The sequence below is a fragment of the Phocoena phocoena genome, chromosome 6 (genome assembly GCF_963924675.1).
Source record: "Phocoena phocoena chromosome 6, mPhoPho1.1, whole genome shotgun sequence".
NCBI lineage: Eukaryota > Metazoa > Chordata > Mammalia > Artiodactyla > Phocoenidae > Phocoena > Phocoena phocoena.
In genome coordinates this window covers 114069491-114137184 of record NC_089224.1, presented here as the reverse complement: position 1 = coordinate 114137184, position 67694 = coordinate 114069491, and the positions used below count along the sequence as shown (strand labels likewise).

At 60.9% G+C, this 67694-nt stretch overlaps 2 protein-coding genes across 4 annotated transcripts; both read left to right on the top strand.

Moving 5' to 3' along the window:
- The first annotated feature begins 15286 nt into the window (after positions 1-15286).
- Positions 15287-42368, top strand: QSOX2 (quiescin sulfhydryl oxidase 2). The gene is made up of 12 exons (XM_065879505.1): positions 15287-15617; positions 26583-26683; positions 28250-28298; positions 28906-29011; positions 29146-29236; positions 30701-30846; positions 32057-32191; positions 32399-32528; positions 34499-34621; positions 35934-36084; positions 39684-39872; positions 41824-42368. The coding sequence occupies exons 1-12, from the start codon at positions 15287-15289 to the stop codon at positions 42366-42368; spliced, it is 2097 nt and encodes a 698-aa protein (XP_065735577.1).
- A 3680-nt stretch (positions 42369-46048) lies between these two features.
- LHX3 (LIM homeobox 3) lies at positions 46049-54194 on the top strand. Of its 3 annotated transcripts, none has more exons than XM_065878703.1 (6): positions 46049-46136; positions 50399-50570; positions 51115-51317; positions 52031-52182; positions 52282-52453; positions 53251-54194. In XM_065878703.1, exons 1-6 carry the CDS (start codon positions 46049-46051, stop codon positions 53667-53669), a joined length of 1206 nt encoding a protein of 401 aa, XP_065734775.1. In that variant the 3' UTR covers positions 53670-54194. The 3 variants fall into 3 exon arrangements, with proteins under 3 accessions (XP_065734775.1, XP_065734774.1, XP_065734776.1); XM_065878702.1 differs by lacking the exon at positions 46049-46136 and adding an exon at positions 48027-48210; XM_065878704.1 differs by lacking the exon at positions 46049-46136 and adding an exon at positions 49143-49149 and having other exon boundaries at positions 53251-53669.
- The last annotated feature ends 13500 nt before the right edge of the window (positions 54195-67694 follow it).

Below are 67694 nucleotides of genomic sequence, written 5' to 3'. Positions count from 1 at the left end.
CTGCAGGAGGGGGCCCAGGACAGCCTGCAGGAGGGGGCCCCAGGACAGCCTGCAGGAGGGGCCCCAGGACAGCCTGCAGGAGGGGCCCCAGGACAGCCTGCAGGAGGGGGCCAGGACAGCCTGCAGGAGGGGGCCCAGGACAGCCTGCAGGAGGGGGCCCAGGACAGCCTGCAGGAGGGGGCCCCAGGACAGCCTGCAGGAGGGGGCCCAGGGCCACCGGATTCCACAGCCCCTCTTCTGGTTCCAGCTCAGGGACCTGGGCGTCCTCAGGCAACGACCCCCCGGCTCTGGGCCTCGTGTCTGCACCTGACGTGGACCGTTAGCGACAGGGTGTGGGGCTCCTACGAGTCAAGGACCCCCTGTCGCAGCCTGGTGCCCACTCTCGCGAGTGCGCTGTCCACCATGCCGCCGGCCGCCCTGTCGCGCCTGCTGCCCGTGCAGCCTGCCTCCCGCTTTTCCTAAGAGGAGATGGGCCAGCTCGCTCTGTGCTGTTTCTCATAGAGCTCCAGCCCCGAAGTCAAGGCCATTCGGGAGGAGGGCCCTGGGACAAGCCAGCAGCCGGAGGGGCCCGCCCAGGCCTCCTCGCGCCCCCCCCGCGCACCTCGACACCACACAGGCCTGGCAGTCAGCGCCCCCGGAGGAGCCCCGAGAACCCCCAAGTCCCGCGGTGAGTGGTCGGGGGAGCCCTGGTCCTGGTGCTCGCCGTTAAAAGCCTTTCCTGTGCTGCCTGGCCACTGTGTCACGGCCGCTGGGCCCTGCGCACCTGGCCCTGCCTAGGGGAGGAGGGGCGGGGGCGCTGGGGGCACCGGGGGGGGCCCGGCTCTGCTGGCCGGCCCACAGGGCTGTGGGCAGAGGCCAGAGCGGCCCAGTGGGAGGAGCACAGGCAGATTCTGGCACAGTCCCAGCTGTGCCGCTGGCCCAGGTGTGTCCTCCCCTCTCTGAGCCCGTTTCCTCATCTGCTGAATGGGGCCAGGGGTGCCACCATCCCTGGGCTACTGTAGGGCACAGTGAGACAGAGCAGATAGACCGGCCTGGCTGGAGGACAGAGGGTGGTGCATGTGTGGCCACCCAGCTGCTGGGCACCCCCCTTCAGGACTGGCGTGGGCTGCTCTCCCGGCCGGGACGGCTTGGCCTTCTCCCGCAGGCCTGGCCTCGGGGCTACTGGCCCCAGATTGCAGCAGAAGAGCCTCTCCTGGCAGATGAGAGGGGCCCGGCCCAGGCTCAGTCATCTGGGGCAAGGGCCGGGGGCCCTGGTGTGGGCGGAAGCGGAGCTGCTTTTGCCATCGAGAGTTTCCTGATGACCCCGCACCGGCACCACCTCCTTCCCTTCCATCTTAATTAAAATGGCCCCGGGAGGCCCTTTTTCCTCCTAGCAAGCTTCGAAGTCCCCAGGGCTGGCCGCCTGCCAGACTGTAATCTGAGCACTGCCCACCCCGAAGCGACAACCTGGGGGTGAGGACGCAGAAGGCGGCCCCTATCCTGGAAAGGGGCTCGGCCCCCAAGAGTGGCTTCGCAGGGACCCCACCAGCCCTTGGAGGCACCACTGCTGTCCAGCGGCCCCCTTCCAACACAGGGGGTCCATTTTCATGCCTCCCCCAAGAAAGGGGGTCATTGCCCACTCAGCCCCCGGCCCGAGCGCCACTCTGCCGCCCTCTGAGAGCGCTTCCATGCACTGATGTATAATTCACATCGCTATTGATCGCCCACCCCAGGAATCTCTGAAAGGCTTCCCTGGACTGACTGGACCCTCTTGGTACCCGAGAGTTTGTTCGTAGCACTGGGCGGGTAGGGCCGCTCGCCCCGAGGCTGGTGGGCCTGGACCCGCGGTCAAGGTCGTGGGGTACCTGGCTCCTATGCTCTTCTCATCACACCAGTGATGCAAGTCAGAAAGGAGAGAAGAACTGTGTATTTACCGAGAGGCTTCAGAGCACCTGGAACCCACCACGAGAGGGTGACTTTATGTTCCCGGGAGGTCCTGTGACACGGAGGAACAAGGGACGGGTGTACTGCGTTCTTTCGTTCCTTCAAGAGAAGCTCAGTGGAGCTCCGAGCGGGTCGGGGCCAGGGTGCATCCATGAACCAGTGCTTGTGGGGCCCCTCCCCTCCCCAGCCCCCCAGGATGCCCTGAGCTCCCGGCCTGAGACCCCGTGTGTGCGGGGAGGGTTGGGGGAGGGGTGATAAGCCTTTAAGAGGGCAGGGGGCAGGGCCTCTCATTCCGGTTCTCCTTGGCCTGGTTCTGGGCCCGGGCACAGCCCCTTCCCTTCCTCTGCATCCTTGCTCCGGGGCGCCAGGCGGGCCCGGGTGAGGCCCTGCATCTGGACACACTGGTGCTGACAGGTGCCCACCAGGTCCTGCCCCAGCGAGGTTGGAGCTCTGGCCCCTGAGCCGTCTCCTCCTTCAAAGGCCCGAGACACGGCTTCTCGGCTCTGAGATGGCCCTCAGCCCGCCATCTCAGGCCCTCCCCTGTCCACACCCTGACGTGAGTGTGAATCCCAGGGGGGACGCTCAGGGCCACCCTGGGGAGAGCAGCAAGCTGTGTCCGGTTGCGGCATGTGCCTGGGGAGAAAGGGAACAGAAGGAATGCCGAGCTGCACCTGAGAGAGCCGCGGAATGTTCTAGAACAGGCCTCCCTGGGGGCATGACCTTAACTCCAGGAGGAATCAGGAGACCCGGCAGCCCTGCTCCCCAGCCCCCTCCTTGAGGCTGTGACGGGGCGGTTTCTTGCTGCCCGTCCATGTGCCAGGGCTCAGGTGGGACGAGCAGGTCCACGCGGTACCGGCCCTTGGGCCAGCGGTCGGGCTCCACGCAGAAGTCCTACGGGGGCAGGCGTCTGCCCTGCCCCGTGCTGGGGCACAGACGGAGTCTCCCTCCCACCATGCCCCGTGGCATGCCCGCGTCTCGACACACCAGCAGTGGCCCCGTTTGGGGGTGTGGGCCCTGCTTGGGAAGTGGCCAGGCAGGGAGGGGCCAGGAACCGTCTTCCTTCGCCCCTGTGCTGACTGAGCGGCCTCCGACCGCAGCTGTCCCCTGGATGTGACGTGTTGTTCCACTTGTGGAACGTTCTGGTCAGGGCTGGTCACCTGGGGGTGGGGGCAGTGCAGCCTGGGTGGGCAGTTACCACCTCCCTGCACTGCCTTGCAGCCTACTCACCAAGCAGGAGGACAGGACACCACCCGCCTGGGCAGCTTCAGCTGGGGGTGGTCACCTGCAGCCTCCGAGGCCGGCGTGGGGAGAGGACACACCCGTGGCCAGCGGCAGGCCTGACGCTGGAGGCCAGCTGGCGGAGAGCCACGGCCACATGGGCCAAGGTAACCAGCAGGGCAGAAGCAGTGGCGGCCCCTCGGTGGGGCCCCGGCAGCTCGCGGCAGCTTCAGGCTCAGGGTCAGACACACCCGTGTCCTGGTGGGCCTGGCCCGAGCTGTGTGATGGGGGCGACCCCGGCCTCACTGTCCCTGTGTCTGAGCGCACAGGGCCCTGCAGGAGGGCCACCCGAGCACACCTCGGCCAACGTTTTCAGACAGCGGGGGCGGGCCGGGGGCGGGTGAGGCCACCCATACCGGGCACTACTGCTCCCTCCCAGGGGCTGCAACTGCTCGGAACAGCCGGCCGGGCTGTGGACTATCGTCAGGCTGGTCCCCCGGCCCGCAGACCTGCCCAAGAACACACCAGAAAAACTAACATGAAGAGGGCCCTACATTTTAAATGATGTTTCTAAAGCTTTTCCTGGGTCCTCACATCCGTAACTATCCAACAAGTGGGTAATTTTAAGAGCAGGTAACCACATATTTTTATGTCCTCATTCTAACCAAACATAAGCAGGTGTGGCTGTTTTGAACTTTAAGGCTATTTTCCCGTGGCTTCAGAATTCCGGGACCCCCCCTGTCCTCTGCGTCCTGCGTCTGTCGGCGCTGACAGCCTCTGTGCCTCCTAGGAGACCCCCAGACCAAGCCCAGCCCCCAGCCAGCAGGGGAGAAGACCTCGGCTCCGACAGAAAGCCGAGCATCAAACTTCCAGGGCCGGAGCCGACGCTCACCAAGCGCAGGGGGTCCCCTCAGCCCCCGGGAAGCCAGTGTGAGTCTAGGTTTGGCCCTGCGCTCACCGCAGGCTGGTGGGGGCCTGGCCTTGCTCTGTGGGGCCCTCCCGTGTGCCTCTGGTGGGGGGGGGGCGTGTTGTCACCTCGTCCATCAGGTGAAAGTGTTGACCCATTCCAGCTGGATCTGTCCGCTGAGGGGTCTTTGGAGCTCACCGAGAGGAACGGTGTCTGATGAGGGGGGTCTCCATGGCCCTCTTTGGGGGACGGCCTGTGTTCCTTACTGTGGCCACAAGAGCACGGGGCTCTGTCCACAGCTAAGGGACACGGACTGATGTCCAGCAAGGTGGCCACACCCTGCCCACGGCATTTCTCCAGTGTTTCCAGCAGGTGGTTGAAGGCAGCAGGAGCCGAGCTGGGTCGGAACTGGGGCTGGACTTTGCCAGCAGCCCCGTGGAGGAGCCCGTCGCCATGGAAAGCTGCTCAGGGGAGCAGAGGTTGGAGGCCTGGCGGGCTGCTCGGGCTGGTGGGGCCCTGGGGCCTGGAGACGGTTTGGCCAGAACATCCTGCCCTCTTGCTGAGAGACCCTCACGCCCTGCTGGTGCCCCTTGTGCTGGGCCAGGCCCACCGTGCACCCCAGCCCACGCCCACGTCCTCTTGAATCTGATCCCCCCCCGCTTTGGAAACAAAGATGCCACCTGATGAATCGGCCCAAGATCCTGGGCGGAGGCAGCATGAGGGGTCCCTCCAGGGAGCACTGCCTCTGAGCCTCTCAGATGGTGACTCCTCAGCTACCTGACCCAGTGCGGACTGAGGCCAGAGCCCCCCCTGAAGGCAGGTCCCACTCAGGGAGCCCTGGCCTCTGACGGTCACCTCCCTCTGGGGGCAGATGGCTGGCAGGCAGGTTTTTCAAGCATCTGTGGTAGCTGAAGGCCCCCTGCGGAGGCTCTGGGCCCCGGGGAGGAGGCTGGAAGACGGGGCTCCCTCCAGGGGACCCCCCAGGGCGTCCTGATGTGCTTGCAAGGTAGAGACCAGTTGGCGGGAGAACCCCCGTGCCCCTTCCTCCCGCCGGAAAGCTGCCCAGCTGCCCGCCTCTCCAGGTGACGCCCCTGCCTCCTGCATGAGGACCAGTCCCCACGTAAGGGGACCGGCTTCTCAGTCAGAGCCAGCCTGCTCCTACAGCCCCTGCCTCCCCACTGTTTGGACACCCTGCCTCTGCCGGGGTTGGGGGGGTGTTCTGGCTTTGATCCTCTGGTCCAGGGGCTGTGAGGTGTGGGGCCTGCGCTTCCCTGTGCTGGGGGGATGTCCTCAGCGTGAAAGGTGGTGACATCATCCCTAAACTCTCCTCTCTCTGCAGCAGCTGTGGCAGCCAAGGGGGTGACACCCCCCGCCCAGCGCGAGGGCAGCCCCTGGCCCAGCTCAGGGAGCCCTCGGACCTGGGCTCCGAGTCTGAGTCTGCTCCCAGCACTTGCTCGGGGTCTTCGGCACGGTCCCCCACCCCCCGTTCAGGGAGCATCCCATCCTGTCCCTCCCTCCAGGAGTCTCAGAAAGCATCTGCCATCCTGGTCCAGCTTTCCGAGAGCTCCGTCTCCTTGTCGGATGGGGAAGCCGGGGACACCCCGGGCGCAGACCTCAGCCAGTCTGGGGGGCTCTCTGCTGGAGGCTCCCGGGGGTCCCACTGGGGCGGAGGGCCGGAGACCTGGGAGGGGCTGAAGGGCAGCGGGGCCCTTTCCCTGCGGGGCGCCTGCGCTGGGGCGGACGGCCTGGAGCCAGCAGCAGGGCTCCCCAGCACCCTGTCTCCGCGGTCGGGCTCAGAGCTGTCGGAGGCATCCAGCGAGGTCTGGGACCCGGAGGGCCTGAGGGGGCTTGCCCACAGGGGGCTCATCCCACCTGGAACACGCTGGGGGCCCCCTGTCCTGCTTCGCTTCTTGGGCCCAGGGGAGGGGCAGGAAGATTCTGGAACCCGTGGGAGCCCGACTAGTGGATCAAACACAGGAAAAACCAAAGGGAGGTCCCCAGAGTCTGTTGACACAACAATCCCATCCCAAACCGCTTCCTCTGGTGACTTACACTTGTCCCTTTCCTTTCCTTCGGGGACCTCGGCCTCTGAAGGGGCAGAGTTCGGCCAAAGAGGAGAGACGGGGCCTCCACAAGCCTCAGCTGGCTGCCCAGAGGGGCCCTGGGGTGCCCGCCCGAGTCCATCCACTGACGGGAAACCCCTACAGGCCTCATCTGAGCCTGAGGTCCCGGGGAGCCCACGGGCTCCTCCTGGGGCCCCTGGTGGGCCGGCAGCCCTGACAGCCGAGAGCCAGGCACCTGGGTGTGGGGAGAGCAGAGCCCCCTCTGTCCTGGAGGAAGCCTGCCCTCCCTTGACCAGAGGCGTCTTGACTGAGATCCTGTCCCCTGTCCATGAGGTGCTGTCCTACGGCAGTGCCGACCTCCCGTCCTCCACGCACTGGGACCCCCACCTCCCTCCTCCGCTTCCCATCCTGCCAGCAGACAGTGAGGCCAACCCTGCCAGTGCCCACTCAGAAGACTTCCCTTCCCCGCCGGAAGATGCCAAGTGTCCTGGGGGCTCGTGGGGCACCCCAGGGGAAGACACCTTTACCATCATGGGAGAGCTGTCCTCCTTGTCTGAGGAGGGCCTGCCTGAGCCACTGTCCCTGGGGCCCCAGGAGTCGGGGTTCTGTCTGGGGGTTGCCGGACAGGGCAGAAACCTTGGGGACAAGTTGGGTGAATCCAGTTCTGTTGGGAGGGACCAGGCCATGGGTGGCTGGTGGTCTGAACCGCTCAGCTGGCTAGGGTCTCCCTTGTGTGGGAGCACAGGTGATGCCCCGGGGGGGGGGCTCCCAAGGCTGTCAGCACAGCCCCCAACCCTATCCAGAGTGGGCTGTGTGGCTGGGGACGTTCTGGCAGCTGGGTACCCAGGGCTGTCCGGCTCTGGGCGGGGGGACCCAGCTCTGGGTTTGGGCTCAGGCCCCCGCGCCGACCTCCCGGGTGTGGAGAGAGCCAAGGTGGTGGATCTGGTCTCCACCCAGCTCACCAGAAGGATCCTGTGCGACACGCTGGCCGAGCTCTCAGAGGCGAAGGGGCCAGCGGGTGGCAGCTGTGTCGCCTGGGCTCACACAGCGGCCACGGGGCAGTCGTGGGGAGACAGGACTTCTGAGAAGATGGGGGGGGCGCTCAGGTGACACAGATGTCTGTGATGTTGCTGTGATCGCATGTGTGCACGTGTGAGCATTGGGGGGTGGGGGGGGGCTTCAGGAAGCCTGGACTTGCCCTGGGCAGGGCCACCATGCAGAGCAGTCACCTGATGGAGGGCCATCGACTGGACGTTGACTCTGACCCAGAGAGATTAAGGTAAAAGGATGTGCGGGTGTGTCCTGAGCTGGTTGGCCAAGAAAGGCCCAGAGGTCACGGCCCTGAGGGAGACGGTCCCAAGCAGCCGGGCAAGGAGCAGCTCCCACGGACTCACTTGGAGGCCACGTGCCAGGACAGGGTGCCGTGGGCCTCAGCAAAGGCAGGAGAGAGGCTTTGGTGGGTCGGGGAGGCCAGGTGCTGAGTCTGGGGTCACGCCTGCGCTGACGTGCGCCTCAGCTCTGCCTCGTTGGGAAACCATCCGTGGAGACGTTTGCTTGCTTCTGATGTACGAAGGCCAAGGGCCTGGTGCCGCCGTGGTGTCCAGTCAATGACTTGGGGCTGGGAGATCAGTGTGTGTCCCCTGCGTGCAGATCAGAGGAGGTGGCAGTTCCGGGGCAGAAGGTCACTTCACCTGTGGCCAGCCAACCCTCCGGCCCGTCCTCCGGGGGTGGGAGTGGGCCCTGGCCTCCCCGAGGGTGCTCGGGACGCCTCGTGGAAGATACAAGAGTCCGTTGCCCGGCTGGCCATCGAATGAGCCCTCAGCGACGCAGCGAGGCCCCGGAGGGTTCCAAGGGCTTCGGCATGTGGGCCCCTGCGCGAGGTGCTCCTACAGGGACGTCCCTCGGGCCACATGGGCCTCCAGGTGTCCCCTGACAAGAGTGCCTGCCTCTCCCAGCACGAGACTCAGGCGGGCGTCCAGGAAGTTAATGTTGATTCAAGCATAAAGATGATTTCCTGTGGGAAGGAAGTGGGGAGAGGCTGAGCTGGGAGGACAAGGCGAGACCGCTGGGTGCAAGCCCTCGGGGACGGGGGCCTCAGTAGGCCGGGCAGGGTGGCTCTGGGACTGGCTCAGTGTAAGGACCAGGGCAGCTGACCTTCACGGGCTGAAGGACAGGCCACCGCAGCACCGACCTCTACCCACAGCAGCCATCCCACAAGCTGCTGATGGGCTCTGAGGGGTCCCAGCAGCCAGCCCACCCCTCACCCAGAGCAGCCCTGCAGAAGCACAGGTGCCAGGGCACAGACTCGGACAGTGGCCGGCCCTGGTATCCTGTCTGCCAGCTCCCTGAGTGTTGTCTGCGGCCACAGTGGGGGCCTGTGCCGCGCCTTCCCCAGGATGAGCAGAAAGCTGGAGAGCGTGTGTGTTGGTTCTAACGTGAGAGCACATCTGAGCTTGTGCTCCAGGGAACTCACTAGAAACCAGTGCAGTATCTTCTCAACATACTTGTCCTGATGGGGGTCTCTCATTTCAGTATTTTCAGTATTTTTGACCTGGATTGTCTGTGCACTTGGAAAAGTGGCTTTTCAATGAGCCTAACAGTCAGTTCTTTTATAAAGGAAGCAGCTTTCAGATCTGTTTCTAACTTCTGATGTGGTTAGGATTTCTTGAGATGGGGCTCACTTATACTGTGCTTGGATCTCTTGAAAGTTACTTCCAACGCCCTACGGCAATCTCTCTGCCTGTCTGTCATCTATATAAACGATCACTCATCTATCATCTATTTAGTTATCTATCATCTATCATTTATATCATCTATCAGTCGTCTACCTATATCAACTATATCATCCATCCATCCTCCATCTACAATTCTCAAATTGGAAAATACCTGCTTGCCGGGGAATCAAGCAAACGGTGTGTTGGCTTAAAATGTCCTGCTGTTGATCCAGCTTTAGGAGAGGGACTCATTCACTTAACTACACTTATGGACCCTGGGGAGACCCAGACTTTCATACGCTTGTAGTTTGGAGTGGGCGGCATCTCCAAAGCTGGTCTGGCAAAGCTCCCAGGGGCTGCCTCTCAGATCCCATAGAATACTGCAGGGTCCCTGTGTGAAGGCAGGAACCCCCACAGCCCTTCACCAGGCTCCAGCCTCTGGGGCCGACTCTCAGATCTGGGTGGACCGGCTCACCAGCCCAGCCTCCGTCATACCTCCAACTCGCCGAGAACAGGGTCACGGTCCCGGGAAGCACCAGCTACGAGAGTTCATGCTGATTCCCCCCCGCCGATATTCCCAAGCCCACCTTAGAGCACAGAAGAAGTTTGGGTCCATGGGGCAAAATGTGTGTTCATTCTCCAAGTACACAATTTCAAAACAAATTTTGAACTACAGCTTTCTTATTGATTTCCTATTAGTTTTCTGACAAATTAGGCTGTAATTTTTTATTTTTTTCTATTCATTGCTGACCCTTTCGGCTTTACGAGGCCGTGTGAGACGAATTATGTATTTTACACACACACGTCTGGCAGGGTCATAAATCTCCCACGTCGAAACCCTGCAGATTTGCCTCAAATTTGATAGTCTCGGGTCTGGCCGCTATGGGCTGGGGCTGATGGCTCTGCATGATGTGTGGCCACGCCTGCAGCTGGACAGAGGGCCTCCCGGGGTGCCCAGCAGGCTGTTGTGCCCCTGGAGTCATTTTTCAGCCCGTGGCCCCTCGCCCTTGAAGGGAGTCTGGTCAAGGGGGACTCATGAAAACCCTGGCCTCGCCTTCCTGTGACAGCTGGATCCAGGGAGCATGGGACTGTGAAATGACCGGCCGGAGAGGAAGTACATCCACCGAAGGTGTTGGATGCATTTGCATTTAATCTCAGCCAACGTCACGTGTGTGTGCGGAGCTGAGGGCTGTGGCACTCAAACATATTGACCTGGGGCAAGACTTCAATTTCAAGATTACTCTCTCCAAGGTCTCACCTTGGCTCCAATCCCTGTAACCTCTTGGGCCAATAAATCTTGATACCAGCCTCCAGAGAAGTCATTATCTTTCATAGGAAATGATTATTTCTCCGTTAAACCCCTCATGGAATTTTCCTGGGATCTGTCTCCTTCAGCTTCCCCGCTCAGCTGTTCCCTCCTGCCTAAAATGCCCAAAACTCACCTCCAGCGCTTTAAACCCCAAATCATCAGACGAGCTTTACGAGTCCTTTTGATGCTTTGCCCTGCGCAGCCATAACAGCCTCTCTACGACATACAGATGAAGGCCACGGGAGCGGTTGGGGGCGATGGCCGCACACCTGCAGCAACACGCCGCATCCTTTGGGATGGTGCCTTCCCGTGCCTGGGGCGTCCGGCTCACACCAGGCAGGAGGCGAGCACACTGGCCTTCCAGAGGGAGCTGGGGCCCCGGGGTCAGGTCGGCCTGCAGCTGGGGGACGAGGCTGTCGGTCGAGTGCTCGACAAGCGGTCAGGGAGTCCCATCCCACGCTCGTTGGCTTCCCTTCAGCCCCGAGGTCCCAGCGGGGCTGCAAGTCCCACATTTGTCCCCCGTCCCTTGTCTTATCCGCCCACCCTATGCCAGCCATCAAATGCCAAGCTGCTCCTTTGCATTTGTCCCCCAACCAGTGTCCCCTTTGCCCCAAGCAAAGTCTCCTCTCTGACACCCTGTGAACACAGCTGGGAGCAAGGGTGGTGTTTGCAAAACTTGACCGCAGGCTGAGGGGGAAGGGCAGGATCTCACACACACACAGACGCCCTGCACCCCTGGCCCTCCTTTGGGAGTTCCCTGCGCCCCACCCCTGCCTGCTGCTCACGTGTAGGGGCCTTTGCAGCGGCCGTGTCCATCCACGTGGTAACGTGGGCATTTAATTATGCTGGGAGCCCACGTCCTAAGTCCAGCTCTACCTCTTCCTGGGGGTGTGGCAGGGACACCCGCCCCCCAATGCCTCCATGACTATGTCACTGCCCTCTCTACCGTGTCATTGTGAGGACACAGAGGAAAGTCTGTCCCTGCCAGCCTCCATCCCCGGCACGTGGCAAGCACTCAGGAATAATCCTCCTTGTAAGTCTTCCGGAGAACGGTTGGTGTCCTTAACCAGCTGAGCCCGACACCAAAGGCCGGCTGAAGGGGTGTGGAAGGCGGCACCCGCTCCAGGGCCGGGGCTGCAGGTGGAGTTTGTCTGCCCACTTCTTCCCTCTCCCTCGCGCAGAACTTCCCCCATCTGGGGGTGGGGGAGCTCAGAGAAGGGACAGCTGGCCCTGCCCTCCAGGGCTTATGTCCATTCAGCCGGACACTAGCTGGTATGACCAGGATGATGAGCAGGGAGGAGACTCAGGGCTGGGAAGGGGGTTCTGCCTTTGTCACCAGCGTCAGAACGGGCTGGCCCTCCAGGTGTTGGGGGCACCCGGGTTTTAGAGTCCCTCTGCCACATACGTTCCAGGCATCCTTAACCACGGCACTCGACTCTCCGAGCCTCAGTTTTCCCCTCTGTAAAACGGGAATACCAATATCTCATTTCATCAGCTCTAAGATGCAAAACTTCCCGACATTTCAATCCCTTTGAACTCAGGGTGCGTCTCACAAATCTGAGAATTGTCTGTGATACGTGCCACCCCACTAGCAGCACATACAATTGCTGGGGTGGCTCTCCAGCAGGGAGGAGGAGCTGACTTGAGGAGCGGCGCCAGGCTTCAGCAGGGCAGCAGGGCCTGGCTAATCCTCGTAAGTTTTCACCCTCCTCAGACACAACCCCACCCCCGCGTTTCACTGTTTCCGCACCTGGTTGCATTGTACAATCAAAGCATATGCTTTTCCTAAGAACTTGTCACTAAATCATTCGTGTGTTCTAGGGCCAGAGGCCCTTTGGAGTTGAGAAACTGTGGCATTGTTTTTAGGGTGCCGCCTCCCAGCGCTGCGCTAAAGCAGCACGTAGGCCCACTGGCTGCCCCAGAGAGCAGGGGTCCCAGAGACATCCCCTCCAACCCCCTCAGTGTCTGGAGGGGGACACAAGGCCTAAAGAAAGAGCTGTGAGTGACAGTGGGTCTTGAACCTGGGGAGGGAAGGGGCACGGTCCTTCCAAGTGGCCTTGAGTGTCTCCTAAGGCCTGAATTTTGTTCCCCCCAGAATTCCTATGTTGAAGCCCTAAGCCCCAATGGGATGGTGTTAAGAGGCACCTTTGGGAGGTGATCAGGGTTTGATGAGGTCATGAGGGTGGGGCCCCCACGATGGGGTTAGTGACCTTACGAGACCAGAAAGCCCCCTCTCCTCCGTCCACACACAGCACAGAGGAAGGGCCAGGTGACCACAGGCGAGAAGCGGCCCGCCGTCTGCCAGCCAGGAAGTGAGTCCTCACCAGAAACTGACAATGCCTGCACCCTGATCTCGGACATCCAGCCCGTGAGAAATAAATAAGTGTCTTTTGTTTAAGCTGCCTGGTCTGCAGTGTTCTGTTACGGCAGCCTGAGCAGACCAAGACAGTCTTCAAAAGCTAAGACCCTTGGGCTTCCCTGGTGGTGCAGTGGTTAAGAATCCACCTGCCAAAAAAAAAAGAATCCACCTGCCAATGCAGGGGACACAGGTTCGAGCCCTGGTCTGGGAAGATCCCACATGCCGTGGAGCAAATAAGCCTGTGAGCCACAACTACTGAGCCGGTGTGCCACAGCTACTGAGCCTGCTCTCTAGAGCCCACAAGCCACAACTACTGAGTCCACGCGCCACAACTATGAAGGCTGCGTTCTCCACAGCAAGAGAAGGCACGACAATGAGGAGCCCCCGCACCGCAGCGGAGTAGCCCCCACTCACCACAACTAGAGGAAGCCTGCGCACAGCAACGAAGACCCAACGCAGCCAAAAATAAAAACAAATAAATAAATTAAAAAAAAAAAAAAGCTAAGCCCCTCCTAGAAGAGTGAAGCAGGTGTGCAGGTGAGGCCTAGACTCCTTCCCGCCAGCCCGGCCTTGACCATCTTTGCCAACTGTGTGATCAGATCCTGGTCTGTTTGCTCAACAATCACCATAGGACTTCGTGGCCATCCCTCCCAGCCTGAAGGTGGGGGGTGGTGGCGGTGGTGGTGGTGGTGATGATGAGCCAACCCCCCCAGACCAAATCCACTCGCTGCTCCGTCTTGATCTCCACATGTTCTTCTGCCTTCTACCCCCACCCGCCGCCACTGCTCCTCTGGTCCCCTCCTCTCCTCAGCCCTGCAGCCACAGGCCCAGGACTCAGCATGTGGCCAGCCCTCTCGCTTCCTCCTGTGGGGACCTCAACCAGCCCCAACTTACCATCTGAGCCCCAGCCTCACGCAGCCAACCAGTAGCCTGACACCAACCGCAGATGTTGAAAAGGTCTCTGGAACTCAACAGGGCCAGGGCAACTTTGATCTCCACTCTCACCTCTGCACTGCTCTCCCCTCCCCTCCCCTACAGTCTTTCATCTCAGCCAAGGGCAGCTTCGTTCTTCCAGCTGCTCCGACCAAAGCCCAGCAGGCAAACGTGACCTCTTTGTCCCATACCCTGGATTTAACCCACCATGTGTCCTACCTTCTTACATACCCGAAGTCTAATCCTTCTCACCAGCACCACCGCCCACCCCTTGCCTGAGCCCTACTGTTTCTTGGAGGGCGGCGATGGCCCCTCAAGGTTCTCCGGCGTCTTCTCTTCCCCTGGTTTGCCGTCCTTCCAACACGCTCGCCGCTTCTGCCTCAGGGCCTTTGCAGTTCCTCTGCCTGGGCTGCTTGCCTCTCCTCACCTCCTTCACCCATGGTCTCCTTCTCAGAGAGGCCTTCCTGACTCCCTGTGTGCAACAGCCCCCTCCTCCCGCCCTGCTTTACTGCTTTTTATGGCACTTAACTTCACCTTACTTGTTTATTTGTTTTGGGTCTCTCTCCTGGAACGCAGACCCAGTGGCACTCGGGCTTGGCTTTGTCTCCAGAGCTTGGTGTTGAGCAGAAGCCCAGCAAATGTTAGTGACGGAAGGCAGGAAGAATGAATGGGGAGGGGGCACAAGTGCCTCATCCAGGGGCCCTTTGGTTTGGATCATCTTAACCAGGGTTTTCTAACCCTTGTCTGAAACAAAAACAACAAAGCTCTTTTCAGACAAAATCTTACACAGAACCTCACAATGTAAAGGGCAGAGAGAGGATTGCATTGCTATAAATGTAGTTTGTGTTCAGATCATATCATTTACATATTTAACAATCACACATAAGAATGAGGTGGCCTGGAACGTGAGAATTTGACCTTCCAGGCCAACGGATGATGGATGCTGACTCACGTCCGCTCTGTGGTCCACTTCTTTTCTTTTCTGTTTTGGTCACACAGTTCAGAGAAAATCTTGATATGCATAAAACAATTAGGAATAGCATTGAAAAAACAGGTCTGCTGTTATATTGAGCAAACAAGCCGTAGGAATCTTTATGTCCTAGGTGCGCGGAGAAGTCATCCCTGAACGCTCTAAAATTTACCTCTGTAACACATCTGAGTTTGTGCGGGTGTTTTGTTACATTTTATGAGTTAAAATATCATATTAAAAAGTCAAGGTCAGCGTTGCAGACCCTCTGAAGCCGCAGGTAGGGTTGCCAGAGAAAACACAGGACGCGCAATAAAATGTGAATTTCATTTAAACAGCGGATCGTTTTGAAGTCTAAGTATGTCCCATTAAATTTGCATTTCAGGTATGATACATACTTAGACTTAAAAACAACTCTCGAAAAAAAACCCAAAAACAAAAAACAGCTCTCCGTTTATTTAAAATTCACATTTAACTGAGCGTCCGGTACCTTCACTTGTTAAATCTGGCGACCCCATCCCAGCTTGGGGTGGGGAGTGGGGTGCGTCTGCGGAGGCGGTGATAGTGGGGGCGGGGCATGGAGGGGCGGAGCCGGGCGCGCGGGGGCGGGGTCATAAGGCGTGGCCAGGCGGTTGGGGAGGGGCCATGAGCTCAGGGGCGGGGAAGGAGGCGTGACCAGGGGGCTGGAGGAGGGGCGAGTCGGTGCCTGGCGCTCAGGGTCCGGGACTGAGGGGCGCCTGGGAGTCGGGGCCGGGAGCGGGCGGAGCTGGGGGCGGGGCCTGGCCCCCGGCGGTGGGGGCGGGGCCGGGCGCTGGAGGAGGGGCCGGGCGCGCGCGGCGCACGTGACGGCGGTTGCCAGGGTGAAAGGTCAGGCGCGGCGCGGCACTCCCAACATGGCGGCGGCCGGGACGTCGGTGTCGGCGGCGCGCAGCCCGGGAGCCCCGGCGGGGACGGAGGCCCGAGTCCGGCGCCCGCCCCCGGCGCGGCCCTCGCGGCTGCCCCCGCTGCTCGTGCTGCTGGCGGCGGCGGCGGGGCCAGGCGCGGGTGGCGCGGCGCGGCTGTACCGCGCGGGCGAGGACGCCGTGTGGGTGCTGGACAGCGGCAGCGTGCGCGGGGCCACGGCCAACAGCTCCGCCGCGTGGCTCGTGCAGTTCTACTCCTCGTGGTGCGGCCACTGCATCGGCTACGCGCCCACCTGGCGGGCCCTGGCCGGGGACGTGCGAGGTGAGGCGCGCCCCCGCGCGGGACTCGACCCCGGCCGCTCGGCCTGGCACCTGCCCTCCGGCTCGCGGCAGCTTCTCAGGCCCCTTTCCCGTTGCCCTACGGGGGCACCTCGCATAGGCCGCCGCTGGCCCGCACCCCGGGGTATATCCCCTATCTGACCGGTGAGATCTTGGGAAGTCGGTCGTCTTAAGTCAGAATGACAAGAACCCTTCTCCTCCAGCCCTCACTCCACAGCTGGGGACAGGGAGGCCTCCCCATTGTCGCCTAGCTCTCCAGACCCCTAGTTTTGAGCCCCTAAGACCTTCATTAACGCCCCAGGCCTTTATCCCAGCTGTGTCCCGACGGGCACGCCATCCTCAGTAATTCCACTCCAGCGCCTAGACTCCTCATTCTTTGAGGATCCCCATTCCTCTTCCAAGCCACTTTCCCTGTAAGTCCTTCTTCATCCTCTTCAGGTTTGGTTAGCTGAGCATATGGTGGATACTCAGAGTGTCCACAACATAGATGTCCAACTGTGCTGGAGACTTCTCTATAGAAGCAGAAAAAGACCTTCAAAGCATTTCATTGGTTGGTTCCTTGTTCATGGACGTGCAGCCTTGGATAAATCTGTCACCCACCAAACTTCTGGTCATGTTCCCACAGTTTATTGATGTTTGGCACCTTTGTCATGTTGCAAATTGCTAATCAGTCACTAAGCTATTGGCCTGCTCTAAGTGGCAGAGTTGTAGCCAGTCAGGCGTTTTGCTGCAGCCTCCCTGCAAGCTGGCCACGCTTCAGAACGGAATGCGAATTGCTCTGAAGTGGGAGCTGGTCTCCGGCAAGAGCTGGGTTTGGCAGGGCTCTTGCTGAGGTTGAGCTGACCTCTAATTATGTATTTCGGTGGGCAAGAGAGCAACAAATTGCTAGGTTCTCTTCCTGCACTTTAGTTTTACATCCAACCCTGTTGTGATTTTTTCGTATCTAGACAGACTCATAAGGGAACTTTAAAAAAGTCTAAATAGGGCTTTTGTGCATGACTGTAAATGATTATTTTTAGGTGCGTCTCCTTTTGCCTTAGGGTGTTGGGGCCTGTTGATTCTAGAGGGTCTGTTCTTTGATCTAATGTTTTCTTGAGTCCCTAGTGTTTGGCACTGGTCAGAACTGAAATCAGAGACTATGAAACGGATGTTTTACTCCTTAGTAGGTTTTTTTTTTTAAGCCTTTGCTTTGACACCAAACAGAGGACTTTGCAATTCTCTTTTGTCATTGGGTGGCGGAAACACAGGTAAATTAAAACGCGGGTCGCTCTGGCAAAACGTTTGTCACCTGTTCTGTGCATATTTTGATTTTTTCAGTTTAGTGTCTGAAATATAAATGTTATAAACCAGCTTTGAGTGTCGCAAACTATTTCATAGTTGAACCAGCATGTAAGGAGCCTTGAAAATTGTCCCTGGAACTCAGAAGCAAAGTTGTTTTTGGAACCGAAACTAGTAAAACCCATACCTAATGGTGTGATTAACTTAACTGTTAGCTAAATAAGGTTATCTTAAATGAGTTGGACATCCTACAAGTCAAAGCAGGAAGAGCAGGCCTGAGACAGGAGATGTGGCTGAGTGAGAAACAGCTGTGGCTCGGAAGACAGGGCAGGCGGGGCAGGGTGAGGGGAGCGGCGGCCAGGGGGCCCTGAGAGCCAAACTGCCCAGGGGGCTCCCGAGCTCCAGCTCTGACTGGAGGCAGAGCCTTGGCACTTGGGGTCCCCAGAGAGAGCTCACCTGGGGACTTGGTTGGCCCAGCCCAGGCCTGCTGGATCAGAAGCTCTGGGCGTGAGGCCTGGCGTCCTGTCAGTACAAGCCCCAGAGGTGGAGGATTTCTGTGCTCGGGACACTAACCCTGCAGGACAACTGCAGGGATGGGCCTGTGGCCAAAGGGGGCGGAAGCGTGGCTTATGCAGTACCCCCTCGTGGCTGTCCACACACGAGAACTCCCCAGTAAAGGAACCCGTTACTTGGCCCTGGGGTCCCACGTAACTGGCCACAGGGCCCTTCTGGTGCCTCATTTCCGCAAAGTCCCCGTGGAACGCGTTGGGAAGAACTGCCCTCACCCTCACCGAGGAGGCTGGCGCAGCCCCTCTGCCCAGCGCCGCCTTCTGGCCGTGGGCCGTCATGCAGGGGAGGGGGCGCCCAGCGCCCACAGGGGTCAGTCTGAGCGCAGTCATCACTCCCGCTGTCGCTGCTTTGGGCCGGCTCAGTCACTTGTGAATTGGAGTGTCCAGTGAGTCCCCGGGGCACGCAGGCCTTGGACTAGGCCCGTCAGGTGCCTCTTCCCACCCCTCTTGAAATGCAGTGTCCAGCCAGCTTGCCCCATCTGCCCCCCACCCCAGTCTCGACAGCACTGTGGCTTCTAGAAGGTGGGTGGTTACAGTACAGCCTCTACTCCCTGGCTTGAGATTGCCTGGGGTGGTGGTGGTCACTGAGCTAGAGGAGCACCTGCTTCCCCTGCTGTCCCCCCACGAGCGCCTCCTAAGTGGCCTCTTCCACTTGCTCAGCGTGGGTAGGGGTGCAGAAGGCGGGACTCCTCCGCTCGGCAGGGCCTCTCTGTGCACAGCTTAGGGACACCTTTGTTTTCCTAAAAGATTTGGATTGAACTTTAGCTCTTCGCTGATATTTTCAAGATTTTGAAAATAATTGTTTTTCCTTCGAAGAAGATGGCTTAACCAACAAAAGATCTACTGTTGGGTGTCAGCTGTCCTCCCAGCGTTTATGTAGATCTGGCTCAGGCCTGTCACTTCTGAGTCCTTCGCAAAACAAAACCCTTCTGTGTCCCTGAAAATCCTTTTGCCCGGAGCTGTGATGTTAGCTCAGTTGGTGATGCCACTTCCTTTTTTTTTTTTTTTTTTTTTTTTTTTTTTTATGCGTTACGCGGGCCTCTCACTGTTGTGGCCTCTCCCGTTGCGGAGCACAGGCTCCGGACGCGCAGGCTCAGCGGCCATGGCTCACGGGCCCAGCCGCTCCGCGGCATGTGGGATCTTCCCAGACCGGGGCACGAACCCGTGTCCCCTGCATCGGCAGGCGGACTCTCAACCACTGCGCCACCAGGGAAGCCCGCCACTTCCTTTTGAGGTGGGAGTTGAGACACCTGTGGGGGGGGCAGCCCGCCACCACCGAGATTTGTCAAGGCAAGGAGTGTCCCTCTCAGCATCACCGGGTCCTGGTGTCTGCCCCGGCCCATCTCTCCTCCGCTCTGTCTTTGGGGAAGAGCGCCAGGGAAGCAGGGGCAGGTTTTCTGTCATTGGCCCCAGAATTCTTGATGAGAGACTCAGAGGGGCGCCCCGGAGCTGGCAGGCAGGCACCCGCCGCACACCCCTTCTCCTCCCGTCACCCACGTGTGGTCACACGGTTGAGTGGCAGGCCAGGGGCACCAGAGCCCCGACGGCTCGCTCCTGGCATCTGCGGGGACAGCCGGGCCCCTTCTTGCTGCCGGGGCTTGGTCTCACCTCCGAGTGAGCTCTTCATCACCAGCAGTCTCCTGGTCAGCATGGCCGCAGGCTTCGTGGACGTGAACTAGACCACCTGGTGTTCCCCACGGGTCATTACCTGTGCACCGCAGAAGGAGGCGGGACTGAGGGAGGAGGGGGTGCTGATGGAACGGGAGCTCACCTGGACCCCAGAGAGGTGGGTGGGCAGGGGCGCCCCCCCTTCCCCGTTACGGGCCCAGCAAAGCTTGTTGTGGGCTCCCGCCACCAAGACTTGTCTGCAAGACCCAGACTTCATTGCGACCACGTCCAGAGGGACACCGCCGCTGTGTGAAGCCCGCGACACTGAGTGAAGGAGCCCTGGTGGTAAATGCCGCCGGCCTGCCTGGGCTTTGCAGGCAAGTCAGGGACCTTACCCATCTTGGGGGCTTTTCCTGCCTCGCGGTGCACAGCCTCCAGCCGGCAGGAGCCTGTCCGCATCCAGTGGGCTCACTGCAAAGCCTGCGGGACCACGTACAGTGTCAGCTTAACCATACCGGGCGAACTCGGGGGCTGAAAGGACGCCCGAGACCCAGTCCCGGCCCTCTGCCCCGTGGCGAGGCTGAGGCAGAGCGCCCAACTCCAGGCTGCTCTGGGGGCTTGTGTGTAACGCGTGCTCCTTAGCGTGAGGCTTAGTTTCTGCCGAGGCCTGTGTGTCCTGGTTTGCAGCCTGAACTTGGAGCTTGTCTGAACAGCCCTTTGCTCGTCCAGGAGGGGGCGTGTGCAGGGACCAGAGCGTCCTCCAGCAGCTGGAATGTGGGATCAGAAACGCCAGTGGCACCCTGACTCGCCGAGGGCGAGGGCGAGGAGGGAGAGGAGGCCGGGGTGGAGCCGGGCCTCAAGCATTGCCCCCGGCCGCGCCCGTTCAAGCCTGGAGGCCACTTCATCTCTACTGTAATCATCTCCTGCAGCCAGTTGTCGCTTGCCTGTAAGTCAGACTTCTGTAGATGTTTCATTAGAACGTGACAGGTACGCGAGAAGTTTAATCCTGTTAGGTTAAGTAATATGGCTACTTGACAAGCAGACTTGAAAGAAATTTTAGTCCCCTGCGCATAGAAGCTTAATTGTTTCACGAGTATTTGTTAAGCCTGCGGTACTGAAAACAGACGGGCTCACGAGTGGGAGTGCGGAGCAGGCGCGCGGGCCTCACCGCTGCTCCCTGTGGAGGCTCTGGCGGCCTCCCTGCCTCGCAGCTGGCGCGCTTCACCCCCGTGTCTGGTTGGGGGTGGCTGACTCTGTCTCGTCCTGAAAGCAGGCAATTTGCATTCGGTTTAGAGCGCTTCTCTCCTTTGTGTGGTGGGGTCCCAACAGGTGGGAGAGGCAGGAGGAGGGGAGGGTACCAGCTGAACGGGCAAAGACCCCGAAGCTCAACCTCTGAAGTGGTTTGCATTTTATTTGATAAAATAGACTGTCTCCCTTTTGTGTGGCGTGAATGCCGTCCATCTGCTGGGATACTTGCAGTGGCTGCTGGCGCCTCTATAACCGAAATTCTCCCTCATCTGCCTCCTTCCGGGCCTTCCCGCGGCTCCGTGTGAGGTGTGGGCAGGCCCCGCCCCAGGCTGCCCCCCCGACGGGGCGCGCCGTCTGGATTGGAGCCCTGGCCGCCTGTGGACGCGGGAGCCCTCGGGCCGGGCAGGGGGCTGTCCTCTGCCTGCCAGCACGCGCCCTGCCGGAGCAGCGTCAGACTCCGGCTCTGCATTAATCCAAGTGCGTTCCCCCTCCCGTGGACCCCGTCCTTGTGGGGAGGTGCGGGCAGCATGGGCAGTGGGTTGGGGGGGTAAGTCCTGGGAAGGGGAGTGGGGCGGTGGGAGCGGTGCAGGGCAGGGCCGCTGAGTGAGGGGCCCGCCACGTGGGGGCACGGCAGGGCCGGGGCGCGCCCAGAGGGTCCAGCTCCGAAAGGGGCCGGGGGAGCCGTGTTCTCCCTCCGCCTGGCCAGCAGAGGAGGAGGAGCTTTCAGCCGGGGCCGCATGACCTGCTTCCTCTGGAGGATCCCTGGCTGCTCCCTGGAGGACTGAGGGCCAGAGGCCCACTGGCCGGCGGGAGTGCCGCAGGGGAGGGAGGTGCCCCACCCCGTGCCAGCTCACTTCGTGAGGGGCTGACGGGCTCGGGGGGTGGGTTGTGGAGGGTAGCAGCGCTTGTCCTCCAGAGCGTTAAGGTGTTTGGGGGGTAGTGTCCGTTTGCGAACGGGAGGAAGGATGGCCTTCCAGGTGGAGTGCACTCTGGGGTAGATGGGGTTCGGCCCAGACTTGCCAAGTGAAACAGTTGGCAGCCCGGGGCTCTGTGGCGTCACTGTCGCGTTCATTTCCAGGGCCCAGCTGCCGTTCCTGCCCTTGGTCAGGCACTGCCCGGTCGGGCTAGTTTTCTTCCACATCCTGCTGTTGAGACATATGTAAAACTCGGACAGAAGGTGGGACTCGTGTCCTCTCAGCGTCATGTGGCCTCATCCCCAGGTTCCCCAAGGACTGGGGCCAGGGGTGCACCTGTGTTTGACCTCTGCTTAATGACCGTTAGTTCAGGCTGCAGCGAACTCACAGACCCTATCGGGCAGAGATGCAAATCCCTTCTGTCCAGTGGCAAAGGGAACCCTGCTGGCGCTGGCCAGCTCTGTCTCAGCTGGGCTGGTGCTGGTGGCCATGTGCTTGGTCCTCTCTCACCCCGAACGGGCCTTTCAGTAACCGGGTCAAGGGCATGTGTGACACCTGTTCCCTCTGCAATGTATGGGTCATGCTCTTAGCTTTTTGAAACTTATACCCTGATACTGACTTAGGATGGACTCGGTGTAGGGACCCCTCATGCTAGTAACTTTACCGAGCATTCCATATATTAGAGATGTCCAAGGAAGGACTAGGCCAGCGTAAGTTTTTCTTAAACATCCCACAAGGCATTGCAGCACAGCCGGACTGCTCCTGAGGCACCATTGCTTTTTCAGGTAACACCTCAACTTTTTTTTCTTTTTCATTTCGAAGCCACTGGCAGCTGAACCCTATTTTGAAGGGCTGGGTCTACCTACTGGGTGCCTGGGACACTTGAAGGCACTTTGGAGGCTGAAAAACCTGAGTAGGAAGGTGTAATCTAGGGTCTCTGTTTTACAGCTGGGGTGACACAGGCACAAGGAGATTCCTAAGTTTCCCAGCTCCTCGAAACCTGGTGGCAGAGCGGGTGTGGGCCGGGCGTTCTGCCTCCGGCCGGGTGTCCTTATGCTGTCCGGCGCTGCCTGCCGCATTGGGGTGGGACACAGTGAGGCTGGAGGACCTTCGGGGTCCATTCAGGGCGGCGGCCCGGTCCCAGCTTGAAGGGATGGTGGGTGCACACTGACTCCCTCCCAGGAGGGCTCCCAGGGTGCTGGTGCATGCGGGCGCCCACCCCCAGCAAAGCCTGTTTCCCCACCCGAGCGTCCCCTGTGTCAGGCCGAGAATTTTCCACCTTTTCACTGGGAAGGTGCGAGTTGATGCTGAGCTGGACGAGGGTGACCTGCCAGTTGTGGGCGGGCTGCCCTGCCTGGAGACTTCGTAGAAAAGCACGCTTGGGCCTTCCCTGGCGGTCCAGCGGTTAAGACCCTGCGCTTCCACTGCAGAGGGCGCGGGTTTGGTCCCTGGTCGGGGAACTAGGATCCCACATGCCGCGTGGCCAAAAGCAAGGAAAAGCGAGCTCAAGGTCCGTGTGTCATGAATGTAACAGGAGGTGGGGAGGTTCCCTGCCTGGCGGTCTCCTCTGCCCTCCCGGCTACTGCCCAGAGGTCCGGACCGGCACAGCTCCAGGGCAGAACGCCCCGCCCCCCTCAGTCATCCCGTGGGGACTTGGAGCCGGTAAAGCAGGAAGGGAGACAGTCGCATCCCAGGCTTGGCTGTGAGGCTTGCCCGGGGTCGCGAGCGGCAGAGCTGCCTTGAGAGCTGAGTCCTGAGCAGGAGGGAGGAGGTGACAGCGGCCCTCGCGGCACAGGCGCGTCGTGCGGGTCGGGCCTGGCCCCGTCCATGCGTTCCGGCCCGTGACGTGGCTGCATCCTGTGGTCGGGGTGGGGTGCCACGCTCGCGAAGGGGTTCCTGCCCTCTGGGGTGGCCCACGTCCAGTGAAGAGAAGGTGTGAGATGTGTTGGGAGTACAAGGATTGTCTGTACGTTTAAGAAGGGGCCACGTTGTGCAGGGCTTTTTAAAGAAGTTGTCAGAGGAAACGGCTGCTTCATTCCACGTGTGACCGTCTGAGGGTTTGGGGGGGCGGGCGTTAGGGTGGCAGCGTCGGGGGGCGCTGAGTTGGAAGTGGGGCACGTCTTCGTCTGGAGGCAGCAGGGCCAAGCGTGGAGAAGATCCTGGTGGGACCCTCCGCTTGGGTGGAGGGCGGGCCGGGCGCCTCGGGTGCGGCGTCTGCTCTGCCTGCCTGGACGACGGGCCGCCGGCTCTGGAGCCACCGAGCCGACTGGACCTCGGGCAGAGCTCCAGGCCCCGCCTGCGTAACAGCCAGCTGCCCGCCAGGCAGGCCCCACAGCGCGTAACCTGTGAACTTGCTCCGCTTGGGAAGAGAGGCTGGCAGGGCTCCTCTTGCCCTGGTGACCGCTCCTGGGCAGGGCCAGGGATGGCCCCTGTGAGGAGGCGACGTGTGTGACACTGAGGAGGAACGTGGCCGGCCACTCAGAGGACAGCGTCCGCCCGAGGACTGTGTCCTGTGGGCTGAGAGCCGGGCACGTCGTGGTGGGGCCGGTGTCCCTGCGCTGGCCGGGCAGAGTCTCGGGCTAGGGTGGGCACCGGGCCCCGACTCGGCTCTGTGGGCCAAGCAGCCCGTGGAGCCCGCGGTTGTCGTTTGCAGTCGCGGAGCTGTTGAAGCGGGGCCGTGTGTGAAGCCAGCGCCGTGTTAGAGTTGGGAGGGCCGGCACCCGGGCCTGCGGCCTCCTCTCCCTGCGGCCGCGCGTGGCAGCCGTGCTGGGTGCTGTTTGCGGCCTCCTGCGCCGGGAATCCTGGGCGGTGTGAGCTGAGGGACAGGACGCGCGGCCCCCGCAGGTACCCTGAGGTTCCCAAGTTTTCTACATTTATTTCTATAACACACACTTATTAAGAAAAATCTGAAGAACAAAAAAGTGGGCCCAAGTCCCACCGTGAAAACCGCACCCTCGTGAACGGCTTTTTCTGCCCGGGGCTGGCTCCCTTGTGTGCATGGTGTCAGCTCTTGAAGCAGTTTTCCGTTTTCTTTCTGTCTGGGTCCTAGAGCACTTTTTTTGAAGATGGAGTGAAAGTGTGCCATGGAGATTCTCAGTAAGCCCTGAAGCCCTGTGTCTGTGCGCCAGGGCGGAGGTGGCCCTGGGAGCCCAGCAACTGCCAGCCGCGCGTCCTGTCCTGCGTCTGGGCCTCTGCCGCACTAAGTGGATGAGAGCGTTAACTGTTCTTCCTCAGGTCCTTGTAGTTGGAGACTCCGGAGAGATGTGGCCTGTGATTTGGGAGGGCTCTGTGAGTTTTGTTTTCCATCCGTTTAAATGGCCTCGAGATGAACTGGTTTCACTGAGGCCACATTAAGTGCAACACTATTCGCTCGTTGACTGTGAAAGCAGAACTTTGGTTTTGTTTTTTTTTTTTTCCTTGATTCTTTGCATTATGTTAACGTTGGTAAATATTTTGTATAATTACAGAGGAAAAGGCATGTGTTTTTAAGATGTTTTTGACGTGGACCATTCTTGAGGTCTTTACTGAATTGGTTACAACGCTGCTTCTATTCCGTGTTGTGGTTTTCTGGCCCCGAGGCATGTGGGATCTTAGCTCCCCGACCAGGGATCGAGCCTGTACCCCCTACATTGGAAGGCAAAATCTTAACCACTGGACCGCCAGGGAAGTCCCAAAGGCATGTATTTTTAAGCAAAAGTGGTGTATGAGGTGGAAAAAAAAGTAATGATTGAATTGCTAGTATGTAGAATGCGTCATGTTTGTATAATACTTAGTGATGGGCAGTATTTTCTCTCTCCTTCCAGGCATGCTTTTAATACAACCTCTGGAGTCTCAGGTCGTAGCAACACTCAGAGAAAACCCGTTTGGCGTGATTTATAACCAGATGACTAGTTTAGATGGGTGGTGTCTGTCAGAACTCACCAGCGCCTCAGGGATGGACCGTTGTCAGTTCCCACTCAGAAGTCCCATGGTGCAGACGGCAGCTAGCAGGACTCGCCCTCCGGCCGGTCCTGCCCGGGTGCTCCTCTGTGTGTCTGCAGAGGCCGCCAGCTCATCCTGCTTCCCCTGCAGCCCATTCCCCTGTAGGCGAGGAGCCAGGAAACATTTGGGAGTCTTACCGTCCCAGAGGAAGGGAGCAAATCTTTAAAGGGAAAACCTCACTGGAGCATGTTGGGGAGACTGCTCCTTGGAAGCTGGTGACCGAAGGGACGAGCTCCGCCCTTACCGCCGGGCGAGCCGTGCCTCGGGGTCTCCAGGGCACAGCTTCGTCTGTACAAACTGCCCCCGCCCGCCGTCTGGCCTGCAGCCCTTGGGAATTAAAGTGTTGGGCGGGGAGCGGGGGTGTCAGTAAGAAGGAAGGCAGCCAGAGGTCACCCATCTCCTGTTGGAAGGATGCCACACCACCTGGGAACTGTTCTTCCCCAAAGCTGAGATCTAGGTCCGCATGTTTACAGAAAACCCCGGGGGCAGGGGGCACTCACAAAATCCAGATGGTGGGAGACCACGGGTGTAGAAGACAGGCCTTGTTTGGACGCGATTTAAACAAAGTAAGCAAAAATGGGACAGTTAGGAAGATTGGACTCCCGACCAGATGTTTGTTGCTGCTGAAGCTGTTGGTCTGAGCTGGTGTGGTGCCGAGAGGACGCTTGTGCTGGGAAAGAAGCTCTTCCCTTTTGGAGGCGCGTGGTCGGTTATGTTGAAACGACTGGCTGGCGGAGGCCCACTTGGCACCGCTGGGAAGGGGCTCAGGGTTTGAGTGAAACAGGACTCAACTGTGAGCTGGTTAAGTGTTGATGTTAAAGGTAGGAAAAAAGGTATTTGAAGCCGCTCCTTTTCTACTCGCGAGAACGGCAGCAGTGTCTGAGGGTGCGGGAAGGGCCTCGGGGAAAGGGTTCGGAACCACTTCCTTGGTGTTTGCACACAGCTAGCTGTGTCTCTGGCCTGAAAGACCGGGGGCCGGACGCTGCCGGCCTTTCCTCTCGTTCGAGTGAGTACACGGGAACGTTCTGGCTAAACGGCCTGGACCACATGCGTCCAGTTAAACTGTAAACACTGGCTCGGTGTCCCTGACGGAGGGCCGCCACGGGCTGATGGCAGCCCTCTGTTCCCAGCGCTCTCATCCGTCTCGGGGTCGTTTAATTAGGAGACCGAGGAGGCCGCGGGGCGATTTGCAGGTTAGGCAACAGCGCTGATGAGGGTCCCATCCTCTTTCCCAGCTCAGCTCAGGGCTGTCCCGAGCGTGGACGGGCTTGCGGGATGGCCCGCGAGGCTGCGGGCCTGGGTGGACCGTGGGGACGCGCCCGCACTGACGGTCTCACTCCTGCTTTTCAGACTGGGCCGCTGCCATCCGAGTCGCCGCCCTGGACTGTGCGGAAGAGAAGAACCACGAGGTGTGCCGCGCCTACGAGATCCACTTCTACCCCACCTTCCGGGTGAGCACCTCCTCCCTGCGCGTGGCGGCGGCTTTAAGTTGGAACCCACCAGCTGTGTGACTGCTGCGCTGTCAGCGTTTGGGGCGGGCGTCTTGAAGCGTGGGGGGTTCTGTTTGCAGAGGGGCGCCTCTCCTCCCACCCTGCTGGGTCACCCGTGTCGTGGTGGGACGGTACCCGCAGCTCCTGCTTACACCCAGCGAGGGGAGGTGGGTGAGGCCTGCGGGTGGGGGAATGGCCGGGAGCTGCCCTGAGAGCCGGTCTGAGGCCCCCAGGTGTCGGTGTGCGGCGCTGGGTCTGGGTGCCGGCGTGTGGCCCGGCCGTGTGCCTGCACGGCTGTCCCTCCCACGGGCCTGTCCCTGTCTCTCCCACTAGGGGGCGGACTGGAAGCTGAGAAGCAGACCCAGGTCTGTGTGCGCACGTGTGCGGTCCCTGGCCTACACCCGAGCGCATCACGGTGACTTTACATCTCAGGAAAACAGCTGAGCTTTTGGAAGTGACCTCTGAGAAGCTTGGAGACCCCCCTGCCTCTCAGCCCTCACATCCCACGCTCTCTGTGGCGCAGCGTCAGCTGCTTCTCCTCTAGGTGTTGACCTGGTGACAGCCGTGCATCCGTCTCCTGGCTGGGCTGCTGCGCCCACTGGTTGGCCTGGTGCCCCAGCCCCACCAGAGTCACCCTCCCCTTGAGCCCCGTGTCGAAACGTGTTACTGTTTTATTTTCCTGTCTTATTTTGTTTCAGCTTTCCACACAGGGCTCTGTGTGCTGTGTGTGAGCTTCGGGCCTCCTCTCTTTCCTAACAGGACGTTGCTGGAATCACCCGCACACCGGGTGGGGCTGGCCTCCGCCGGCAGCACGGCTTACCGCCACGGGCCCTGAGCTGCCCGGCACTCGTGTGTGTCCTGTGCCCCCTGGCGGCGGCCTGGAGCGCGGTGCTGGGCCTTCCCTGCTGACGGGTGACAGGCAGTGATCACTGCTCCGCGGGTGGCCCTGTCTGTTGGAGTCAGTCGCCCGTTTTCCTCTCCCCCGTGTGTGCTTTTCTGACTGATTTACAGGAGTCCTGTGTCTTCCCGACACTCGCCCTCCTTCAGCTATGCGTGTCCGGGGGTGTCGGCACCCAGCCTGTCACTGTTTCCACTGTCTTTACTGTGTGTTTTAATGAAGAAAGTTTTTAATTTTGATGTAAAGTCCTTTTGTTCTGCTCAAAGACACTTGATGTAGTGCCTGCCCTCGTCCCTAGGAGTTTTTGTGTCGTTGAGCAGACATACCGTGAACATCTAGCACCAGGAGCCTTTAGGGGACGCGCCGTCTGCCATAGCTCCAGCCCTGTTGGGGCAGAAAATGTAAAGAGCAGGGTCCCGCTTGGTACTGAGCAGCCACTCGTGAATCTGGAGGGAAACACTGTCATCCACAGAAACACATAGAAATGTGGTTCGTCATCAGTCAACGTCAAGTGTCTGGAAAAAAGGGACTAAAGCTCTCAAAGACGATGGTCGTTTTGTTGCTTAAAGATTAAACGTTTACACAGACGCCAGGCAAGGCTGTTTCTTATTCTTTGTTTTTCTTCTTAGTATTTTAAAGCATTTGCAAAGGACTTTACAACTGGAGAAGATTTTAAAGGTAAGGACCTAAGTGTTCTATTCTACCGTCCTAGATTCCTTCCCTCTTAGATAGATCTATTCACGTGAGACTAGAACACGCCCTGGTTGGGTCTGCCCCTCACCCCGGCTTTGGCACGTTTACATCGGCACCATCGGCCCTTCCTTTCCTGTAAGGGTTCAAACGGTCCTAGTTTCAGCGAGAATTCTTTCTTCTGTGCTTTGCCTTCCTTGGCAAATGTGGTGAAATTTACTTTCTTAAGTAAACTTTTCTGGAAAAAAGAAAAGTTTGAGAAGTGCACACATCACAAGGGCACCCCGATGAATTTTTGTCAGTGATCCCCCCCCAGCTCCCCCCAGGAGCCCACAGTGAGGGCAGTCTGCCTGCCTCTGAACTCGGCGTAGATGGACACATGCCTCTGTCTCCACGCCGCGTGCGTGTGCGTGCGTGGGGGGGGCGCCCCCCCGTGGCCGTGTGTCCCTGGAGCTCACCGATTCCCACGCTGGTTGCTGAGAGGCCTCCCGGCGTGTGAATCCACGGCCGTGTGCGCTCGCACTGTCGGGGGCCCTGGGGTGGGACGGGCGCTCGGCAGGCAGACGCGGCCGTGACGGTGGGTACCGCCCTGCAGGGCCGGACAGGGAGCCGCAGACGGTGCGGCACGCGCTGATCGACTTCCTGCAGAGCCACGCGGACGAGGGCAGGCCTCCCGGGTGCCCGTCCTTGAACCCCATTCGGTGCGTAGTGCCGTAAAAAGGTGGCGCGCTGCAAGCTGAGTGTACTTTTGTGAAGTAGCGACTTGCGCTAAGTGACGTGGGCACTGGTCTGCGATGGCCTTGAAAGCACTGAAAGCCTCTTTTCCTCTTCAAAGGCCCAGGGACGTTCTTTCTCTCATTGACAGCAGCGGCGGCCGTTACGTGGCTGTCTTATTTGAAAGCAACAGCTCCTACGTTGGACGTGAGGTACTGTCTGCGCCTCTTCCAGTGTCGGGTCTGTGATCAGATTCCTGTGTGGCAGTAACTACGTCCGCCTGATCTGTTGTACTCTTGGGATTGGCGTTTGTGTTATTCAGCAGATGCACTGGTTACAGAGAAGACTGTTGGGGTGAGGCTCTGCCTCCAAGGGGAGAGGAAGCAGCTCCCGAGTGCAGCCTGGTCCTCTGGGTCGGGGGGGGGCCTGGTCCCCCGGGGGGTGGCCAGGAGGGACTCACGGCAGACCTGGCCCTCGGGACGCGCGTCTTCCCTGAGGGCATTCTCTCTTTCCTAGGCGTTATTTATTTATTTCCTGGTACGCGGGCCTCTCACTGTTGCGGCCTCTCCCGTTGCGGAGCACAGGCTCCGGACGCGCAGGCTCAGCGGCCATGGCTCACGGGCCCAGCCGCTCCGCGGCATGTGGGATCTTCCCGGACCGGGGCACGAACCCGCGTCCCCTGCATCGGCAGGCGGACTCTCAACCACTGCGCCACCAGGGGAGCCCTCCTAGGCGTTATGATCAAGATTTTTTCTTTGCTGTATTCTGAACTCCCAACTTTTGCCAAATCCCAGGTTCTGTAAAACAGTGTTTCTGTCGTGAATCTTTGCTTTGTTATCACTTCACACGTGTGGGTCTGAAGCCCTTGCCTTTGGCAAAGTCTCAGTAAAATCCAGGTGCCAGGAGCCGGGCTGGAGGACAGGGATTCTTTACCCCGAGGTCTCCTAGGGATGAGAGAAGACACCTCACTCCGGAACTTAGCCCCGGGTGCCATGTTTCTCCCTCCCTGCTGGGCTCTCGACTGTTCTTCCGAGATCGGGGCTCTGGGAAGGAAGTGTGGTGGTCCCAGTGGGGCTTTGGCTGCCAGGCGGGTGCCCGGTTCCCGCTCTCAGCAAGGCCCCTGGTTGGGACACGGCTCTGTCGCTCCTGAGAGAGAGGTGGTTCCGCACCCGACTGTCCGGGTGGCACGCCTGGGGCTTGCTGTTAGTTTTTCACACTCTTCCAGCTCCTGAGATGCCACCCGGGGGTCCCACTGCCACTGCCCCCCACCACTGCACCTTCAGCCTCAGCAGCCCTGGACTGGGCAGCTCTGGAGGGAGGAACGGCCGACCGGGGACGCCGTCAGCCTCCCAACGCAGGCCCCGAGGGTGGAGGGGAAGCTGGAGGCTGGGGCGCGGCCCCAGCTCACGTGGGGCTGACCGTCCCTGTCTGACGACTGAGGGCCTTGGAGGGTGTGTAAGGAACACAGCACAGACCCGTCTGATGGTCTGCTCGGTGAGGAGGCTGTAGTTCCTGCCGTGCGACAGTCGGGGGCCTGAAAGTGCCACAGAACAGGGATGTCGGTGGTCTGGCTTAGAGGGGATGAGCTGCGATGCTGTGAGAAGCTGCGTTCGTCAGTCTGTTTCCGGAGGACCCTGCTGTCCACAGCGAAGGCGACCTACTTTCTCGTTGCCCAGGTGATCTTAGACCTGATTCCCTACGAGAACATCGAGGTGAAGAGAGCGCTGGGCTGGGATAAAGCCTTTCTGCAGAAGCTCGGTGTTTCTTCTGTCCCCTCGTGTTACTTGATTTACCCAAATGGGTCCCACGGATTAGTTACCGTGTAAGTAGAGTCTGGCTTCAGGGATGTTCGTGACGCCACCGACACCCCCAGCCCCTGGGCGCTCACTGGTGTGTGGGGTGGTGGGGGAGACCGGCTGCAGGCCCCACACGGGCGCTCGCCTTGCTGACACCCGCAGCACCATCACGAAAAGGCCGCTGGCCTCTGCGCTGGGTGCCTGCCCGCCCGTCGGGTAAGCTTGGCTGAAGAGGAAGCAGGTTGAGGCGAGGCTGGGAGAGCGTCACAGGCGGGCAGGTAAGCTGCCTGCCTGGCCCCCCAGCCTCACGCCGGAGGCCCCAGGCCAGCCTCGCCCGCGGCCCCGGAGCTCTTGGCGAGGCACCGCGTGTGGACACGGTGGCGGGAAGGCGGGCGCTTTCCTCCCTTGGGGCTCCTGTCTCAGCCTCTGGGAAGTTCAGCTGGGGCACCGAGGGCGCCGCCCCCAGGAGCCTCAAGCACGCCGTAGTTCCTTGGGTGTATTTTCTGTTCTTTAAAAAAAATGGAATTCAGGGTAAGCCAGGAGGTCTTACCGGGGGCGCCCGGCTCTACAGCAGACCTTCCTTGAGCAAACCGCCATCTTGTTTCGGAGTAAAAAGCTCGTTTTACATTCAGAGCGTCATCTGTACACCCTCAACATAAAGTGACGTTGATATTTTTACCCGTAACTGCTGCGTTCTCCTTTGGGGAATGAAAATAAGCTCTGGACCCTTTGGGGGGCCCCTGAGCTACCTGGGGAGGGCACAGTAACGGCCTCCACAGCCCTCCACTCCCCGCCAGTGGAGGGGCCACTCCGCAGTGCCCAGGAGCCACCGGGCTGTGAGGAGGGGCGGGGCGCTCCTTCCCCTCCCCGCCCAACTCCGGACGCCCCACGCGGAGCTGGCAGCCTGTGGGCAGAGGATGTCGAAACCACAGGATAAAGCTGATCTTGGCAGATGCTCAAACCAGCGTAGTACTACGATTCATTTTTGTTCCGTGGGGATGTTATGTTCTCAGGTGGGGGGCCAGCTCCCCGAGGCCCGGGCTTTGCCACCATCCCACCCCGCCCAAGATACCTGCAGTAGATGCCCAGAGAATGGCTGGGCTGGGTGGTGCACGTCACCCTGGAGTTACAGAGGGAGGGCTGCTCTGAACCTGGGGCCACAAGGTGCCTGTGGACGGGGGCCAGGCTGCCGAAGCCCGCCTCTGAGCCCGCGCCCTGCCCTCCCCTTTCTCGCAGCGGGAAGCCTCTCCGATCGTTTTTCTCCTCTTATTTGAAGTCATTGCCGGGTGTGAGGAAGAAATCGCTTTCATTGCCTGAAAAAGCAAGCAAAGAAGACAACTCTGAAGCCGTGGTTTGGAGGGAATTTGACAGGTGGGTGAAGCTGCCGGGAGTGTGTGGCTGGGGGTCCGGGGGTCACTGCAGGGCCGCTCGTTCAGAAGCCTGCCAGCCACCTGCCGGCGCTCGGGGATTCTCCGCGTTGTCTCCCCGGGGTGGCGTCCCTCTGGGGTAGGAGCCAGCATGCAGGAATCTATGTGAAGAGAGAGGCGCCCACACTGACCTTGTAGCGTTTCCTCCCAGGTCGAAGCTGTACGCGGCTGACCTGGAATCGGGGCTGCACCACCTCCTGAGGGTGGAGCTGGCAGCCCGCAGGTCCCTGGCCGGGGCCGAGCTGAAGACACTCAAGGACTTCGTCACCGTCCTGGCCAAGGTGCATGGGCGTCTGGGCTTGACCACGCGACCTCGCCCGTCCTCCACTCACCCAGACGCCTGCCGTGTGCTGGGGGCCTGCGGGGCACAAAGCCCCTGGCCACGTGGAGGCGCCCGCGCACTCGGCGGGGGCGGGGCGGGGACTGTGCAGGGCAGCGCCACGGTGCCCGGGGAAGGCCTGAGGGCCAGCAGGACGAGCGGGGAGTGGGCAGGAGGCCTGTGCGTCGGGGAGCTGGGAGGAGAGGTGGGAAGCGGCGGGCCGCCGGGCAGCGAGACGGCTGCGGCCTGCGGTGTCGTGTCGGTGGGCCCTGGGTGGGGGGCACGTGGTGGCTGCTGTGTCAGCTCACGTTTAGAGGGGAGTGGGTGTTGGGGTTACATTCCTGCCAAGAACTCTTAGCTCCAGAGCTGAAAGTCCAGGCTTGTGGTGTTTTTCTGGGCCCAGAGCCCCTGCGCTGGGCAGAGGTTGGAGCAGTCGGTCATCCCTCTTCCCTGGGAGTGGACCTGGGCCCCTGTTCTGTTGGCCCAGCAGCCCTGGCCGTGGCCCTTCCTCTCTCTGAGATCTCTCTGAGATAGCCCAGGCCCTAGACACGCCCTGCCCGCTGTTGGTCGCCTTTGGTCACCTTTGGTCTTGCGCTGGCTATGGCAGCTGCCTCCAGAGGCCACCCTTCATAACACCTATTGTTATCTAAGAGATAAGGAAGCTTAATTCTGAAAGGTTTCCCTTGCCACGTGTGTGCGGTCCCTGACAAGGTGCTTCAAGGTGCTTCATAGCCAACACTTCCGCTGGTCAGGGTTTACTCACGTTGTAAGATCTTTGAAGAAACTCAGGAGGTAGAACTTAACGTTTAAGAGAATAAGGAGTCGGCTGATTTGTTTCAAATGAATAGACGGAAGCTGTTTAGACAGTTCTCACGCTGCGCCCCGCAGAGGTCGGAGCCCCCCCACTGTCCTCGTTCCTTAAGAACGCCCCCGCCTGCCCTCCGCATCGGGACAGGGGTCTTGCTGCACACGTGCCTCGCGTTCTCTGTCCTCGTTCCAGCCCAGCGTCACGCTGGAGGGCTCCACACCTGGGCAGAGCCTGTGGGTCAGATCAGCATAAATTATTCTGAATAACTTTTCTACCCTTTACTTAAACTTTAAATGCTGGTCCGTTGGTCGTGGTGCCCTGGAACCAGTGTTGGCAAGACCCAGATTTTGCAGAGCTGAAGACGCGATGTTTCCGCTCTGGCTGTTCCCGCAGCTGACGCAGCTACATCTGTCTCAGCACCGTTGATAGTCAGGTCTCAGCCCAGGTTTCCAAGAGCTCTTTCAGCCTTGAATTTGCACATTTCATTGGCAGCATCTAATCGAAATTCCTCACAGAAGGACTGCAGGACCGCTGGGATCCTTGCACTCGAGGCTTCCTGGGCTGCCAGCGCGGCCTGAGTGTCAACGTGGAGTTAGCCAGCAATGGCACTTTGCATGGAAGCCGCAGGGGTGTGCATGCCTTTTCCAGTTAGTCTGACAGTCAGAGCTGGCAGCGGGGGAGGTGAGGGAGTGTCAGGACAGCGGGCGGGATTAGCGTGAATTACCATGAGGAACGTGGAATGAGTAGGCAGTGATTTCAGAAAGGCCCACAAGCCCTTGACAACGTGATAAATAAGGGCCCCGGCGGCCGGCGGCCGTGTGGTCCGTTGTCGTGAAGTGGCTGCTGGGCATGAGGATGAGTGGCTGTGTCCCGGATGCCGGGCGGTGGTGGAGCTGCAGGAATGGGGTCCAGTGCGGGCTTCCCCCTTGTCTGTGTTCTGGGGAAACTCTAGTTCCCCCAGAGACCCCCACCCCTGTTCTCCGTGGGAGCCTGGGTGGACTGGAGACGCTTGCTCCCTCCAGCTGGTGGGTTCAGGGCAGGGCAGGCCCGGTCTCCGCCGCTGGGAGGCCGTGCCGTGGGGGCCGCTTCCCGACCCGTCCTTGAGTGTGGTCTTCCCTGCTCAGCTGTTCCCCGGGCGGCCGCCGGTCAGGAAGCTGCTGGAGACGCTGCAGGAGTGGCTGGCCAGCCTGCCCCTGGACAGGATCCCCTACGACGCCGTCCTCGACCTGGTCAACAACAAGATGCGGGTGAGGCAGCCCCTTCGACGAGCATGGGGGACCCCGCACCTGCCCTCGTCCGATGAGCCGCCAGTCTCCCTCCCCGGTTCTGCCGCCTGGTTTCTACGGCAACCTCCAGCCTCTGCCTGGGTCTGGGACAGACGGCCAACCGAGGCGATGGGGGTTTTGTCAGGCAGTGAAGCGTTAGGGTTTGTTTTCTGTTTTTTTAGTGAACTCATCTAGATTTCACACTTAAAAAAGTAGTGAATGAAGGCGATGGGTCGAGCTGCCGTGCAGGCCGGGTGTGCGGCCAGGGTCTTGGGCCGGCGTCTGTGGCCACAAGCTCCAGGACGTAGGCTCCCCGGGGTCTGATTCCAGCGGCCCTGTGGGTGCCGGTTTCTAGCCTTGGTCTCTGATCCATGGGACCTGAGCCGTGTGACGGGGAAGGTGGCTGAGAGCAGGGGCTCAGACCCGCAGGGACCGGGCCTGTGCAGTCACCCGTGGGGACCGAGGGGCCGGGACGCCCGCGGAGCGCAGTTCACAGCCCCGCTTCTGGGCTGTTACAGCCCTTCGGCCTTCGGCTCGCTGCTTGTAAGGTGAAGGTCCTATTCATTCAGATGGAGAATTGCCTGACAATTGAATTTTTTTGTTATTAGTCTTCTATGAATCTCGTTGTAACTAATTCTAACTTTAAAACAAGATGGGTGCCAAAAAAAAAAAGCTGGGTGTCTTGGATGCTGCCTAGGGCTGCTTCATGAGGACACAGGTGAGCTCTTCCCTTCTCCCCAAAGACTGGAAAAGAACGGGCCACGTTTCCGTATTTTGAGAACTCTTTTGGTAAAATAGAGACTTCTTTTTCCTCTCATTTATTCGTTATTGGATTTAAATTTACACATGGTGAGATGTACAGTTGAAGTTTTGAGAGACGTGCTCCCTGTGTAACCACCGCCCAATCAAGACTGACCACGTTCACCAACTTTTTTTGGTTTTTTGGCTGTGTTGGGTCTTCATTGCAGCGCGTGGCTTTCTCCAGTTGCAGCTACTGGGCTCTAGGCGCGCGGGCTTCAGTAGTTGTGGCTCACGGGCTCTAGAGCGCAGGCTCAGTAGTTGTGGCACATGGGCTCAGTAGTTGTGGCTCACGGGCTCTAGAGCGCAGGCTCAGTAGTTGTGGCGCACGGGCTTAGTTGCTCCGCGGCACATGGGATCTTCTCTGACCAGGGCTTGAACCTGTGTCCCCTGCTTTGGCAGGCGGATTCCTAACCACTGTGCCACCAGAGAAGTCCACCACCAACTAATTTTAACAATTCAATTATCTCTTATTGTTTTCCCACCCCCCCCCCAGATTTCTGGAATATTCCTTACTAATCACATAAAGTGGGTTGGATGTCAAGGAAGCCGACCAGAGCTGAGGGGCTACACGTGTTCTCTGTGGAAATTGTTCCACACTTTGACTGTTCGAGCTGGGACCCATCCAAAAGCGCTGGACGGCACAGGTGAGCTGTCCCCACCTGGGCCACCTGACACGGGTGCTGCGCTACTGCCTGCCGGGGCCGTCCCAAGCTCACGCAGAGGGTGACGTGCCTTCAGGGGGCCCGGGGTCCATTCTAAGGAGGGTGAAGGTGAGCGTCTTTTCTGGAGGTCTGCTCAGCCCCCGTGCCGGCTTGGGGTGCCGGAGCCGAGTCCCCACCCTCTTCCCTCACGGCCAGGGCCTGGCTGAACCCTGGGGATGTGAGTCATGGGCGGGGTGAGGGAGCACTGGCCAGGAACGCCTCTCGGTGTCAGCGCCTCCTTCTTTGCTTTAAAGAACACGAGAGTAAATGAAACACATTTGGAGAAGCGTATGGTTACCTGTTGTTTCTAACAAGTCACCTGGAGCAGCGCACGCTCCTTACCTCACGGCGTCTGTGGGGCGGGCACTCAGGTGTGGCCTGACCAGGGTCTGCGGCTTCGGGTCTCCCAGAGCCTGGGCGCAGAGTGCTGGCCTGGGACGGTGGGGAAGAGACACCCTCCCCACACTTGCGCCCCACATGGGGGGCTATCCTTCCTTGCCGTGTGGCCTCCCCATAGGCAGCCGACTTCATCGGGGCCCTCGGTGGTGTTAAGTCCGTCACCTCTGCCATGTTTGTTCGTTAGAAGTGAGCCAGTAGGCCCACGAGGGTAGGCGACGCCACAGACGTGGCTACAGGAGGTGGGACCACGTTTATATCCCACGCAAAGTGCTAAAAAACGTGTTGGATTTTTGGATCCTCTCTGGACTGTGTTTTGTGTGTGCCTCTCAGTTTCAGCAGGCCCCTGACAGCCATGGGAACGTCTGCTTTTAGTTCCGTATTTTATTTTATTTTTTATTTTATTATTTATTTATTTGTGTATTCATTGGCTGCATTGGGTCTTCGTTGCTGTGCGTGGACTTTCTCTAGCTGTGGCGAGCGGGGGCTACTCTGTTACGGTGTGTGAGCTCATTCCAGTGGCTTCTCTTGTTGCGGGGCACGGGCTCGAGGCGTGTGGGCTTCAGTAGTTGTGGCACACGGGCTCAGTAGTTGTGGCTCGTGGGCTCTAGAGCGCAGGCTCAGTAGTTGTGGCGCACGGGCTTAGTTGCTCCACGGCACGAACCCGTGTCCCCTGCACTGGCAGGCGGATTCTCAACCACTGTGCCACCAGGGAAGTCCTAGTTTTGTTTTTTTAATCATTCAGGTTCACTGACGTCTGTATTAAGTCAAAGTGAAGTTTTGGGACCCACACCGTCCAAATATTCTTTCCAGTAAAATTGTAGAATTCTTTTAGAGTTACCTTTTGCTGTGTAACAAACGAACCCCAGACGCCGTGGCTTAAAACAACCACCAGGTTTTTGCTCATGGTTCTGGGGCTCGGCTCTTTGGACGGGCTCACCTGTGGCCTCGCTCAGGTGGCGGCGGCTGACTGGTCTAGACTCAGAAGGTTGGGCTCCCAGGCAGCGCCAGCTCCCCACGGGGCATCGCCACATCCGGGAGGGGCCTCGGGGTCTGGGCATCACTTCCACCACAGCCTGTAGCTCGTCCAGCCCGGGTTCGTGGTGGGGAGATAGAGGCTACCTGTGGGGAGAAGCAGCAGAGGGGCAGGTGGCATCTTCAGACACCTCTACCACCCCCGGCCCTGCCCCAGGGGACGCTGGATTTCTACTCCTCTGGGGTCTAGTGGGAGAGGTGGGCTTTCAATCGAAAATTCTCTCAAGAATCTCACAGCAGAACACGTAGGGTGTGTTCAGGAGAAAGCTCGGGAGCCCAACAGCGGGTGAGATCAGAGCCTCAGCACCGCCCGGCGGGACGCCGGCCGCGGCGCTGGAGCCCACGTCTGAGACGTGAGCCTCAGTTGTGCGGAAAGGTCTGCTGAGAACAGGGAGACACGTAGAAGGAGGTGGGGACAGCAGGGAGGAGGTCATCGCCGGGACGCGCTGTGAAATCCCACAGCACCGATGCCGGCAGAATGAGGGCAGCGGGATGACAAAGCACACAAAGAAAGAGGTCTCGAGCGCGCTTTCTCCTCGTCGCGTAAATGGAAGCAGTATCCGAGGAGTCTGTCTCACGCCGAAAGAATTGGGTCAGACTGAGACCCGGATTATGTCTTGGAAGGTTTTTCCTCTCCTTATTGCATGCTTAAACCCCATAGATGAAAAGCCTGCTGCGGCCTCTAATCCCCCACAGGTAGGGCTTTAGGTTCTTGTCCACTTTAAAGATTAGGGTGGCCCGAGCGTGCAGTGGGTCGGTGGGGGCGCGGGAAGGAGGATTACCCCGCCGGGCGCGGCAGATGCCAGCCACAGGCCCGCAGCTGGGACAGCAGCACCCGGCCGACAGTGAGGCCGCAGCGTGTGCACGTGGCCTCGGGGCTGGGTGCCCCCTGGCTGCCCTGGGAAACACTGGGAGCCCGGGGCAGGTGGCGGGGTGCGGCTTCGGGCCTTCTCTGAGCGACACGAGCAGGACTGCCGAGGCTGACGGCCCACGAGGCCTCTCCGGGCGGGTCCGGCTTCCCGGGCGTCAGGACCGCACTGGCCACAGAGAGAGGCGGCTCGTGAGGGCTGCCGTTAAGATGGACTCAGCCTCCAAAACCGTGTCTTCTTTTTTTCCAGTTATTTTGCTGGATGTCTTTTAGCGCTGACATTTAATGTTTTAATCTCACAGCCTCTTGTTCGCACGCCCAGTCCCCCGTATTAGTGTCTGGACAGGACTCTGGTCCAGGCCTGTGCTGCTGCCCCTCTGCCGTCCTCAGGGGTCCTCCTTTCAGCGCACTGTAGGCTGCGTCGTCCTGCTCTTGGCATTGCTTTCTTCAGACGTCGTGCCCCACGCTCCCAGGACCTTTACTCGGCACCCGTTGTCCTCCCGTTAGGGTCTGTGTTTACAGCCGGTGGTGAAAACCGTCCGTGTGGCTGGTAGATGCTGGAGGGTTTCCTCACACGGAGAGTCTCGGCCTCTTTGAAAGAGTGCAGACCTTCACCAGCCTGCCACTCCGTCGCTCCCAGAGGGAGCCCCAGCAGCTGACCAGCCCGTGACCGTTGCTGCCCCTTTCGTGGAAGATCCGCCACAGGGCGGGGCTGGCAGCAAGCCCGGAGGCCCCTCCTAAGGCCTGGTTCGTATCCGGGCTTGTGCTCCGCATGGATTCCAAAGCAGAGCAAACTGCAAGTCCGAGTGAGCGGCTGCCACGCCTGGCACGAGCCTCCGGGTCGTGTGTAGGGCGGGGAAAGTCGCACATGGGACTCAAGCCTGGGGCGAGCCGGGACCTCTGGGCGTGGGCTAGGGGCTCCTGGCAGACCTAATAGCTCCAGGCCTCTGGCTCCTTCTCCTGAGGGCCAGCACGTCCTGGAGTGGCTCCGGCAGCTGGACACAGGCAGCCGTCTGCTCTTGGGTTGCACGCATCTGGCGCAGTGTCGAGGCAGCAAGCAGCCATCTTGCGGTCGTGGTGGGTGTCCGGGAAGGGGCCGGTTTCTTCCCGTGTCCGTGCGAGGACCCAGGGGGCTGGCCCGTGGCCTGTATCAGGCACTCAGCTCGTCCCTGGCTCCCCCGATGCCACCCCAGGCCCTGCGGTTCTAGTGGAAATAGTCCGACACGCTTTGGTCCCTCCGCAGGGTTTGAAGACGACCCCCAGGCAGTGCTGCAGGCCATCAGGAGGTACATTCACATCTTCTTCGGGTGTAAGGAATGCAGTGAGCATTTTGAGGAAATGGCTAAAGAATCGATGGATTCCGTGAAAACCCCGGACCAGGCGATTCTCTGGCTTTGGAAGAAGCATAACGTGGTCAACAGCCGCTTGGCAGGTGAGCAGAAGCCGCTCCGCGTGGCCTGTGCCCGGGTGCGGAGCCCGAACTGCGGGTGGCGGGGATGGCACCTGAGCTGCGCCACCGCGCTGCCTGCCCCCCGCGTGCCAGCCTGCCTGCCCGCGGGGCTCACGGCCGGGTCGTCTGCCCTGACCAGATGTCAGTTTCCTGGTGGCATTGGCCAGGGAGCTGCCAGAGACAACAGCCATTCCCGGCTGCCAGTCCCTGGCGTTCCAGATTGTTCTCTCACTGCAGGGCTCCCGGGCTGCGTGGAAACGGAAACGTCTGTCCCCCTCGGTAGCCCGCTAGGCCCCTGAGTAAATTCGACAGTGGAAGACTTGGAATATAATTAATTTTCAGTAAGGAAAATTTTAGCGTCGTTAAAACCTGCTCTCAGACCGTAGACCAAACTCCTCGGGGTGGTTTTGTTTAAAAAAAACTAGGGCGCGTGTATTTTCTCATAGTTAAGTAATTCAAACTGTTCCTAAATCAATGGTAGATTAAAATTAGGCTTAAAAATAATCCACTGAGAAATAAATCTTACTAGAGATGAATAGAAAATGCCACTAAACTATTGGTTTTTACTTAATCCACCGTATCGTAAAAACATCTTACAGCTAAAGCACTAAAGAGAATTGGTTTTCCTTTGGACTCGGAGCTGACCGCTGCGGCTCCAGTCACGTGGCCGCGGCCACTCGCGTTGGCGGCTTTGTCCTTCGCCTTCGGCTGCAGGTGAAGGCACATCCGCTGTGGCCCTGGTACAGACGGCTCCACGGCCAGGGCGTCAGTCTGCCCGCCCTCTCAGGGGCCACGTGGTGACCCCGTCCCGGCAGCGCTCAGCCCCAGGGCAGCCGGCGGGACTCCAGCCAGGCTGCCGTGTCCGGGCACCGCCTTGTGCCCCACGAGATGCTGCGCCAGAAAGGCGCCTGTGGTCGTGTGGTTCCTTAGACTCTGCGTGTCCCCCCAGCCCCCTCGGTCCCGCCTCTGGCCTCGGGGTTGAGGTCCACGCAGTGCTGCGCGGGACACGCTCTGGCATCTCCTCCCCTCTCGGGGTGTGAACCCAAACCCCCCGCTGGACGCAGACCCCAAAGGGGCGCACCCAGGCCCTGAGTGGTGTGCGTTGCCCTCCAGCTTCTGCCCAGCCGCGGCCCGTCATGCGCACGGTGAGCGGGCCGGAGGAGAGCGCCTCTGCTGAGTCAGGAGGCCCACAGACTGACCGATTCCCTTTACGTGTGCTTCCGGAAGCACTCTGAGGTGGCAAGGCAGCCCCAAGTCAGGTCAGCGAGTTCCAGGAGCCCGGGGAGCCACGGGCCACGCTTGCTGTCAGCGGGGCCTGTGGGAGCCGGGGGTCCGGGGCTGTCGCAGCATCGCAAGTGGAAGAGAAACAGGAGTTTGGAAGTGCAGCTGCGAGTGCAGGGGCTTCGTGGCTCTGCCTCGAGGGCTTGCCCCCCAGTCGTTGCCTGACAGACCAGGCAGCGCTCTGCCCACGGGTGTTGAACGAGGGAGCGAGGGAGGGCGTGGGAGAGGGTCCCCTCGGCCCGTCCGCATGCTGAGGGAGCACCTTGAGGGAAGGGAGGACAGCGGAGGTGGGGACCCCTTGAGCAGGGCTGCGAGGTCAAGGGCGTGGAGCTGGGAACTTGCCAGCCCGCTTGGGTGTTTGGGGTGGGGTCTGGCCAGGTGAGTGGTGGTGCCTGAGTGTGGACGGCTCCCTGTGCCGTGGGCCGGGAATCCACCAGAGGGCGTGAGGGAGGATGCGCGGTGCCGTGCCGGCAGCCGTGCAGGGAGGGCATGTGGGAGGGGAGCGTCGTGTGGACCCCACTGGACGGTGGCAGTGGAGGTCGTGGAGGGAGAGGGCGGTAGTGGGCAGGCAGGAGGCACGGGGGCCCGCGGCGCCGGGGTGGGCGGTCAGGTGGCTGGGAGGCCTCTTCACGGTGGCCCTTCCTCCTCACAGGCCACCCGAGTGAGGACCCGAAGTTCCCAAAGGTTCCGTGGCCCACTCCGGACCTCTGCCCGGCCTGCCACGAGGAGATCCAGGGCCTGACCAGCTGGAACGAAGGCCAGGTGCTCCTGTTCTTGAAGCGGCACTACGGCAGCGACAACCTCGAGGACAAGTACTCCTCGGACTTGGGAGACGCTGGTGAAGGCGCCCCGGCCACGGGCGCGGAGCGGGCGGGGGGCCACGCTTCCCCAGGGCAGCCGCCCGCAGACCGAGGTGCTGAGAGTCTCCGTCCTCCCGGCGTGCTGCCCCCCAAGCCTCGCCTGTCAGAGAGGTCGCACCAGGCGCTGGACGTGAAGCTCGGGAGTCTGAGCGGGGCCGAGGGCCGCGGGGGGGCGGGGGCGGGGGCGGCCTTCCTGGGGACGGGCTTCTCCAGCCTGGACATGAGCCTGTGTGTCGTGCTCTACGTGGCCTCGTCCTTGTTCCTCATGTTGATGTACTTCTTCTTCCGGGTGCGGTCCAAGCGGTGGAAGGTCAAGCACCACCACCCGTCCGTGTAGGACGCGGCGAGACCGTGGAACCGCCTTCAGAAAGCCTGCAGCTTTAATCTTCAGATCAGGGATTCGGTCAACACGTCGGACCTGGTGTCGCCTCAATGGCGCCCTCCGCTCCCCCACGTGCTCTCCCTGCAGGGGACGCACCTGGCACGTGGCGAGACTGTCTGCACTCCTGGAGCCTTCAGGTGGCGCCTTGCACAGATCCTGGAGCGGAAAGCCTTGTCTGCTTTTACTCTTCCGGGTCTGAAAAAGAAGTGGGGAGGCCAGGCCCCACGAACAGAGCTTTGCCACCCGCTTTCAGCTCGAGTTGCTAGACTGCGAGGCCTCGCTCTGGGATCTGGAGAAAACCCACTCCCTTCCCTCCCGTGCTGGGGCCTCCGGACGCCTCCCCTTCCCGCTGCTCCGTGAAGCCAGCGTTCTCAGTGGTTCGCTTTTCAGCCGCTTGGTTCTGCTTGAGGCAAGAGAACATCTCCGGGCGCCAAGGCAGCTCCAGACCGGGGAAGGGAAGCCCCTTAGGCGTCCCGGGCTCTGCAGACGTGAAGATGAGAGGGTGGAGGGGAAGGGGGGCCGGTGGGCTTGCGGGGCAGGGTGGTGCCCCTCTAGCCTCCAGGGGCATCGTCTGTGCTTGTTAATCTGGTGACCAGAGGCTGTAAGCGAATCCCAGTCTGCGTCCACTGTGGGAGGGGAGGACCTTTGGGGAGGGGGCTGCTCTCCGGGATCTCTGAAGAGATCCTGTGTCGTCATCCTCCAGCACCTGCAAGTCCCCGTGAGGACCTAGGGCTCAGTGTGAGGGAGCCGGCGGCGCCCGGGGCCGACTGTGGTCTGGGCCAGACTTCATTTGCCGGAGGCTATTTCACCGTGGGTCCTGGTGCAGGGCCCCAGGGCCCCAGGCTTCGATGATTAATTTTCTAACATTGAATGGTTTTAACACATTATTTGTAAAACCCAAAACATTTAGAAGTAAATTTGCCTCTGAAAGTGTAAACAAAGAAACAGAACAAACTATGGCAGGGAACATTTCCTTTGAGATCCTTTGTGGCCTTGTTGGTTTGTCTCACAGGCTCAGATGTATCCATGTGCGCGCGCGTGCGCGTGTGTATGTGTCTGTGTGTGTGACTGTGATGGTTGTGACAGTGTTCCCTACTCTGCCTGTTCCACACTCCAGCTGTGTGTTTACTAAGTACCGTCGGCCATGTGACCGTGTGACGCTGACGTGACCGTTGCAGCTTGGGGAGAACAGGGGGCTGATTCCTTGAACAACTCGCGTGAGCCTCGTGGTCACCTTCAGTGGGAGGCGCGGTCTGGAGGCCTCCGGGCGGGAACCTGCTCTTGAGCCGCCGCGTCCTCTGCCCTTCTCTGCCGTGAGAGGTTTCTTCTTGTTTGACACTTTTTTAACCCCTGGGAGCCTCTGTGTTTTAAAAGCCAGGAGCTTGTCTTCGTGGCTAAGTTGTGTGCCTGGGTTACTGAAGACACCTGTTGTTTCTTTGCAACTTGAAAACCGGGCGGATTTACAGAGAACCCAAAGGGAATACTTAGAGCCGTTAATTAAACTGCCTTTTGGTTTGTATTGAATGTCTTTTTCTCCCCTAAAGGCAGTTTCTTTCGACAGTGGGAACTGGGTGATTTTGCAAGTGTACCGTCTTCTGTACTTTACAGAACCTAGCTGAAGGGCGACGCTGGCTTCCGCGGTTTGTAATAACACTGCAGCTTGAGGGGCAGTAGGTCAGGGAGAGGACATGCCAGGGTGGCCCACGGGGGCTGTGTCCCGTCGCTGATCAGAACTGGACGCTCCCTCTAGGCGAGGGTTAAGTTCTGTTTTCTGAAGCTGTAAGTATTGAGAGTAATGAACATGATAGTTTGGTAATTTAAATGTATATTTATTTTTAATGGAAGGATTTTGATTAAAAAGAAGCTAATGGACATGGAAATGTCGGTGAAATTTCTTACCTGCGAGGAAAATGAACATTTTGTATTTAAGTAAACTATATTGTGCACATTTTAAGAATAAAGAAATCCGATGTTTGAAAAAACTGTAATTCTTTTGAAGTGAGAACTAGCTCTGCAAGGGATGCGGTGTCGGGCGGGAGTGTCAGACGAAGCCTCCTCTCCCTTCTCGGGTGTGTGGACAGGACGTCTGAAATCCCAGAATTTCTTGTATTGAACCAGAGGCTTTTTGGAAGATGGCCCAAGGGTCAGGTGGAAGGTGAAAGATGAGAAATCGATGATAAATGATAGATGGTCTTCTTGGAGCCGAGCTAGACTGAGTGGGCTCAGGACAGCACCCTTCCTCCCACGAGAAGGGAGACGGGATGGTGACTGCGATGGGTGTAAATCCTACTCACAAGGCACCGGAGAGGCCCCCCCCCCAGGTGAGGGAGCTGCCGGACCTCGGCTTTCCCTGGGCACCACTCTCCTGGGCCGCCCCACTCCCGCCAGGCCTGAATGCCCGGCATCGCAGTCGGCCACCAGGTTTGCCTCATGCCCACGGCTTTGCCCCAACACCTGTTTGCTGCGTCCAGTTCTGAACTGTTCAGTTATTTTATTTATTTATTTATTTTTGGTTGCATTGTGTCTTCGTTGCTGCGCGTGGGCTTTCTCTGGTTGTGGCGAGCGGGGGCTACTCTTGTTGTGGAGCACGGCCTCTAGGCTCACAGGCTTCGGTAGTTGTGGCTCGAGGACTCCGGAGCGCAGGCTCAGTAGTTGTGGCGCACGGGCTCAGTTGCTCCGTGGCATGTGGGATCTTCCCGGACCAGGGCTCGAACCCGTGTCCCCTGCACTGGCAACCGCTGCGCCACCAGGGGAGCCCCTGTGAACTACTTCGATCTCTTCTCCCGCCTCCCCCACCTTGTTTCGGTCGCGTGTGACTTCAGGGGCGTTCTCTTGCCTGCAGTTTCTGTGAATTCACCTTCCCAGACGGTCTGTGCCCCCGTCCAGAAAGGGCACAGGCAGCCGCTGGCACTGAGGGACCGGCGGGCACCCTGCCCCCCAGCCCGGTCTGTGTGGTGCCGGTGTAGGCTTACCATCGGGTAACCCCCGTCACCCAGGGTCTTGGCGCTCACGGCTCTTGGGTCCTTCTGTCTGAGTAGTTTCTGTTGGGGGCGCCCCAGCTGCCCTTCCTCCCCGCTGCCCTGGGGGAGTGGAAGGGGGCTGTGGCCTGAGACCCGGGGGCATTGCGTGTTGGGGAGGTCGGGCGTGCAGAAAGTGCCTCCCGCCTAAAGCAGCCGTTGAACGGGGCAGCACCTGGAGCTAGAGCCTCAGTCGGAGCCTGTCTGGAGGCCGATGGGGCTGGAGAGCCCTCGGCCTGGACGCTGCCTTCCAGGAGGCCGGGAGCAGGAAAGAGCAGGAACGGCAGGGTGGAGCACCCGCTTGGGGCGAATCCCCAGCCCTCGGGCCGGCCTGGAGCTCAGGGCGCAGCCAGCTGCCGCTGCCGCCCAGGCCTGGCGGCGGAGGGGATGGGGACGCGGCGGGGCGGGCCGAGGGACCGGGGACCTGGGAAGGGGGGCGGCCGCGCGCCTCCTTCAGCACCGCGGACAGCGCCCGGCCCAGAGGCTCCTGCGTCTGGCCGCTCTGCGCGCACAGGGACGCGGGGAGGGCCAAACCCTCCCGGCGGGGGCGGGGGTCGCAGAGGAGGAGGAAGGAGCGCTGCCCGCACCACTTGGGCCCGGCCTGGCCCCTCGGCCGCGATGCTGCTGGAAACGGATCTCGAGGGCGACCGAGATCGGCCCGGGGCCCCCGCAGCCGCCGCTCTCTGCACCTTCAGCGGGACTAGGGGTAAGAGCCCCGCCTGCCCGCAGCCTCCAACCTGGGCAGGAAGACCCGGAGGGGAAAAACAGCAGGGTCGGCAGAGGCAAACAGAGGGACAGCAGGAAGGAACGGGTGCAGTACACCAAGGGCAGGGAGGGAAAGAGTCTGGGGAGACCTCTGGCAGGACATCAGACAGGAACCGGGGTGAGGGGACGGGAGGCTGGCAGAGCCCTGAGTGGGCAGAGGGCCTGGAGCTCCCTGCGATGGTTCGGGAAGCCTGGACCTGCGCTCTAGTGTCCGTGGCTTTTTGCGGAGAGCCCCAAGAACAGAAGGGACCTCATAGGCATTTCTAGTGGGGAGGGGATGGGCAGAGAAAGGGCCGCCGAGTAAATCCAGAGACCCCACGCGTCTCAGCTCCCACACACAGCCCAGCCCGGGCCTCGCCAGCCGGCCCAACTGCGCGGCACCGAGACCCCTAGGTCGGCCCACTGCCTAAACCGCCCTCCCCAAGGGCCATTCGATCGCAAGGAGGTCGGGAAATAATGGAGGCATTGTTGGCCAGCCGGCCAGATGCCGAGCGCATGGGCCCGCCCGCCCCTTCCCCAGTCGGACCACACATGGCTCCTCTCAGGCAGGCCTCTGCAGCAGCTGACACTCAACGGCCGACACCCCAGCGCACCCAGCACCCGCTCAGCTCCCCAGATTGCACGCTCCTTCTCTGTCCCGGGGAGCAAATGTAGCACGGAGTGAAGGGGCAGGCGCTGGCGGCATGGGGCTTTGCTCAAACGGAGACATGGGGTCTGCTCAGAGCTAAGAGGAGCTGTGCTTTTCCTGCCCAGGTCCTTCCAGGCCGGCCTCCAAATTAAAGTGTACAGACCGGGCCACTGGAGGCCAGGCGGAGGCAGGGTGAGATGGGGCATTACTGCGGGACTCCCAGGTGGAGCCTCTTGGAGGGTGGCGTCCACCTCTAGTCCCCCAGGGCTTCCTGGGGTCCCTGCCCTCGCCATGCCCTGCGCTGCCAGGGGCCCACCCTGCTGTGTGCTGACTGTGGGTGACTGCAGGGGGTGGCCTGGCCTGTGGCCAGGTGCTGGATGCCCTCTGGGGTAGGTGCGTCTCTACATGCAAGGATGGTGCGTTCCCGCAAGCTCACCTGTTTGGACTGGGGGCAGGGTGTGGGAAAATCGGGCACGGGGGCTTTCTCCTGTGCTAGCAGGCGTGCTGGCGGGTGGAGGGAAGTGAGAGTGGATCCCGGCTTTCCCAGCTCCATCCCTCCTGACCTGGAGTCTTGGCTCCATCCTGGAGTCTGAGCCGAGGACACTGGGTTTCCCTCCGGAGACTCACCCTGCTTCCCTGCGCCCACTGTGGGCTGCAGTTCCAAGGGTGGGGCCCAGAAGCTGCTCAGAGCGGGAAGGTTGGGTCCAGCTCCTGGTGGCTTCGCTGTGAGCCCTTGGACGCCACACTCACCCTCCCTGGGTGTTGGGTCGCGCTCATGCGACCAGACATTGTGACCAAGCCTCCCAGCTCGTACGTGGCCTCTCAAGTCCGAGCCTCAGCGGCGGTAGGACCCGGCTCCCTCCCTGACCCCCAGGCTACCCGCGGGCTTTCACGCCCGAGCCCCAGGCCTCAGCCCTGAGCCGGCGCCGGGGCAGGAAGCTGCCGGGCTCGGGCAGCTCCGGCCCGGCTCCTCCCCTGAGCGTCCCCACTCTCGGGCCGGGCACTCGGGGTGGCGTCTGGGCACAGCAGTTCTCCGCGCAAAGGCGCGCGGAGTCCGCGGACGCCACCGGCGAGTCTCGGCGACCCCGGCCCCGCCCCGCGCCGCGGCCCCGCCCCCCGCCGCTCCGCCTCCCCGCGGCCCGAGCCTCCGGGCCCCTGGGCGGCCCGCGGGCGCAGCGCCCAGCAGCGCCGGGAGTCGTTCAGACGCCGGCCCGGGGCCTTTGAGGCCGTGGTCTCGCCGGGCCCCTGGAAAGTTCAGGGCCGGAGAGCCGCGGCGCTGGGCGGCGGGAACCCATGGAGGCGCGCGGGGAGCTGGTCCCGGGCCGGGAGTCGGCGGGTGGCGACCTGCTGCTGGCGCTGCTGGCGCGGAGGGAAGACCTGCGCCGAGGTGGGTGCCCGGGCCGAGCGGCTGCACCCGGGAGGGCGGACCCCGTGGAGACCCAGAGGTCCTCGCTCCCTTCCCGGCCTGGCCACGGAGGCGGCGGGAGCCAGGGAACGCCGGCAGGAGTAGGTGCTAGGTCCCCAGCACAGCACGACCCTGCGTGCTGGGCATCCCAGCAGCGAGGCTGCCTCTGGGCCCCTGGAGCTGTGTTGTCGGGTGTTTGGTCGTGGCGCCCAGGCTGGGGAGGGAGGGGGGCCTCCGGGTCCCAGGACCGGTTCAGGAAATACTCGCCCTAATCGGGAGAGCGCACAGAGAACAAACGTGAGACCCAGTGACGACGGCGTAGGAGGATCTGCAGCAAGGCTGCCTGCACCCAGACCCTACACACTTTCCAGGGGAAGAGAGTCAAATGCAAGGGCCCGCGTGGAGCTGGACCCCGGCCGTAGGACACCCCTAGCTGGGGTCTAGGTGTCTGCACTCACACGCACCTGCTCTGTTGGCCCACTCGGGGCTGGTCCTCCTACAGGAAAGCCCCCAACTTCCCGGCGGCACCAGTCTCGCCCCCAGCGCCTTGGCTTCCTGTGAACTGGGATGGTTCTCCGCGGGCTTCCAAGCAAGCGGGACCCGCAGGATGGAGATGGAGGTGGCCCTGGAGGGGCGGGGAGCAGCAGGGATGGAGCAGGTGGGAAAGGGCTTGCATCTAGGCTGCGGGGTCTCATCCGCCTCCTACTTACTTATTTATTTTCCGAAGGTTCCTGGGAGGGGTGGCTACAGGGGCTGGGAGGAAGGGGCGGGAGGGCGGAGAGAGAGGAAGGGAGGGGTGCGAGCTCTGGGCGATACGGCTCAGGAGAGCCGGCGGGGATCGGCGGGCGGGCGCAAGGCTCTGCTGGGCCTCGCCAGCGCGGACGGTAGGAGACCCCGCCAAGTCCGGAGTCGCCATGCAACGTAAGGCCCGGGTCGCCAGGGCTTCGCGAGAGCGCGAGGGGCGCGGCGGGAGCGGCTTTTGCCCGACGCGGGCTCCGCGGGTAACACGGCCGGGGCGCTGTCCGGGCCGCGGTGCTGAATCCGCGCTGCGCGGGCCTGTCCAGCCACCAGCTCTGTGCCGGGTGTCCTGGCCGCCCTGCCACCGCCGCCCGGGGTTGGGGGGCCAGGGCAGGCGGCAGATCCCCGGGCTCCACACCCAGGGCTACGGTTTTGCCCGACGCGGGACCCCGTCCTTCGTGGTTTCCTGGGGCTGAGGGAGGTCCCTCTCCGGCCCTCTCGCCGCTGCCAGGCCAGCCTGGGGCCGGAGGAGTCCGCCGTCAGTGAGGTGAGCGTGGTGCGGTGGTGCTATATTTCTGTATGTTCCAGTTCCTGCTCGTGGCTCTCTTCCCTGCGGAGACCTTTTCTAAAGTAACAGGGAGTCCTCACCTCACAAGCACCCTGCAAAGCCCCTCACGGACCTGTGGCTCCCTGCGTTTCCCCAGCCTGGTTCCCCCGGAGGCCTGCAGGCCCAGGGGAGCAGAAGCCAAGTGTCTCTGGGGGGAGGGCAAACTGCCTACTGTGAGCTCAGGCATCCACGTCTGAGCATGAGGACAGAGGGTCCATGTGCCCAGGCCACTCACAAGTACCCTCACGGCCGCCCAGAGACAGGGAGGGCAGCAGCGTTTACCCTGGTGGCCTGCAGACAGGGCCACGGGGCCGGGCAGCCACACCTGCAAGGAGCCCCTAGCCGCCATGATGCTTAATTGTGCAAGTAATGAGGGCAACTGGGTGGTGGATGCCCCACGACCCACACGTGCCTGGCCTCCAGTGATGGTAAGGACCAGTTTTCCAGCCCAGCCTCTAAGAGAGCCCCTGGGGCAGGGGTTTCACTTGAGCTCAACGTGTGTCCTTCATGAACTGGAAACATTTTGCAGTTGAAGGTATCTGGCCTAATGGGATGGCCTGGGCACCTTCCTGCTCATGGGCGTGTTTCTAAACCTAGTTTCAGTTGTCGTGAATTTCAACCGTGTGCCGGGCTGTGGACTTCAGAGTCATGCACTCCCTGAACTTGGGGAGCTAGGCAGCTGCTCACGCTGGCCGGGGAAGAGGGTGTGCGGGGAAGGGGGTCTCCTGGCAGCCCCGGTCCCGGGAGCTGGGGGGGGGCGGGGAAGGTGAGGCCTCTCCCTCTCTGTGTGGTGCCCATGACCACTGGTGGCTCCTCTGCCCGCAGAGATCCCACTGTGTGCTGGCTGCGACCAGCACATCCTGGACCGCTTCATCCTCAAGGCTCTGGACCGCCACTGGCACAGCAGGTGCCTTAAGTGCAGTGACTGCCACACGCCGCTGGCCGAGCGCTGCTTCAGCCGCGGAGAGAGCGTCTACTGCAAGGACGACTTCTTCAAGTGAGCCTGGCTGCCGCCTGGGAGGGAAGGGCTGGCTGCAGGCTGCCACCCTGAGGGACTCCCCGGGCCCCCGCAATAACCAAGTCTGGAGCCCCAAAAGCCCCCATCCCCAAACCCCTCCTTTTCCCCAGGCAGGGCACTCTGGGGCCTCTCCGATGGCAGCTGGGCTAGCACATTAGCAATTTCTTAAAGTAATTAATTTTGTGAATCATCGAAGCAGTCGTTAAGAAGGTAACCCCAAGTTTGTAGCGCTCTATTTGACTGACTCCCTCTTCATCTTGATCTTGTTTTTGTCCTTCATGCTGGGGATGGGGCGCCTACCGGGATTCACATTCCCCTTCCAGCACAGAGGACCGCCGTGCTCCCCGGGGCCCCCGGGGCCCCTTCTCGGTAGTCTGTGCGGCTCTGCTGGAGCTGCCGGGCAGGCGACCAGGGGCAGGGCCCGGGGGGAGCCTCCCTCCGGAAAGCGCCCTGCGCGGAGGCGCCGCGTTAGCTGCTCTCCTATCCGCCCGCCGCGCTGAGCCGCGCCCTGTGCGTCCCGCAGGCGCTTCGGGACCAAGTGCGCCGCGTGCCAGCTGGGCATCCCGCCCACGCAGGTGGTGCGCCGCGCCCAGGACTTCGTGTACCACCTGCACTGCTTCGCCTGTGTCGTGTGCAAGCGGCAGCTGGCCACGGGAGACGAGTTCTACCTCATGGAGGACAGCCGGCTCGTGTGCAAGGCAGACTACGAGACCGCCAAGCAGCGAGGTCAGTGGGAGGGGGCGATGGTCCCCGGGATTGGCCCGGGCAGGCCCACCCTCCGCTTTCCTCGCCTGCAGAATGGGGCTAAGGCCAGGCCGGATCGGGCGCGGAGGGATCCTTCCCCTCCAGGGTCCTTTGCGAAGCGCTCACCACGGGGCGAGAAGTTAAGCGCCTTCCCACCCCCAGGCCCCGGAGCTAGAGTTGGCGGGAACAAGTATCAGACCCGCTCCGGGGAAGCCGGGGTCTGGGGTCTTAGTGGCCGCCGCCCTTGGGAGCGCAGGGCTGTTGGTCTGAATTATGTGGATTAACTTTCCGCGTCTGAATTATCTTCCTAAATCCTTGACCGTGAAGATCCGGCCCTACCCGCACCCTTGGAACAAAGAGGAACCCGAGGGGTGGGGGTGGGGGCCACTTGTCAGCGAGGGGCCGAGGCTGGAGGCGCCTGCGCCCCGATCCAGGGTCGCGGGGTCCCTAGAGAAGGCCGCCGCAGGGCCGCCCCTCGCAGGGCCCGGACGCCCCCCGCCGCGTTTGCGCCATCGCTCCCCGGCGCCCGCGTCCCGCGAAAGCCGCTGGCCTCCGCGGCCGAGACGGGCTGTCGCGGCGGCGGCGGCGGCGGCGGCCTCAGTGGCCCCGACGTCCGCGCGCCCGGAGGGGGGTGGGACCGCTGGGCAGCAGTAGGAGCAGGCCCAGGCTCAGGCTCACGGCTCCCCGCGGTGCAGAGGCCGAGGCCACGGCCAAACGGCCGCGCACGACCATCACGGCCAAGCAGCTGGAGACGCTGAAGAGCGCCTACAACACCTCGCCGAAGCCCGCGCGCCATGTGCGCGAGCAGCTCTCCTCTGAGACCGGCCTGGACATGCGCGTCGTGCAGGTCAGCGCCCAGCGCCCCCCGCCCGCCCTGCGAGCCGCTGGCCGACAAGGGCCGCCCCGGGTCCCGGGGCGCCGGCCACTCACCCGCCCCCGCCCCCAGGTGTGGTTCCAGAACCGCCGGGCCAAGGAAAAGAGGCTCAAGAAGGACGCGGGCAGGCAGCGCTGGGGCCAGTATTTCCGTAACATGAAGCGCGCCCGCGGCGGCTCGAAGTCGGACAAGGACAGCGTCCAGGAAGAGGGGCAGGACAGCGACGCCGAGGTCTCCTTCACCGGTATGGCGGGCGCGGGCGGCCACCTCACCCGCGGCGCCCAGAGCGGCAGCCCCGAATGGGGAAGAGCGTTGGGTTGATTGACCGTAGGGAGCCTGGAAATTTGAACGTCCTGGGTCCTGGCCTCTTTAGCGTCACCTATAAAGCACTCGTTTATAGACCCTGGTCCCCATCCCCAAGCCCTGTGGTTTGGCCACTGAGGACCACTGCTGTTCCTCTGGAGGGGGACAGAACCCCTGTGACCCGAGGGCCTGTCCCCCTGCAGGCTTTGTCCTGGTGGGAGGGTGTGGACGGTGTCTTTGCCCCCCGGCACTTGCAATGATTTTTAGGAAGGTGGCAGTGCAATTTGGGGGTGATGAAAAGTCCGAGCTGCTTGGAGCTGGGGGAGGGTCCTCTCCGGAACCCGATTATCTCCTCCCAAAGCAGGAAGACACCCCCCCCCCCTTAATGTCCATCCTCAGAGAGTTTGTGCAAGAGACGCTTTGGCAGCATTTGTGACCTTAAGCTGCTCACCTAGCCTCTCTGGGACTTAACTTGTCTGCATAATTGGGCAACCCTGGGATCGTACTGGAGCCCCGGGCGCTGACTGGACTATTCCTGGCCCTGATCCCACCAGGGGAGCCCACCATTCCTTAGGCATCAGGTGGGATTGAGCTGAACAGGCTCAGGGGTGGAAGGGGTGAGAGACTTGGGCTGAGCTGTCGTGTGACGTGGCGCAGGTCACCCCTGCAGGGGGCACTGAGCGGGGCCAGAGGTGGCGGACGGTGGGCACCGAGCAGTGCCCTCTGCTTCCGCCGCAGATGAGCCAGCCATGGTCGAAATGGGTCCTGCCAACGGCCTCTACGGCAGCCTGGGAGAGCCTGCCCCAGCCTTGGGCCGGCCCTCGGGGGCCCCAGGCAGCTTCCCGCTGGAGCACGGAGGCCTGGCCGGCCCGGAGCAGTACCGAGAGCTGCGCCCCGGCAGCCCCTACGGCGTCCCCCCATCCCCTGCTGCCCTGCAGAGCCTCCCTGGCCCCCAGACCCTCCTCTCCAGCTTGGTGTACCCGGATGCCGGCTTGGGGCTCCTGCCCTCGGGAGCCCCAGGTGGGCCCCCACCCATGAGGGTGCTGGCAGGGAACGGACCCAGCTCTGACCTCTCCACGGGGAGCAGCGGGGGCTACCCCGACTTCCCTGCCAGCCCCGCCTCCTGGCTGGACGAGGTGGACCACGCTCAGTTCTGACTGAGACCCTCGGCTCCACCGAGCACCGGACACGAGGGGTCTGGGCAGCAGCACGGCCCCTGGCTGGGGGTGGTCTGGAGCTGAGCTCTCCTGTCCCCAAAGCCCTGGACCCCTGCAGGACGCAGTGCCACCGGCGGGGGACAGGATGAGGACTTAGGGAGGGCTCGTTTCTGCGGAGTGCCCCCCCCCCGCAGCCCCCTCCCCTAGGCAGAGGGACTCTCCAGGCTCCCGTCTGAGAAGCTCCTCCTGGGACAGGGGGCCAGCCCACCTGGTGGCCACTCAGCAAGCCTTGTTTTGTAAGCAGATCTCTCCCTTTATCGACCAATTAACCGAGTGCTTGCTGCAGTTTCCAAACAGGAAGTGTCACACACACACACACCCAAGGCCAGGCCTTCACTCTGCTCTGGGGCCTCTGCCCCGACCAGCACAGCCCTCAGGCCGGAAGATGCTTTAATTTCTAAAATTAAAAAGAAAAAACATACTAATTGTGCTTTCATTTCCCAGGCTCCGTATGTCTGAGTTCTGTAGCCCCCTGCCCCCCCCCCCAACCTTTAGGTCAGAGATTGGCCTGTGTGGCCAGGCAGGAGGCCACGCCTGTGTCCTTCCTGGTCCCTCTGGGGGCCTCCCAGCCACCAACTCCTACCTTCCCCAGGAACCTCCTTACCCCTCTCCCCTGGGGCAACTGGCTCTAGATATTCCCGTACTTCTGGGCTCCACTACCCTGGGGTGGGGGGAGATGGACTCCTTAAGCCCCTAAGGAGCTCCCTACCAGTCACAGCCGCCCCCAGGCCCTCAGCGTCCAGGCTAAGCCCAGGCCCCCGATTTCCGTTGCCAAACAGCCCCCAGTTCCCCCTCTCCACGGGCTCCAACTGCCAGAGGATTGGACGCCCCGCTGGAGAAGGCTGGAGCAGGGGCTTCGCCGAGCCCGCGCTGCCCTCCTCGACAGATGCTTTGCTGCCGCCTGCCACGGACACAAAGGCTGGCTGGGTGTGAATCCAAGTTATTCCTCAAGCCTGCATCCCAAGCTACCTGTTGGTTTTGTGACCGTCCCGTCTTTTATTTATTCTCTGACCATCGGTTCCTTCCCAGACTTCAATGAATTTGTCAATAACAGTTGTTGGAAAGCCCGTGCCTTTCATGATGCCGGGGGGTGCAGGCGGAGGGGGTCATCGGGAGTGGGGGACTGCTCTTTGAAAGCTGGAAGCCCGGTTGGAGTAGTAGTTGGCTCCTTGCCAGGGATGGCACCTGGTGTGAACTGGGGCCCCTTTGTCCCTGGATCTCAGCCAGGCTTCTGAGCACTGGAAGGAGATGTGAGAGAACAGACGGCCCAGCCATGGGTGGAGGGGCTGGGCCTTCCCGCTCTCTCCCTGGGAGAGGCCGGTGCTGGGGTGGCCAGGTGACACAACCAAGCACAACTGCTCACAGCTGGGAGCTGGCTTCAGCAGGGGGAGGGGGACTGCTGGAGTCAACCAGTCAGGAGATTCAAGGAACGTGGTCACGGGGGGGTCTCTGCAACTTGGATTCCAGTCCCAGCCATCTGCTCACTTTCTGTGTGACCCTGGGCAAGCCCCCTCTGCACCCTGCTTTCCTCCTGTGGAGATAGTGGTGACCGCCCCCTCCAACGGGGGACATAAAAGGAGAGTTAGTGAATTTGGGGCCCCCCCAACCTTGCCCGAGGGCAGAGGCCTGGCTCTTGAGTCCTTCACTGGACAACAGGGCACTGAGTTGGGTGGGTGAACAGGCCCCCAGTGGGGGGGCGGGGGAGCTGGGCACCAGATCAGAGCAGAGGATGGGGGACAGGCTGAGGGTCCCCTGTGTGGGAAAGGAGGAGGGGGAGCTCCCCAGACGTCCCCTCGGCCAGGCAGCCCAAGGGGCTTTGGTCAAGTCACCCCCGGTCCCACTGGCCCTGGCAGGGACTGCTCCCTCACCAGCAGCTGCCACTGCCCAGCGCCCAGAACGTGTGGCCCCACCAGGAGGCACGTTGCTGGCAACTCCCAGGCACACCTGGGCCCTGGGTATCTAATGGGGCAGGGGCATGCCAGGGCCAAGAAATGGGGGAGGCCCTCGGGAGAAAATTCAGTGGTGGGAGCAGAGGCCCTGATCTCCCTTCAGTCGGGGGGAGTGCCCGGGGAAGAGCCGGCTGAGCAGAGGTGGGGGTGGGTGGCTGCATTAGCCACGGGGGGACCCATGATGAGCAGAGGTGTCCGTCGGGAAGTGCAAGGAGTCCCAGGCAAAGGTCTCGGACTCCCAGGGGCGTGGCCGAGCGGCAGGTGGGGCGGGCTCCTGGGGGGAACCACTTTGGACTCTTTCTGGCAACGGATACCCCGAGCGGAAAGCGGCTGAGCCCGGGTCGGATTCAGGATTTAGGGAGGGGGCCCTGGCGGCCGCGGGGCGGACGCTGCCTCCTCCAGCAGCCCCGAGGGGGGTATAAATCCTCAAATCGCGCCCCCCCTCCAGCCTGGAGACCTCCCCAGGCCGCCCGGGACCTTTCAGGCGCTGACAGGTTAATAAAGCGCCGGCTGTCCCCTCGGGGCCCTCCGCCTGTCTGCAGGTCCGGCCGCGCTCGCTCCAGCTGGCGGCGCGTCGGGGCGGCATCGGGGCCCCAGGCCCAGCGCCCCCCCCCCCCCGGCGCGGGGAGGAGAGTGGATGCCGCAGGGGCCGCGTCCGCCGGAGGAGACGCGCTCGCCACGCGCCCCGGCCGGGACTGGGGGCTGGCGGGCGGGCAGCCGGGCGGGGGGCTCAGCTGGGTCAGACCCGCGGTCACCGCTACAGTGCCCGTTTGCACACCTCGCGGGTCTGTTTCCGCATCTGAGCTGAGCGCCAGCTCGCGTGTTCTCCCTTTCCGCTCGCCCCACCCGGGCAGACACTCGAGCTCCCACCTCCGGGCCCCGCTCGGCCAGCAGACGTGACCTCGGACTGGAGGCCCAAGCCCGGACTCGAGGCTTGGAACCCGCAGTGAGGAGGTGGGCGGGGCAGACCTCCGGTGGGGAGGACCTCGGGCTGCGGGCCTTCCGCAGGGGAAGGCGGACGCCCCATCTTTCGGGCCCCGTCTGCGGGGGTCACCTGGAAACCACAACTTATCTCCCACGATGGAGTCTGTTAACCAGGCGGGGCGTCTAGGCGTTTGTGGGTGTCACAGCCCAGGATGCGGGTTCCCGGCGCGCCCTCTCGCCGCAGAACCGGGCGTGGGGGACCCAGCTCCGAGTCCGAGGACCGGCCCTGGGGTCTCGGGGCCTCGGAGGGGACCCGCCCACGAGGGGTGCGCCGCACCGGGCCGGGCCACTGCCCCGCCCAACCGGCCCCGGGCGCCGCCCGCGAGGAACAGAGCAGGAAAGGGCGCTGCGAAGCCGGTGGGCGCCGGGCGGGGGCGGGGGCGGGGCGGGGCGGGGCGGCGCCGCGCCCTCCCGGGACCCCCACCGAATTGCGGCGAGCGGGAGGGGCGCCGCAGGCTCGGGGTGGGAGGCACCCTGGCGGGCACGCGGGACCCACTTGAGCTTTTTTCGTGGAGAGGGGGACGGGGGCTAGGGCTCGTCAACTTTTTCTTCAGCAGTAAGCTCTTTATCATAATAGTTAGAACATTAAATTTTAACATAGAATACTCATCTTGACATATACATTGTTGTTAATTTTTGAACCCGACGCTTGTATACATTATCACACGTAAATACCTGAATAATAAAAATAATAATTTCGACCAGTACATAAAAGGACTGCTTTCCTTTTAAATATAAAATTTGCACAGGGGATGAAGGACCATAGGGAATCAGAGGCACACCTCTCTCCCTGAGACCAGGGGACGCGCCGCTCCCCTTCCTGCGTTAACTCCCTCCTCCCCACCTGCTGGCAGGAGGGGGCGGACGTATCTTGGGGACTGGTCCCCCGACTGGGGCAGGAGCGGACTGGGGGCCCCAACCCCGGGGGCTCGCCTGGTTGAGTAGCAAAACGATAAATCAGTGGGTTTTCAAAGGAATCAGTCTGGAGCGCTAAATCCCAGGGGCTGTAATGATCAATTCTTTAAGCCCATAATTGTTCAAATTACTCTGAGCAACATAAAACATTAATTTTAAGAAATTTAATAGAAAAAAGCTCTTTAAATCCGCAACGAGATAAATGACACCCAGCATGACGACCTTTTTCCATACCTTGGTGACATTGAATAATCTGAAAGTTATTTACATTTTCATTCTTCGTGGAAAGTGTTGACAAGCTTTTGGCCGTGGGCGAGGTGCACAGTGGCACGGAGGGGCCCCCTCCCCCCTAATTAATGGGGGAGCAGCGACTTCATAAGCAGAATTTTCATCAGTCTGCCTGGGTGACCTGCGGTGACGGCTTCCCCCGCTACCCCCCGGAGCTGATGCAACTTGGCTCATTTTTTACCATAAAAATATTCCCTCCTGACCAGCGGAGCCCCCTCAGCATTCAAAAATAGATACGAGCCTAAGAAGCAAGCCGTCACGGGGCCATCACAGGGATGGAGTCCAAGGCCAAACCTGGGAGAAAAGTACAGATTCTGCAGACCCCAGAGTCAGCGAAGCGTGTGTGTGGGGGGGTAGTGCGTATGAGTGTCACAGCGGGTGTGGAGGCCGTCCCTGGAGAAGTGGTCACAAGCCCCCAGACACTCACACAGCCCTCAGACCCTCAGTTCCATGTGTTCCCAAGAGCCCGTCCAGGTTGTGGAATGTGACCTGTCAGGGGTCCACCCGGCTGACATCTGCAGAGCTGGGGTGAGGCTAGGTCCGGGGAGCCTGAGAGACACAGGGTAGGGACGACCCGGGCTCCCCACTGAGTCCCACGTCTGTTGTTATGGACCTGGTAGAGCCCAGACTCGGGTCAATGGACTCAGGGACCCTCCCATCCGTGCTACTTACTCACTGCAGCTGTGTGACCATGGGTGAGCCGCTCAACCTCTCTGAGCCTGCAAAGGGCAGCACGTGCAACCTCCTTTCCAGGCTTACTGGGAGACTTACCAAGGCAAAGCCGGAAACAAGCGTGAGTGAAACGCTCGGCAAACCTTGGGGCAGCACCTAAGCCACCTTCCTCAGGTTCTGAGGGCAAATCCCATTGACCTGGAGGAGGCGGAACCCACCAGACCCGCCGGACCCGCACATACGACTCAGAACACAGAGCTCCGTGCAGAACAGACGCACACACCGGCGACTCTCACACGCAGGCACGCTCACCTGTGAGCACATTCACCCACTCTCTACACAGCTCACACTCACAACCCCCCAGCCACGCTCTTTGAGGGCAGTGACACGTGAACCACGGGAGCGGCCTCTAGCCTGTTGTCACAGAGGTCAAATACCCACTCGGCCAGGTTGGATCAGATCTGCCCTGAGGCAGGGGCATGGTCAGAGTTGCCCCAGGACTTTCTCCCTAATTTGTAGGTCTGGTGGCTGTGAGGGAAACACGGCTTCCTTCCGTGCTGAGGTTCTGGGGCCCTTGTGTGCCCTGTGCTTCTGAATGGAGCATTTCCAAATCTAGGGGTGGGGAACACAGACAGGGTCAGAGGTGGCTTACATCCATCTGCCCTGCTCCGGCCAGAGTCTGCCCCACTGGTGGGCAGGAAGGGGGAGGGTGGGGAATGGCCGGAGGATGTCCTCGTCCACGTGGACCGCATCCCGGAACATGAGGCCCGGGAGGGAAGCCCACGTCCATCCCCGCACGCTTGCGGTCCACACTCAGCACCTCTGCAAGCCCTGTTTCCTCAACCATCAAAGGGGATGATCCTGGTCATTGAGCATGGGAGGAGCCGATCACGGCCCCAGGGAAACAGGAATCAGAGCCCCGGCGGCACTGCTGCAGGGAATGTTCACAATGCAGCCACTGAGAACAGTCTGTTGGTTCCAAAGCCGTAAACACAGAATCACCAAGTGATCTGGCCATTCCACTCCTAGATCAAACCCAAAGGAACCGAAAACAGGGACTCAGACAAACACCTGTACAAGTACGTTCACAGCAGCCGAAAGGTGGAAATGGCCCAAATGTCCATCAATACATAAATTAATTTTTTTTTTTTTTTTTTTTTTTGCGGTACGCGGGCCTCTCACTGTTGTGGCCCCTCCCGTTGCGGAGCACAGGCTCCGGACGCACAGGCACAGCGGCCATGGCTCACGGGCCCGGCCGCTCCGCGGCATGTGGGATCCTCCCGGACCGGGGCACGAACCCGCGTCCCCTGCATCGGCAGGCGGACTCTCAACCACTGTGCCACCAGGGAAGCCCCATAAATTAATTTTAAAATGTGGTCCATCCATAGCACAGAGTGGGGCATGGACATGATACAACACGGGGGACACTTGGAAATGTCGTGCTGGGTGAAGGAAACCAGACACAAAAGGCCACACGTTGTATGTAATTCAGTTTCTATTAAATGTCCGGAACAGGTGGATCCACAGCAGCAGAAAGTAGATTCGTGGCTGTGGGGTGGGCGGGGATAGGGAGTGGCTTCTAATGGGTCCGGGGTTTCTGTTTGGGGTGATGGCTGCACCTCGCAGGCTCTAGAATGGTTAATTTTATGTTATGTGAATATCACCTCAATTTCTTTTAAAGTCTTTATTGAATTTGTTACAATACTGCTTCTGATTTATGTTTTGGGTTTCCCCCCCCCCCCCCGGGGTGGCACGTGGGATCTTAGCTCCCAGACCAGGGATCGAACCGCACCCCCTGCATTGGAAGGCGAAGTCTTAACCACTGGACGGCCAGGGAAGTCCCTCACCTCAATTTTATAAAGGGGGCACCACTCACCCCTCCCAGACAGGCCCGGCTCACAGCCTGTCGGCAGACAGGAAATCATGTGATTAAGGAGAGCAAGCAGGACCAGCAAGGGCCCTCCCTCCTCGCCCCGCCCTGCTGGGTCATGGAGTCAGCATCAGCGTCCCACCCCTCCAAATGCTTCCCCTCCCCAGAGTGGTCCCTGGAAGCCCCCCTCCCGGGAGACCCTCCCCTCCACTCACCTCCCCCTCCAGGGTGGAGCGCACAGAGGGCCCTCAGCGCTGCTGCCCCGGGACGGGGGCTGGTGCATCTGTGGTGGGGTCCATGGGCCCCACCTGCAAGGCAGGAGTCCGGCCACAGAGGGACCCTCCCCAGCTGAGTTCATCGGCCCCGTGTCACCAGCTTCCAGCAAGTGGCAGGAATGGATGTTAAGGACCCCCTCCCCTTCCTGGAAAGGGCTTGTCTGGAGAGGAGGGGGCCTTGGGAGACCCCACTGGTTGGGGGAGGCCCTTGGCACGGGCGGAAAGTGCATTTCCAGCCCCCAGCCCCTAGGGCCTGGTGGTCATTTGGGGAGTGGCCGTGTCCTGGCCCCCTGGCCATTGTACCCAAGCTAGCCTGCCCTGACCACCAGCCTTGTTTGACTTCCAGAAAGGTCAGAAGTCGAGACCTGTGAAGTTCCACTCTCTTCACATGCTGCCCCCGCCCCCGCCCCCGCCCCGTTTTCTTTCTTTGCTGTGGGAACAATGCTGGCTGCCGGCAGGGCAGGTGGCCCAGCGCTGGGGGCGGCCCCTGCAGCCTCTGCACTGGAGGGACTCGCCCTGGCCTCTCTGGGGGGCAGGGGAGGCCAGCCAGACAGCCAGCCACCACCAGCTCTGAGCTGTGGGGACCAGTCCCCAGGTGATGGCAGGTGGGTGAAGAGAGAGATGGGTGCTCGGCCCTCGGAAGGGGGCAGCTACCAGCCTGCGTCGGGTGCCTGGCATCCCAGGTGGGGTGTGGGGGGAGCATTCCTCACCATCTCCTCCAGCGATGGCCTCAGGAGCCCGGCTCATCCTGGGGCCACGAGGCTCTTACACCTTCCTGACGATTCCTTTTCGGCTGGTCAGGCAGAAGCCTCTCAGTAGTTTGCACTCAAGACCTTAAACTGGACTTTCCTTGGGTGGGGGGGGGGGGCGGCTCCCTGTCTCCCTGACAAGGCTTTGTTCAGAGCTCCGGCTAATCTTTAGAATGACAAGGTTTAAAATTTAATTAGCAAGTTCCTCTTATGCAAACTCTCCTCATTAAACTAAGTGTCCTATTAGTTAAAATGAAGCCCGGTGGGGGGTGGGATTTGGATACAGGCTGGCTGGCCCCGCGGAGACGGAGATGGATAACGAGGCAGGAAATTTTACGGGCGGCCTTGGCGGCTCCACGTTGGGTCATAACTTAGGTGGGCGGAATTCTCTCCTAGTCCTTCAGGTGACATCAGGCGTCAGAAGCCGGAGGCGGGAGCAGGCTGGCTGGCGGGGAGGCTGTCAGGGAGGTAAAATATGGGGGCGTGGGATACGCTGCAGCCTGGAGAGATGATGTCACCTGTGGGGACCACTGAGCCCGGGGCCCTACCAGGTATTTGGAAAACGGGTGGATGGCTGCTGGTGGGTGGCTGCTGGGGCCCTCCTGGGGTCTCCTGGGGGTCCCTGCTCTCCTGTCCCATCTCCCAGGTCCGGGGCTGCCTGCTCACAGCCACCGGAAGGCAGAGGCCACAGTCAGTGTTTATAAACGAATGCGAATGGCTTATGTTCTGCTTATGAAAGTAATATACGCTCATCGTGCAAACTTTGGAAAACAGAAAAACCCACTTCACCCCACCTGCAAAGGCACTGAAGTCCTCTAACCAAGAGACCATTTTGGTATTGCTCCTTCCAGACTGTTCGCTGTGGCGTGTATGTTTTGGGTGGGTTGCATCTATGCACAACGGCTTTGTGACCTGCTTCTTCTCTTGGGTGTCGCACCATGGCCGTTTCCTGGGCCTCCAAATGCCCCTTCTGAGATGTGTCTGCTGGAGGCCTTATCTGATGTCTGACTGGCCGTTCAGGCCTCTCCTACTGTCTGTACTGGGCTCCTGGGCGTGTCAGCTCCTGGCAGAGCAGACCAGGTCCAGCCTGGGCAGGAGGGGGCAGCTCACCGGGCTGATGGGAGCACGCTAGCACAGCCTGTCCCTACCTGCGTGCCCTAGAGTCCAGAGCTGTTGGCCCAGGACCCACTGGCGAAGGGTCAGCGTCTTCCTTCTCCAGGGACGTCTCCCTGGCCGAGCAGACCAACCCTGTGTAGACTTCCTCTTCTTTTCTAGAAGGTTCCCATACCAAAGCTACTCCCACCCCCCATCTATAATCCCCCCTGTCTCTGATGGGGCTCTGAGCACAGTTTGGGGGAGCCCACAGCCATCTCCGTGGCTCCCACCCCCACACTAGCTCTCTCCTCCTCCCCCCGGGGTCGCTGGCTTGGTCCTGTGGACTTTCTCCAACTTCGGCCAAGGGCCCCCTGCTCTCGGAAGCTCCTGGGTGCTCTGCACGAGTCCTTGACGTTGTGCATTGTGCCAGGTGGTGGCTCTGGCCTGGGGGTGGGTGGACGTGGTTATAGGCTTGGGAAGGTCCGGGGGGCACTGAGAGGACGCAAGCGTTCTCTCTCCGGGAGCAAATGGGTGGAATCGTTCCATTCAGAGGAGGGTTGGCATCTGCGCTTAGATGTTGGCTTTGGGCGGCTTTCAGCCGGGCGTCTCTGGAGCACACGGTGATGGGGTGACGGCTGAGGCTGGAGGGGACGCCCTGGGGAGCAGCTGGTGGAGGGGCGGCAGGTGGGTCCACACCGGGATGGGTGGAGCTGCAGGAAAACCCAGAGGCAGCCCAGAACCGCGGCCGTTGCTCCTCATTGCCCGTTCCTGTAAGTGTCATTGTCGCCCTCCCACAGAGACGGCACGCCTTTCCCAGGCTTTGCGCCCCTTGTGCCGGGTCCCCCACCTCTGTGCCAGGTCCCCCACCTCTGTGCCATCTGTGCCATCCTTAACCCGACAGCGTTCTCCACCACCGGCTCCCAGCCCCTCGTCCGGCCCAGGCACGCAGGCGTATGGCCTCCCAGCTGGCCAATGAGCTGGGGGCTCCCAGCAGGTCTGGGGGCTGACTCCAGAGGGCCGGCCCCTGGGAAGAGGCCTGTGCAACCCATCCCGGTGGCCTGCACCCTCCACCCCTACATCTGGCCGTCCATCTCATCCATCTGGCCCTTTGTGTGTTGGCTGCAGTTGGCGGGTGGCTGGGCAGGCGCCCCACTAGGTCTAGGCAGGCGGCAGTCCCCTCCCCAAGAGACCAGGCGGCCTCCTGTCACTGCCTTTAACAAACCCGCTGAGGAATTTTTCAATGGAACCGTCTCCTGACTTCCCCCAGCCGCTGGCCAGGAAAGGGGTTAATGAGCCTGGGGTCGAGGGGGATGGGGGAGCCCGGGCAGCCGCAAGGGGCACAGCCGCCCCCTTCCTCCTGTGCCCAGGCCCAGCGGGACCTTCTGTCCCCGCACCCCGCAGTGCTGGCCCAGAGCTGGGAGGTGGCCCAGGGCAGCAGCCGAGTGAGGGAGCAGCGGCGGGGAGGGAAGCAACTTTAACTCAGGAAAATGCAGAATTAAGGATATTTCCCCACTTGGAGTTTAAGGAATCTGTGTGTTTGCTGTTTTCTGTCTTTGTCTTGGTCCATTAGTCATCAGCTTGTGATTCCAACTGATATGTTTAATTAAATAACCGATTCCAACTTTTAGGGTCAATCTCTCACTAACTTTGTAAACCGCACTGGAAACGTAAGAAGACATAAGAGGGTTTTCCTGGTGGCGCAGTGGTTGAGAGTCCACCTGCCGATGCAGGAGACACGGGTTCGTGCCCCGGTCCGGGAAGATCCCACATGCCACGGAGCAGCTGGGCCCGTGAGCCATGGCCGCTGAGCCTGCGCGTCCGGAGCCTGTGCTCCGCAAAGGGAGAGGCCACAACAGTGAGAGGCCCGCCTACGGCAAAAAAAAAAAAAAAAAAAAAAAAAAAAAAAAAAAAAGAAAAGAAGACATAAGAGTCTCTGTGTTTCCACGTTTATTGTGGGTTTTTTTGATACACAATGATTTATACTTTGGGGAATTTTTCTTTGTTCCGTCCAGAAACTAAAGTTATGAACAAGGAGACAAAATATTAAGGTCGTTAAGTGGATTTTAAATGTTTAAGGGCATTTCATTGAGTTGTAGAAGTTCCCTAATGTTGTTCTCAGCATTTGCTAAGCTTCATCAGAGAATTATATTTGTAAACTGAACTTAAAAACTTAGCAAACAACTAGAGTTTCGAGTTAATTGAATATTTGAAAAACCAGATTACACTGAATAATCTTTTTTATGGAAAAAAAAGAGAACATTCAAGAGCACAGGATAAATTAATAGCACTCGGGCTATTTCGTCCTCCGGGCGTCCTCCGGGTCTGAGGTGACAGATGCCCCTCCCCGCTCCTGCTGTGGGGGCTGAATCATGTCCCCCCAAAAGAGGTGTCCGTGTCCTCACCCCCAGTACCCGCGAATGGAAACTTATTTGGAAATCGGGTCTTTGCAGGTGTGATCAAATTAAGAGGAGGCCGGGCTGGGGTGGGGTGGGCCCTGACCCTGAGTAGTTAGTGTCCTTCAGAGAAGAGGGAAATTTGGACCCGGGGACACAGGGAGACACAGGGGAAGATGGCGCTGTGATGACACAGGCAGGGATGGGGTGATGCTTTACAAGCCAACGGGCGCCAGGGACTGCAGCCTCCACCAGAAGCTAGAGAAGGGCCTGGAACGGAGGAACCAGCCCAGCGGACACTGGGATTTCAGACTGTGGCCTCTAGGGCTGGGAGAGGGTACGTATCTGTCCTTCCGCCGCCCAGGGTGTGCTGCCTTGTCACCGTGGCCCCCTGCAGGGAGGATTCTCAGCTCCACCCCAGGTCAGCGTCCAGAGCTAACCAGCCCCCAGGAGGTCCGCTCAGGACCTTGGTGAGGGACGCTCAGGGTCCTGCTCACCCCAGGCCCGGGGGCGAAGCTAGTCAGCTGGGTGCAGAATCGGGTGCAGGGCATCCCCAGGGGGCCTCCGTCCTTCCCCCCACCCAGGCTGCCCCTGGATGCCCGCAGCCCTGCCCCCTGCAGCGGGGCCCGTCCCCTTTGGCCGCCCATCCCGTGTGGACATCTGCAACTTCACCTACGGCCCAACGGTGCTGCCAACTCCCCCATCACTTTTGTCTAGGCAGAGAGGGTGGAAAGCAGCCCACCAGCTGCCCCCTCTCTCCCCAAAGGCCCCAGCAACCCTGCCGGGCCCTCCCAAATCCGCCAACGTTAGAAAGGATTTGTGTCCCCGATAAATAATGCAAAGTTAAATTACATCCGCTCCGGCTTAAATTTTCATATTCTTATGTCTCATCTCCATAAAGAAATTCCATTCGCTGGCCTCGCAGGGTGGCCTCTGCCAGCTGCCAGGACTCCTAATGAAATTTGCTCCTCCAGGCAGGATGCCCGAGGGGCGTGGGGGCGGCCCGCCCTCTGGGGGAAAAGGTAAAAGGCCAGAGTTCAAATTATTTATCTCCCTAATAACTAAGCAGATCCCCTGCCTTCTGCGGTAGAGGCCGGCTGGGCTTGCAGGGCGGGGCGGGGTGGGCGGTTATATATGAGGGGGCGGGCCATCCTTACTGGCAGTGACCCCACCGCAAGGGCACAGCAAGGACGTGCCTTTTCAATGTCCCCAGGGCCGGGGACCCGCCACTTCCGGCGGGGGGAGCAGTGCGGGTCAGCCTGACCATCCCCAGGCGCAGCAAGGAAGCACTGACCCCACGTGCCCGTCGTAAAATACGGGATCGGGGTCAGGGCCGGCTTCTGCAGACCTGCTAGCGGTTTTCCCCGGCCTGGGACACAGCGGGCTCTTAGAGGTGTTGGGTGTACGATGTCACCCAGGGGCCTCGAGGCGCCAGGGGTCCAGGCAGAATGAGGCCCAGAGGGGGCGGGAGCGGAGAGGCCCGGATGGCTGGCATCCGTGGGAGCGCCAAGCAGGGAAGCCTGCCCATGTGCGACTCAGGGAGCAGCCCTGGCGAGGAAGCATGAGGTCAGAGTGTGGGAGGAAGCGGCTGGACAGCCCTGGAGACCCCAAAGCCAGGGCGAAGAGCCGCAGCTAGATTCTGAATCCCTTTGTTACCATTAAAAACAGGGCGCACGCCCCTGCCCCGCTCCCCGAGTGTCCTTCCGGGCGGCAGGGTCCTCCAGCGCGAGAACTCACTGGGCCCCTGGCTCTGTGGGCCAGGTCTCTGGGCCGGGACCAGGGTCTCTGCACTTTCCTAGGTCCTTGGGCCCCAGTGGCCATCCTCTGTCCTCCCCACCTCCGGAGGGGTCATCCGGCTGAGCACGCCAGCTCCTGTCCTGCATCACAGCGCCGTACCCTGTTCGCGCCCCCTCTGGGTCTAGCCCCCCTGAGGACCCCCGCCACCAGGGCCCGGGAGAGCCCCCAGCCTCGCTGGAGAGGCAGCAGGGCCCCATCTTCCTCCTTCCCCTCCGCCGGCCGCCCCCGCACCTCATATCTACGGCCACTTAATCTGTGTGAGCGGCGGCCCCCAACCCCGATATATCTCCAAGTATCGATCCGCTTTAGGCTGACAGAAGTTCAAGCTCATGGGGTCCCGCTCTTTGACCCCCAAATAGGGTATGAATCTCAATCGAATAGACTGATATTCACACGTGGCTTCTCCTGGGCTGGAAGCTGTGGGAAAATCAATGAAGCGCGCTGATGGCTCACAATTTATGGAACACCTGCCATTTTAATATTAGAATAAATGTTACAGCTGCACAGGGACGGGGGCGCAGGGGCCTTAAGGAAAATATTTCTTAGAGAGCCTTTTCTGCTGGAAAATGACGTGCGTGGAATTTTATGAAGTCAAATTTATAGACCTCATTTAGGCTTATAATTGAAAACTCCTTATGAGAAAGACATTAAACAGAGTGCTGGGGGCGGGGAAGCAGGGGCTGGGCAAGTGGGTGGTCCCAGAGCTCTGCGGGGGCGGAGCCGCTGGGCGGCAGGCACGGGAGAATTACGGGGGCGGGGCGCCCAGGGTGCGGCTCGGCAAGGTGAGCGGGGGCAGCTGCGGGCCGGGCTGGGGGGTACCAAGTCATACCCATCCCAGGGCGTCAGGCCTGGGGAAGGAAGAAACGACCCAAGGAGGTGAGCCCCCTTGAGGGTATCAACACACGCGCCAGGCAGGTACACACACTCACAGGTACAACTGCCCACCCCCCGGCAGGCACGCACGCACACGGCCACGTC

Excerpts from the sequence above, each read along its gene's own strand:
- QSOX2 (XM_065879505.1), top strand. The coding sequence starts at position 15,287 with ATGGCGGCGGCCGGGACGTCGGTGTCGGCGGCGCGCAGCCCGGGAGCC. Across the intron at positions 15,618-26,582 it reads CCTGGCCGGGGACGTGCGAG|ACTGGGCCGCTGCCATCCGA; the intron begins GTGAGGCGCGCC and ends CCTGCTTTTCAG. Across the intron at positions 29,012-29,145 it reads CCGTCCTTGAACCCCATTCG|GCCCAGGGACGTTCTTTCTC; the intron begins GTGCGTAGTGCC and ends TCCTCTTCAAAG.
- LHX3 (XM_065878702.1), top strand. The coding sequence starts at position 48,117 with ATGGAGGCGCGCGGGGAGCTGGTCCCGGGCCGGGAGTCGGCGGGTGGC. Across the intron at positions 48,211-50,398 it reads GAGGGAAGACCTGCGCCGAG|AGATCCCACTGTGTGCTGGC; the intron begins GTGGGTGCCCGG and ends CTCTGCCCGCAG. Across the intron at positions 52,454-53,250 it reads CGCCGAGGTCTCCTTCACCG|ATGAGCCAGCCATGGTCGAA; the intron begins GTATGGCGGGCG and ends CTTCCGCCGCAG.